Source organism: Dipteris shenzhenensis, chromosome 6 (assembly GCF_047967505.1).
Source record: "Dipteris shenzhenensis isolate YYH24624 ecotype China chromosome 6, Dip_SZ_1.0, whole genome shotgun sequence".
In the NCBI taxonomy this organism is placed as follows: domain Eukaryota; kingdom Viridiplantae; phylum Streptophyta; class Polypodiopsida; order Gleicheniales; family Dipteridaceae; genus Dipteris; species Dipteris shenzhenensis.
Genome location: NC_141601.1, coordinates 42,868,259 through 42,940,347, shown reverse-complemented (window position 1 = coordinate 42,940,347; position 72,089 = coordinate 42,868,259). Strand labels below are relative to the sequence as shown.

The window sequence follows — 72,089 nt, the reverse complement described above, 5'->3', positions numbered from 1 at the left end:
CAATAAATGCATCCTCCCACATGCAAGGAGCATGCAAGGTGTGTGTAGAAGAGTCTCCCATGTGGGCTAGGTGGGTATGCACTCTCAATTGTGTGTGACAACCCTTTGCCTCATTTTTCCACATAAATCAAACCCCATATCCCAAGTCTAAGATACTCCCTTGGTCTCCTCCCAATTTTATAATTCGTTCAAACATCTAGGAGGACAAGTGGAGGGTTGGCACAAGAAGTCTTGCCACCTCATCCTACTTTCCCCATTATTTAACTTGCATACTTTGACTATCTACACCCTCCCCCACATGGGCCTATCCTACATGGAGGGAATAATCCAAAATAATATCCATCTCCACCTATTTTATATTACTTCTCCCATGGTCCTTGGTCCATATCTCACTAAATGCAGGCATGGGACCACCTAGGCGAAGGGGTGGCACATAGAGGAACCATGCCACCTTAACATTACTACCATGGATTATGTACAACACACCTTATGGGTCCTCTTACGTGGAAGGGTGGCACATGGTCATACCTTGCCACCTCAATTTTAGGCCTTATGCACACCATATTTTATTATACTATTGCCACACATACAAAATTTATGCCTTTTACCTTGGTCAAATTTATCCATAACAGTGGTCACAAGAGAATGAAAAGTTCTCCATATGGTCCTAGCTTTGATCAGCATCTTTGAAGTGGAGGTGATCTTTCGTAGTGCATGAATGTCATGATTAAGGCTTTCCAACTCAATAAAATATTTTTTCTCGTTCTTGAAGATACAAATGCTTACAGAATAGTAGTGGAATTGAGGCACACTCGTGAAGGTTTGATAAGTAATTTCTCCTTTGTTGTATGCCTCTCTAGAATGCTCATTACAAGCATAGGCATAGTGCTAACCATCTATTACCTCAAATGTGCAATGAGCTAAGAAATTTCTCTTGGCATCCTTTATATGTCGTTCTGGATGATTCACTGAACTCTGTCTTTCTTGAAGTGAGGGAACTTGTTTTTCGAGGAACTTAGTGAATTGCATCTCAAAATCTATAGGTTGAAAGAAATTGATGGATTGACTAGAATATCCTTTGACTGGCCAAAATGCCTTTGGACGGAGTACCAAATTAGAAACAACTAGTTTTTTTCCATCAATCAAAGCCTGAAAAATCTTTTTAGCATAGACAATATCTAAGGTCCTATTGTTGGTGAAGACGCTTGCTTTAACCAATGTTGAATTATGCATAACCTGAGTCTTCTAGCCCCATATATATCCTGGATCCTCATCTGTCACTGCCTCATTCAAGCAAAGATTTAGGTTCTTCATTAATAACATTTCTGCTTCTGAATCTGACTCCATTTCAAGACCCTCCGCATCCTCTTCATGTTCTTTCTCTTCTCTTCTTTGCCCTTTCTTTGTAGATGAACGACCTCTTTATCGAGTTATAGGACTTGGAACTGTAGCTCGTGAAGTACTCGCCTTTTGCATTTGACGTCAGGGTTTATATTTTAGGGGCTCTATGTGAATCACTTTAGATTGCCCTAGTTCTTCTTCTATTGCCTCCACTTCAAGTATACTCAAGGGCTGTACTTGTTCTATTATTCCATCAACTTCATGAGTTACACCATCTAAGTGAGTAATATCATGAACGAGAGATGCATGTGCATGTCCTATCTCATTTGATGCATGTTGTGTCTCAGCCAATTCAATTCTTGTCCCAGATGCATGCGCATGTCTTATATCATCAGATGCATGTCGTGTCTTAGCCAATTCAATTCCTATCTAAGATGTAGATCCCTTTCAAGCATACACATGTACAAGACCCTCATCCAATGCTACAATGTGTTCTGTCTCATCCACTCCAGTTCCTTTCTCATTTGTATTATCACAAACTAGGTCTACATGGTGTGTCTCATCACTTCCTTTCTCATGTGTGGATTCTGCTAGATATTAATGCTCCACTCTTGTGTAAATGCGTGGGAACCAGCTAACTCTACTTGTAAGCTCCCCATATGAGGAGAAGGCATTTGAGTAGCTCGGTTATCTGGTAGGTCCTGGTTTGGAAACCAGATGGGGGCCATATGTGGCCTGATGGTTGGAAGGCTTTAGATAGAGTTGGCACACCGCCAACTAGGCTACATGCAAGTGCGGGAAGGCATCCCTTGACTGACCACACTGAGGGTAGATGGAGCATTTCTCAGGGTAGCCCACTCTCGGGTTGCGAGGCCCGTGTGGAGCCTCAGATGATCCCGGATGGCTGTGGGCCGAATGGAGAGTGTAGGTTAGTTGCTTTGTTTTGTGCACCGGTTCTATCGTATGGTCGGTGGCCTATTTTGGGACCGACCCCCAGTTGACCATTTTGGGTGGACTGGGTCGGCCACCCAATTGAGCCTAACTGACTACAACTGGTGGCTATGTAAGAGCAAGCCCGTGAAGCCCATTTCATCATTGGCTACAGCAACCTTGATTCCTTAGCATTCAGCCTCCGTCTTCTACTGTTTCCAGCATGCCATCGAAGCTTCTTTCACAGGAGCACACGGTTGGAAGGCAGCGCCATCTATTGTATCAATTCTATAGTAATCAAATTTTTTATTCTCCATACTATCTTGTTTTCTCTCTTGTGTACGAGATCCTGTTATCTGTTGAGCACAGACGTTGTATTATTTTCTTACATGGTATCAAAGCCTGGACTCTAGCAAGAAGATTTGGTAGTGTGTTTCTATTTTTGAGCAGATTGTGAGAGATGGCCCAGCCTGCAAGACTATAAATCCCACCGTTTGGCAAAAGTGGAAAGTTGGATGGCTCTAACTATCCTCTCTGGAAGTTCAAGATGAAGACCATCCTGAGCGCATATGAGCTTTGGGACACTACTACTGGGGTGGACGTGAGGCCGGCCGAATCCAGCCAATGTAGGACAACAGATAGTACCAACTGCGGATGAGATTCTTGCATGGACAAGAAGAAATGCAGATGCACTGTGTTCTATTGTCTGCAGTCTTAGTGATTCCATCATGGCGTTAATTCAACATGTCACCACAGCGGAGGAGGCATGGACGGTCTTGAAAAATGAGTACGAGACCATGAATCAGATGCGGATTCAGAATCTGGAGACTCAACTCGCGAATGAAAGGTTGTCTGAGTCTAAAGCGGCAGAGAAGTTCATCACTAGGGTGAAGAATCTACGCGATCAGATGACTGCGATTGGCATCACCAGCGAGAATCTAGCATGAAGGTGCATACGAATTCTCCCATCAAAGTACGATGGTCTTGTTACGGCACTAAATATGCAGAATAGAAATCCACCCCTCAACTTTGAGGATTTCAGCGCGATGCTTCTAGAGGAGGAGATGTGTCAAAAGACGAGGACTGGAGAAGATTCGGCTCTCTGGACCGGATCAAAGAAAGGTAAGTGTAAGGACTCTGGTAACCCATCTTCTTCTGATGATAAAAAGAGAAAGAAGAAGATCCAGTGCTTCTATTGCAACAAGGCAGGGCACAAGCAGAATGAGTGTCGCAAGAAGATGAGAAGAACGGAGTGAAGAAAGATTCCAGCAATAGCGCGCAGACACAGTACCCATAGAACTGTTCATCGCAATTGAGGAGATTTGCAAGGAAGCAATTCATGTACCTATAGATGAACCTTGGATTATTGACAGTGGTGCATCACGCCACATGACCAGTCGGAAGGATTGGTATACCTCTCTACAGCCGGTAGGGAATGACATCATGGTAGTAGTCGGCAATGATGCAAAATGTCCAGCAAAAGGAAAAGGTACGATTGCTCTCAAGTCAAATGGAGTTGTAAAACAGTTGTCCGATGTTCTTTATGTGCCAGATATTAAGAGGAACTTGTCCGTTTCTGTGATCACGGATCGAGACCTCAAAGTTCAATTCGATAAGAATGGTGCACAGATCCTGGATCTTTAAGAAAGGTCATTGGTAAAGATACACAGTGCAACAACATTTACAAACTCTCAGCTTTCAGTGCTTGAGCGGATGTGAAGAACACTAAGCTGTGGCATGAGAGGTTTGGTCATCTAAACCTTAGTTCTTTGAAGGAGATGCATAAAAGTGGAATGATTGCAGACCTACCAGAAATTTCAAATCTGCCCGATGTATGTGAAGCTTGCATGATGGGCAAGCAGCATCGGTAGCCCTTTCCTAAAGAGGCGAGCAGAGCAAAGGCTCATCTAGAGCTCATTCACATGGACTCTGTGAAAAGATGGAGATGGAAGCTTTGGGTGGTTCCTTCTACTTCATGATGCTGATCGACGACTACAGTAGAAGGATATGGATATACTTCCTGAAGACGAAAGACGAGGCTTTCAGTAGGTTCAAGGAATGGCATGTAATGGTCGAGAAAGAATCGGGGAGGAAGGTGAAGAAGCTGAGATCAGACAGAGGTGGAGAGTTCACATCGACTGAATTCGAAAGTTACTGCAAAAGTCATGGAATCAAGAGGCAGAAACCCCCACCACATACATCATAGCAAAATGGAGTAGCATAACGCAAGATGCACGTCATCTGCAAAATGGGCCAGAGTATGATGAAAGGGAAAGATTTGCCAAAGACTTTCTAGGTTGAAGCATGTAACACTGCAGTTTACATCCTCAATCATAGCTACACGAAGGCTGTGAATGGGATGACTCCACTGCAAGCCTTTTCTGGTAAGAAACCTTCAGCTGCACATTTCAGAGTTTTTGGATGTGATTGTTTTGTGCATGTCCTTGATGCTACTAGGACCAAATGGGAACCGAAGAGCCGGAAGTGTATTTTCTTGGGCTACAGTGAAGAGGTGAAGGGTTACCATCTCTATAACCCTATTACCAAGAAGGTAATTGTAAGTCGTGATGTGGTCTTCTCAGAACAACCGCATCAATTGGAGGAGGATGCTTCCTTCCCAGACAACCACGACCAAGATATCCATCCAGTACCACCACCAACAGTAGACCGAACTCCCCCAACGGTGCTTGGGAGGATTCAAGACAAAGAAGATGAAGAAGTGCCTACAAAACCACAATGGTAACGGCCATTCCTGAAGTGGGTAAAGCAGCTCTTGGATGGCAGAGAACCTCCAACAATTGAGGAGGAACCATCCGAACACCGCCGGTCCAAGAGATTAGAGGAGCAAAGAAGGGCGCAGGAACACTCGGTCAACTATGCTTTGATGACAGAAGTGATCCATGCTGATGAACCCAAGTGTCTTGAAGATGCACAAGGCGATGATAGGTGGATGGAGGCTATGTAGTCACAGTATGGCTCCATAATGAAGAACAACACTTGGGACCTTGTGAATCAACCACCAAAGCGCAAGCTAATCGAAACCAAGTTGGTGTACAAGATCAAGTACAAGTTCGACGGCACATTGGATAAGTACAAGGCTCGGCTCGTGGCAAAAGGATTTGCACAGGTACATGGTTTTGATGATCAAGATACTTTTGCTCCCATAGCTCGTCTAACCACAATTCGTAGTGTTCTGGCTTTAGCTCCCCAGGGAAGTTGGCTCGTGTTTCAGATGGATGTGAAATCCACCTTTCTGAATGGAGATCTAAAGGAGGAGGTATACGTGGAACAACCACCAGGTTTTGAGATCCCGAGTTCAGAAGGTAAAGTCTATAAACTAAAGAAGGCACTTTATGGGTTGAAACAGGCCCCACGAGTGTGGTACTAGCGAATTGATGCCTACTTTCTACAAAACGGATTCAGGAGGAGCCCATCTGATGCAAATTTGTATATCTTCAGAGAAGGAGGCAGGTGTATGATCGTGGTCCTTTATGTGGACGACCTTATCACAACAGGGAACCATGAAGAGAAGATCTCGCAGACGAAGCATTTGATAAGAAGAGAGTTTGAAATGACAGACCTCAGACTGATGCATTTCTGTTTGGGGATTGAAGTTTGGCACGAGCCAAAATAGATCTTTATTTCACAACTGAAATATGATGGAGAGATACTGAAAGAATTTGGCATGGTTGAGTGCAAAATAGTTGGTACCCCTATGGAGGTTGACGTGAAGCTCTCAAATGAGGATTCATCACCACTGGTGGACGAAGTGAAGTATAGAAGGCTTGTGGGCAGCTTGATCTACCTGTGCAACACATGGCCAGACATCAGCTTTACAACTGGTGTACTAAGCAGGTTTTCCAATAAGCCCCGGGAGAACCATTGGAGGGCAGGGATGCGGGTGCTGCAATACATCAAAGGCACACTTGATTATGGCATCACCTATACCAAGGGCAACATCTTGACCAGATTCTGTGACTCGGATTGGGCAGGAGACGTGGACAGCAGGAGATCAGTGACAGGGTACTGTTTCTCACTTGGATCGGGAGTTGTGTCATGGGTCAGCAAGAAGCAACCCACAGTTGCTCTTTCTTGTACCGAGGCCGAGTACAAATCTGCAGACAGAGAATGGAACTAGATCCATTCTCCATATGAGGCCATGTTGAATGCCAATAGTACCTCTTATCTAAAACCCCACATTGGGAGAATGACACTAGCGCCATTCCCCATGTCATTATATCACAAGTTCATCATATCACATGTTCAATCTCTTTAATATAATGAGAGTATGTGAAATCAAGAAAATCCATAAAATTGATATTATTATATTGCTAAAATTCTTTTGAAATTGTATATACAAGGTATAAATGAGTAACTAAAGACCTTCTTGATCCAAATCTTCCAATGTAATCGTTGGATTAGTTCCAAGGTCTTCTTCAGTTAAAGGTTGCAAGGGTTCAGTGTAGTGCTCACCCACTCCAATTCCTTCATCTATAGGTGAATCAGCACTACGTGTCTCGAGAGGCTCTTAATGCTAGAACAAATTCTAATGTGGGGATTATTTGATGCATGTCTCACACACATAACCTCGATCTCTGTCACCTGTTGGGATGTCATCACAATTGCTATCACTTTTCTTTTGCTTGGCAATGCCTGTAATGCAGCATCTCCATTAGTAAAAAGGTCAACAACAACTTCATCTTCCCTACTACAATAGCACCTGATGCACTCTGCCATGCTTCACAACTGTATCTTTTTCATACTCATTGTCCTCATCAGAATAAAGAATATTGTCCTCAATTATTGTGTATGGCCTTGTGTTTTCTAATAGGTGCTCAAATCCATCAAACCTGTCATGTGAGCTTACAAATGACAAAAAGACGAAGGTCTCAGAGAAACCCATTCATGTGCTCTTTGATCCATGGATAACACCCACAAACCTTCTATGCCGAAACCAAGCATCTACCATTACTTCCTTGAGATTTACCATCTCTGTCATTGTAAAAAATGATAGCAATACAAATTGTGAGCGACAGAGAGGTAGCAGTCTCCATCAAACCACAAAGCAACTTCTTGAAGGCAACCTTATCCCAACACATGCCTTTGGCAGATCCTTCTGAAGTGTCAAGCACACACAAGCTGATGTCAACCAAAATCATCTTAGACATTATTTAATCCAAACCATGTAATAGAGAGAAGAATGGCACTAGTGCCATTCTCACATTGCCATGTCAAAAATATGACTTGGTAAGGAGGAGAATGGCACTAGTGCCATTCTCACATGAGGGAATTGACACTACTATCGCTTCTTTTACTCACATCCCAACTTTGTTAATCTTTATGCCCTTTAGCAAGGCCTTGGGTTGGTTTTTTTGGTCATCTGAATGCAACCCATTGTGCCCTTAAGGTTGCAAGATGTTGATGTATGGCTGATTTTTCAAAATAGTATGTTGATGGAGCTCCTAACTCTCGTGCTACTCCTTGTGGGAGCCTTGCATGGTGAATCCTTCACTCGTGTCACTTAACTGCCTACCGGTGGATCGTTGCATGGGATTTCCACCGAGAAGATGGAGGTGAGAAAGAGAGAGGGGAGGGGGAGGGAAGAAGGGAAGGGGATGGAGAAGGAGATGAAGGTGAAGGGGAATTGTGGCAAACACCAAAGGCAAATAAGGAGAGTAAGCAAACGTGAATCTCAACACATGAGCAAGAAGAGAGCTTGTATTTCTTAAAGTTTGCATACAACAATGAAGACCAAAGTCAACCACTTAGTCTTTTATACATGTCACCTTTTGAAGAGGGGGCCAACCCTATTCCTTATACCACATAGTCTCTCTCTCTTTTGTGACAACTACTTGGGCAGAGCACAATCAACAAATGCTTGTTTTTGGAAAGCATAGGCATTTTGCATACTATGATATATCTTATTTTGGTGGATATTATGGTATTTTGCTTATGTGTAAACATCATCTCAATCCTTATGTTGCTTTCAAATATCCTAGCAGATGGCTGGTCATACCATGCATGGTGCATGGAGAATATATGAATTTATAGAGCAGATTGTGGTCGAAGAATGGCTCAATGATGCTTTCATTTGTAGAGACTTCAATAATGCTTCAATTTTTTATGACAACACAACTCATTGAGGCATGGTAACTATGGAACACACCTCATGGGTTGCTATGCTTTCTAGCATCCATGCTTCTAACCTTTAGGTTATACATTTCATCACAATGCACTTTCTTAGTACTAGGGCCAACTCATAGGTGGTACTTGATCCATTTGACTTGCATGAATCAAGTTTCTGCTCCATTAGCCAGCAAGGACATAAATGTGGCTTGGTATCATTTTGCCATCAAGATAGTCGTGCCTATAGACGCACTGTTAGATGTGTCTAAAGACGCACTACGACAATCTTTCTTATGTGAGTCCTTGAATTTATTGTAGACCAAATTTGCAAATGATGAAATGACTAGTGAAAGCTTCAAAAATGGCAAGTTTGTGTAGGACAAAAATTTTGAGGATAAAGGTTGCTCATCAAAATCTCTTTTCAAAAGTTTATATGCCTATAAACAGGAATAACCTAATGCTCGATTTAACAGGTTAGATGGTACTTGGACTCTGGATAAACCTAAACTCAAAGGTGAGGGTCTAGTTCATATTTGCCATTTTTTTGCAGTGCCATTGCCATCTATTTTCCAAAAGATTACATCTAAGAATGTTTTTTAGATGGATTCATGCCTATAGCATTGCTTAAGAATGATTTTAGTATGGATATGCCTTCTCTCCAAGGTGAACTTGATGATGCTTTCAATTCTTTGGATGCATGGAAATCCCTAGTATGTGAAAAATATAATGTGTGAAACACTTGCTAATTGGTGCCCCATAACTTTAATTCCTATTGTCTAGAAGCTTACCACTAAAATGTTGATCAATTGATTGAAAGTGTTCTCCATGCAAGGTTTGTACCACAAAGGTAGATGCATGACAATATTGTCATTGTGCAGATAGGCATTCAATATGCCAAGTATATAAAAAAAGATGTGCTCATCATGTAGGTAGATATTGCTAAAGCTTTTGATATAGTGCTTCGAGATTACATTGCTCATGTAATGCGGAAAATGGGGTTTGATCCAAAGATGTGTAATGCTATCTTTTAGCTATATCAAAATAGTACTACTTGATGCATTATTGGAGATGACCTCTACCAGCCATGGACACTTGGTAGATCAGTATGGCAAGAATAACCCCTCATTGCTTACTTTATGCCAACCATCCATTGTTATTGTATATGGACAAACTTTCAAATGATGGCAATTTGCATGGACTGCAACCAGGGATGTTTTTATTGAAGCTATGCTTATATATTAGTATAAAATCTTGGCGAAAATTTTCAAGATTGTTTTTTTAGTTTCACAATATTAGTAAAATGCAGTACTTCTTTATATATGTTCTTTTGAATTTTGAAGGAAAAAATGTAAATCCTAGCGAAACTTTGAATTTTTTTGCATAAAAGTGTCAAATCCCAGCAAATGTTTCAAACATTTATTTTTATTAGGGCATACAAACTTTCAATGCCAATATAAAAGTTTAGCTTCTTAACGAAACTAACTTGAAAAAATCATCCATGACTGCAACTACCAGACAATAAGCATTTTGTGGCTCAAGCACACATAGATCACTCCTTTATTCCCACAAGATGCTCAATATCACATGTGTTCGATCATGGATGCTTTGGAGTTATATGGCTTAGCTCCTACGCTACATTTAAATTTTCACCAGTCTAAGCTTTTGCCTCTAACTACCAAAGACTAGCAGGAACTTTTTCATTCGGGTCATATTTTGCAACCAAGACAAATAATATATCACGCAGGATATCCTATTGGCTGGTCTATATCCTTAAACGGAGGAAACCTGTCGGGTAATGCTACGTATACAACAAAAGTTGGATTACTAGAAGCTACCCTTTGCATATAAGTCTATGAATCGAACTATTTATTCCTTTGCCGTGGATACACTCTCATGCCAATCGACTTTGGAGGTTGGATAAACCTCTTTGATGGTGCACTCGATGCCTACATCACATATCGAAGAATGGTCTTCCTCTAAAGCAAGAGGCCTTCTTGTGGCGATGTTTGTTGGGTGTCCTACTGGTGGGGACCTAGATTGACCAAACTACAGATTGCACCTGTGCATTGCTTTTGTTGTTTATAGTGTGACTATCAGCCATCTCTTGTGGCACTTCTTGGCTACTCGGCATCTCCTTGTGACATCATTTGATGAAGGATTACCAAAAAGCAAGCGACAAAGAACGAGTGAGCCACAAAATTTGAGCGACACAAAATAATAAAATATGTAAAGATCCCCTATTTGAGTAGCAAAAAAATATAATTTTCAAAAGTACAGTGATTGAAGAAGGCTGACCAATAGTAGAAGAACCAGTCCCACCCACAGCCAATTGGTGAAAGACTCCTTGAATGGATTAGTCTACATTCCATGCATATGTAAATGCTTAGCTTTTTTAACTCTATTCACTCTTGGAACAAAAGCCATGTTTCTTTGTTACTGCAAAACAACCATCCCCAATGATTCAGTCTTACATCCCACTAATCCAACTAGTGCAACTTATTGACCACCACAAATTCATATTTTGGTGCATGAAATTTTACTAGATGGTGCAAAGAGACATGATAATCATCTAAATCATGCCTTGCCATTTGACTTGATATTTAACATGACCCCATTTGGACTTGTAAATGAAAAGTTATAAAGATGTGAAAACGGCCAAAACAGAAACAGGGAACACGGTCCTTGTTTTGGCCCAGAAGATGACATTTTCACATCCCTATGTCTTTGCAAGTTGTCAAAATTTCTTGTTTGGCTCAAAAAATGAGTTTTTGACAATCTTGCATCTTTTGATTGTCAAATCCAAATGGCATAATGTTAGATATCAAATCAAATTGACAAGGCATGATTTAGATAAAGTGCTATGTTATATGTTTATGCGTGACCCCTCCTGATTAATTTCCAAACCCAAATGGGTCACGTTAAAATAGTCCTTAGCTTTGGACTACTCAATTTCAAGAAATGTGACACATATAACCCCCCTTTTGAATATGTTCTACTTCAAGCAATTATTTAATGGGACACTTAGATTCTTTCTTTGCTTGCTTGATTTTCCTAGTGCTTCAACAAATTCTCGCTCGCTTTTTCCCGCTTGCTCTATCGACTGCCTCCATTGGATGGCCTCCAGAGTCATTTCCATTCACATGATTTCTCCATGCAATTTTGGATACTTGGGAGAATTGACTCCTCTCATTGTTGACTATGCCCCTTTGTTTTCATGGATTAGATTTACTGCAATCTGGACCATATGGCATGATAGAAATCATTGCACATCCTCCCTTGCCCTTTAGATACATATGCATTCTCAAGCACTTCTTGCATACATCCTTATATGATGCATATCATATAGGCAACATTTCTTTGCATCTCTTAAAGGTTTTTTCCCACTGCCCCCACTATGGGTGGCAGGGTTTGTACATTCAATTAATTAAGTCAGTGATTTCACCCCAAACATCGTGTGTGTGTGTGTGTGCGTGAGAGAGAGAGAGAGAGAGAGAGAGAGAGAGAGAGACGGCATTGATTCCTTTTGTGCAAAGCAACGAGCTCGGGCGGTTTGGGCACTTAGCTGGCTACGCTGTTTGATCCCCTTGAGCCTATCAGCGTAAGCCACGGGCAGTGAGCCCCTCATAGATGGCCAAGGGGTGTGTTTTGTGGAGGGGGGGGGGGGGGGGGAAGGCAGGGAGGAAGGTTGACACCATGCTGTGCATTCTTCCGAGGCTTGTGACGCTTGAAGTGCGTGGGGGTGGTGGCAACCAATGTGGTGTCTCGAGTAGAATTCCTTATATGAAAAGGTAAAGGTGAATACACAAAATCATCCGGAAAGGTGAGGTCCGAGGATACTATTCCTAAGGAAGACAAGATCTCTTCTCTTCGTTATCATCATCATGATCCTCATCCTCATCATCATCATCATCATCATCATGATTAATATGATGATGATCTTCTTCTTCTTCTCCTATCAAAGGCTATGGCTATGGCGTCTTCCTCATTCTGTGTTGCAGCTCAACCTCTCCCTTTGCTTCCCCTTCCCCCTTCCCTCTCCCTTCCCTCCAGCTTCGCCTTCCCTTCAGGTATTTCTCTCCTTTCCTCTTCCTCTTCCTTTGTGTTTTTTGTTTTTCCGTCCTCGTCCTTTACCTTCATCGCATGTCCACCGGTGCTTGTTTTCGTTTCATCATGCAAAGCTTTATCTTCGATTTTGATCATGCCAGTCTTATCTTAGATTTCTATCATGCTTTAGATCTTCAGCTTGCTCTGTTCGTTGCCGGCACAAAATCATTGCCAGAATCTCGTTTATCTTTTCATTTCTGGTTTTTCAGGTCGACGCACACTTTGCGGAAGACAATGTATCTCCATCGTTGTTCCGTCGAAAGGCCTTCCTGTCAGAGCGCAGCAAGTCCAAAGCGCAGAGCTTTTGATAAACTCGACCCAGCAAGCCCAGGTGATTGGGGATTGCTTTACAATGCCATTGAACCAATGTGCGGATCAGGCATTGCTTTCCTTGGTTACATGAGGCGCTGAGGAATTTGATCTGGCAGCTCGTGCAGGAGGTAAAAATCTTGCTGGAAAAGATGCACCCGGAACTTCCAGTGGGCAAGAATGGGAGGGACGACGATGACCTTCTTTTGTGGTTTTTGAAAGATCGAAAGTATAATGTGGATGCGTCAGTCGGCAAGCTTGTCAAGGCGATTGTATCCTTCTGACCAAGGAATGCAGCTACTTTCTTTCCTTTACCATCTGAGCAAACTATATGCAGAGCCTTCCATAATCCTTAACAAAGAAGTATGCAAGACGTGGCGTCGGGACTTTGGTGTCGATTTGCTTACGGAGGATTCTGTCAGGAACATTGCGGCAACTGGGAAAGCTTACCTCCATACGCAACCTGATGTGGAGGGAAGGCCTGTTGTAGTTGTTGTGGCTGCCAATCATGTTCCAGCCGTGAGTATTCCATCTCCCATGAATGCCAGATTCGAACTGCTAGGGATTTCTATGGGAAATCATTTAGGAAGGCCCTGAGCTTACTTACTCGATCTTTGTTTCAGAGAGACGATCTCATCGAAAGTGAAAAGCTTTGCATTTATCTGATCGAGAAAGCGTTAAGCCTACTCCCTGCAGGCGAAGAGAAAATTCTTGGTATTTTCGATTTGAGAGGGTTCACTCACAAGAATGGGGACCTGAAATTCGTGAAGTTCCTGGTGAGTTTTAATTCAATCTGCACTAATTTGCGTGCTGTAAATATGTTCAACATCTTAATCGCAGTGGTTCTTATTCTTATAACAGGTAGATGTATTTTTCAACTACTATCCGAAGAGGCTAGCTCAAGTGCTGTTTGTGGAAGCTCCATTCATTTTCCAACCTGGTTGGAACATGGTCAAGCCATGGTTGAAGTCCTATGCTAGCCTGGTGGGTGATCCATTCCTCAGATTCTCGCTTTGCTCGGATTTGAAACTAGTATTTTCCACGTCTTTTAACTTTTAGAACAGCATTTGAATCCCCACCTCAATGTTGCTGATGAAATATGTTGAGCCTACAGGTTAGATTTTGCTCGGCAGATGTGGTCCGACAAGAGTATTTTACACTGGACACAGTTCCTCCGGACTTCAGAATTTCCAAGGCTGCAAATTCCTCATGAATTTTGATCTTTTGTTGATGTGACGAGTTTCCATGAGTCAGTGCTTCAGGTCCTGTAGGCCATCTTTTACATTGGTACATTGTTTGCATTCTTATCAACAAGGTTGGTGGACAGCAACGATATCAATATGAAGCTTTTGAGTGGAGATTGCCGCCATTGTCTTACAAATCGGGGAGCTGTGTACATAAGGAAGCTAGCTGAGCAAATGCGGCTAAGTGATCTCCAGGGCTAATCTGCGTGTAACCTTTGGACTTGAAATTTGGGCTTTGCCTCTTGATGCTTCAGCATCTTCATGCTTTTGTTGTCCTGCAACCATTTTCTTTTCTTGTGAAATTTTCACAGGAGTTGACAATACCTTGGGAAAGTAAGCTCGCTCATTTCAAGGCTATAAAGTTTCACATCAGAATTTAAGTTCAAAGCTTTAAAAACACTTTGTGGTATCTCTTTGCCTCACTACTTCATCCTTAGCTAGTCCACAACAGGCTACAGCATGGCTCACACCCTTTATTTCCATGACTTTGTTCCACAAGTCCAAAGGAAACCTGGCATCCCTGAGGGCATCTGCCTCTCTGTTTTGGACTCTCATCAGGTCGTACGAAGCAAGACAGATCCTTTTTTGGACGCATCCCATTTAGTGTCCCACAATGTTTTGAGAGGTAGCTGGAGGTTAATTGATTCGTTGCCTTTTGATATTTTGTATTATCTTGAGTATCTGGTGAGAGAAAGGCTCAAGTAGGATTGCTATCTTCAACTCTATATAGTCCATTTATCTGAAAGGTGACTGAATTTGTTGTGGTTCGTTCATTGATGGTTTTGTATAGAAGGATAAAAAATCATTACAGATTTGGTGTCTTGTGGAGTCTTGGGAGCTGTCAAGCTCAATTTAGCTGGACAATGATGTCTATATGATCATGGATGAAGAGTAGTCCACAACATAGCAAGCTCTAGCTACTATACTCGAGAGAGAATGGATGGGTAATTTTTCTGTTTTTACATACTCCTGCTTGATCAAGTCCCTTCCCCTTCATGGAGCACCCTTTGGTGCGTTTTTCAAGGGTGGGTGGTACATGTTGAAGCTCAAGGGTGGCTATTACAGTAGGTGTTGTCGCTAGAGTTTGAATAATAGAGTTGGGGGTCAGGTTGAAAGGACGGGTGTAGGTGAATGGTTCCAATAAGTTGTTGGAACAACCTAATGTAGTGGCCCCTCAATGAGGGAAAATGATGTGCTGTTGTATCTTGAGCATGCAAAGAAGATTATTGTGGAGGCGTTGCTCCTCTCTCCAAAACCTCTCATTCCAATCGAGAGTACATCAACTTTTGCATTGGATATATCAAGACTTTTGCCCTAGTCTATTGCTCACTGTCGAGAAATCATGTCCTCTTTCTCAACCATGCCATCTCCCTTTCTTCATCTTCATAATTGAGAGTTTGTGCTTTTTACTTTTAAGCTTCAGCTCGGATTTCTTTCATAATTCTTATTTCTTCAAGCTAGTCACCAGGTTGATAGACATTGCCTTAGTGATAGAAACTTGGGAATGAGGTGCATGTGAGATTCGCCCATATTATAATCACAATTAGATTGGATGCCATGGAAGAGCACAAGAGGAGGGAGAGGGTTGAGAGAGTAGAAGGGAGTGGAGAGAAGGGGCATGAGGGAGTGGAGAAAGAGAGAGAAGGGAGTGGAGAAGCAATGGGGGTAGCTTGCAATTTGTGCAAGAATGTTTGCGATAATGTAAGTGCTCAATGGAGGGTGCCATGCTCTATTTCTAATAGGGTGTTATATTGCCAATTGTGATGCACCATACTACACAAAGCAAGACTTTGCCAGCCAAAATAATGTTCTCTTCTCACTTAGGAGCAAGAAATCGGGCAAACACAACAATATCTCAGAGAAATAGGTAGAGGTATTAAGGGGGTGTGCTAGAAAATGCTCCATCTTGAAATATCACAAGAAGCCTCAAGAAGATGTTACTCAAACATTAAATGATTTATGAAGAGTGTAGCAATGAGAACCTTGATAACCGTTCTTGAATTTGCTATAGGTAACACCCCCAATAGTGACTAGCAACCTTTGAGCAACCTTTGCCTTGTGAATGTCATTGTTTTCAACAAAATATTTATCCTTGAATGATGCACTAGATTTTGATCCCATTGTCACCATATCAAATGATTGAGTTGACTATAATACCTTTCATTCACGTTTAGCTTGTCTTCATCCTTTGACAATTTGTTACTCTATTCCATGTGTATAGATGCAATCTTGCAAACAAACGGTCTTCAATAAATTGTTGACATATTTATGGTGAGTCATAAAGGTTGATATCAATCTCTCCATAATTCAACACCAAGACAACAACTCACGATTCATATATCTTTCATAACAAGATTGTTTCTTGACATACAAGATGACTTCTCCTTGAACTTTATAGTATAATTTACATTTGACTGTTTCTTGGATAAGCGAAGTACTTACTAGTCTTATTATACTAGCATTTGGGTGCTTATTTCAATATATATAAGCTTCTCTTTTGCCTTTTCAACATATGCTTGTCGTCAATGTGTATAAACTTCATCATTGGGAAAGTAAGTTTAACATCCACACAATGCATATATCATTTATTCGTATAGCCATTCTAAATCGAAAATCTAATTGAATTCGTGTAGGCAATTGGGACATAAGTTTCTTCAAATTGATGAGAAAGCCATTTGCTATGAATTTGACGCTCAATGGAAAGATTGTAGTTTACCTTGTAAAGCCAATTGTTTGCAAATGCTTTCTTCTTTGAAGGCAAATAACTAGATTATCATATGTTATTTTTGCATATAAAGCATTCATTGTTTTTGCCATTGTGGCCTTTGAGTTACATACTCAAAGTAAACTCCCAGTAAATTGGTTATTCTCTTTGCATACTAGTTGTCATCAAAGCTTGCTTGCAATCGACGTTTTTTACCTTTTACAAACATAAGTCAATCTTTGAGGCTATTTTCTTTCTTGTGAGGTCTTATTTAGCTTTTGATCTAAGTTGTTTCATGTTCTAGTGCTTATCCTTCTTATTGTTGTACATTCTTCTTGCTTGATTGGTAGAAACAATAATCTCATGTGGTTGAAGGTGTTTTCAATACTGCATCTTTAATAAATATCAAATGCCTTTAAATTTAAGAAATCCTATTACCTAGATCAACCAATCTGAATGCTTTGCTTTGCTATTTATGAAGAACCATTATATAGTTTCTTGCTTCCATGTCAAGTTTTCTTCAATGATCATCATGAATGTGTGCATACTCAAATTGTCCTGAGATGCCCAATCTTTGGCTTTAAAAATGCAAAATTTTCATATGGTGCCATACCTTTCACTATCTCTATCAATACTTTGTTCAATACAAGTCGATACATTAATGGCAAGTTCTTATCTTTCAACATAGCTTTGGCACCTTTTTCCAATGTTCGTTCTTTCTTTTGCTAAGAAATTTTGTTGAGGTGTATTAGTGCATGTTAGCAATCTTTGGCACCTTTTGCTAAAGTTCTCTTCTTTCTTTTTGCTATTACATTTCGTTGAGGTGTGTTAGCACATGCCGGCAATCTTTTGATTTCATAAAAAATAAAAAATGGAGGTGACATTATATTCATTACCTTTATTAGACTTTTTGCTTTGTTGTTGTTGATACTAATGTTCGTGACGTCCACCACCTCCTTTTAATGATCTCCCGCTACCTCTACCTCTATTTGAAACTTAAAAACTTTGCTCACTTGAAACTTCTATTGGCTAGAATAGCTTGCTTTTCACTTATTGCGATTCTTCCAATATTGGTTTTTTCTTTTTAATAGCAATATTTATATCAAATTCTCATAGTCATTTCCTAAACCATTAAGGATATCTTGAACTTCTTTCATTGTTTTTCTAATTGATGAAATCTATTTATTACAACTGTCGACTTTGAGAACATATGCATGATACCATGACCAATTTCATTGCTTTGCCAAAATCTTTGATTAATATGATTTGAAAGTGTCAAAATACTTGAATTTCTTTGACTCTTACAAATTGCAAACATATACTATTAACTTAAAATTTTCCTCTACCATTTCAGGATGAGATATTAGATCAAGTTGCAGGCCATGAAATATATTCAATATGTGATGGGTACTCCGGATACTTCCAAATTTGGATTTGTGAGAAAGATCAAAGGAAGACTTCATTTGTTTCACCATGGGGGGTGTATGCATATAGGGTGATGCCATTTGATTTAACTAATGCACCAGCAACTTTCCAACGTTTCATGAGCCAAGTATTGGCACTCTAGTTAGGAAAGTTCATAAGAGTGTTTTTGGATGATTTTGGCATATATTCAAGCCGTGTGGATCACTTGGAAAAGTTGAGGATTGCATTAAAAAGTATTGATGATGCAAAAGGTTGCCTTAATCCTGCAAAATGCCGTTTGGCCAGGAAGAAGGTGGCTTTGTTAGGACATGTTATCTCAAAGGAAGGTATAGAAATGGATCCTGAGAAGGTACAAGCAATCATGGCCCTTCCACGACCTAGTAATGTAAGAGAGGTGAGGGGCATTTTGGGTAAAACAAAGTATTACTAGCGCTTTGTTGATATGTTTTCTAAAAAGATGTATCCTATAAATTTATTGACAAAGAAAAATGTATCTTTCCAATGGGGACTAGAGCAAGATAAGGCATTTTGTTTGCTTAAGGAATGCATGAGCCAAAGGCCAATTATGCAGCCTCCTAGGTGGGAGGATGATTTCTATGTGAATCCAAGTGTGTCAACTCATTCAATGGGAGCTATACTACTTCAGAAGGGTGAGCAAGGATGCATGCAACTAGTGTATTATGCAAGTCAGCAACTCACAAAGGTTGAGGAGAGGTACGGTGAAATGGAGAAAGAAGGTTTATCTTTGGTCTTTACAGTGAAGAAGTTTAGGTCATACTTGCTGCCTCGCCCTTTTTTCTTCCTTACATCTCAACCTGCTTTACAATTTTTGGTTCGCAAACCCAATATGGAGCTCTTTCAAAAATACTAAGCATGCATTTGATAAAGACTAGCTCAAAAATCAAGAAGCAAAGAATGCATTGCCTTGAAGAACTTCAAACTAGGCCATGCATATATCTATCTTGAAAAAGTTGGGTATGTCTTTGGAAGTCTTGACATGAATGGAAAATGTGGCTTAAATTATCATGCATTTGTTTGAGTTGAAGACCACCATAATTTGTGCCTTGAATTGAACCCTTGTTGAAGATGACATCTGTTAAATTTGTTGGTATAAACTTAGAGAGGCTTGAAAAAAACTTGAAACTTGGAGAGGTTTAGATGTAACAACATTTGCTCATGAAGGTTTACCAAGGCTTTAAATTTGACTCTTGAAGAAGAGGATTTCAAGTCAAATTTTATGAAGTACAATTGGGCAATTATGAAATGTTGTCAAAGCCTTGCTATTAGACCAACTTAGGTGCAGTTGGGAGATTCTTTTTGCAAAAAGAATTTGAGAACTGTGATGGTTAGCCGAGGTGTGTTGGCCATGGAAATGATTTTAATGACATGGTGAAAGCAGCAACAACCAAGGCAAATAGATGCTTTGGAATCACAACCAGAAAGATAAGAAAAAGAAGAAATCACATGGCTCTAATGTGGAACCAAATTTAGATGAAGATAGTCATGGAGATTCAGATAGTGTATTTCAAATGCAAGTCTAGACTCATACTTTGCAAAGGGTGAAGAATGAGGATTCAAAAGAAAAAAAGATATATATTTAAAAAAATAGTTAACAGAAAAGTCAAAGAAGAAAGATAAGAAGAAGTTTGGTGAAAAGACATGGTAGGAAAATCAAAATTGGATAAAAAAGTAATGGAGTGTTGGGAGACTTTGGGTATTTCCATGAATCCATTTAAAGAACAACAATTGTATCAAATTTGTCGAAAAGGAGGGCAGACAATGGAAATTATTGATATAACCCTAACTATCGATGGAGGTTACCTCCTCGTTTAGCACATGCCAATTCACAAGGTTCACCACCAAGCATCAATCCACAAAGTTTGTGACTTGTTGTTTTCTCTCTCTAGTCTACCAAAAATAGGGGCATGCTTATCCATAACAAACTATGATCTTACTCTCTTCCATAGTTTTGAGAGTCAGTTGCAAAGTAGAAATCTTTGGTTTGCCCAAAGGTTCTCTTATCGTCTTTTAGAGGGATACATAAGTAACAAGGTCATCATGGACTATTTAATTAAGAAGGTCTTAATTTCTTTCAGTATTTTTTTAGTTTTATGTTAGTAACCTCTCGCAAGAATAGCAAGCGAGGATAGGTGTACTTGTGACCATGGATTGGAAGTTTTGCATTGCTTTACTGCCTTTTACTTGTAGTTTTTGTTTTGTTCAACCTGCCTAAGGCCTCTTATCTCTTCTTTACTAGAAATGTCCTCAAGGTATTGAAGGCATGAGAACATTGTCCAATTGTTTTCCCTTCTATTGTGTGATTGTTAAAGACGATGTCACTTCCTCTTGAAGAAAACTCAAACCATGCAAGTAAGAGCATTTGTTTGTCTAGTGGGTTAATCCATATCTCCGTTAAATCATCTAGTTGGTGTCTTTCAATATCTAAAAAGAAGGATTTTCTAGTTTTCTTCAGATGTTTTATTACTTTTGATAAAGGGTGGTTTTGTTCATTGTAGTATTTCTTGAATTCTTCAGCAATTTTTCTCAAATTTTCTTTAGGAAAATTTTCCATTATAGCCTGACATCAAACTAATCAGTAGAGGCATAGTTTACCACATGAGAGAGAAGAGAGTCAGGGAAGGAATGCATAGATGAGAAGGAAACTGGTCAATGCTGCCTTGCACCTTGGTTCGGAGCATCTATTTCAAGACTATAATCTACAATTGCCTTAAATGGCTAGTGACATGTGGACAAGAACCGTCTACTCGACCCATGGATTGCTAAAAACGTCCCTAGGTGATTGGTTGGGCAACCACATCATGAATACCCCTCCCCCCAAAGTTTACATCTTGGGACTAATAAGGTTTGATGTGGGAAACATGCGCAATAAGGACCGATCCACTAATCAAGGAATTGGGTAGCCAATCCTTTCTTGAGAAATTTACCAAGACTAAAATCACTGTTAGAAATCAATTTGAGCATGGCAGAGATCATAATACTTCTTCTGGCGATGGGCTTTCTTCAAATGGAGAGCTGCATTTTGAGGCACCTTTAAGAAATTCATCCCATTGCAATGGTTTGCGATTTTGATTTGAGTAAACATCTATCGGACTTGTCTCGGCGGTGAATCTAGGGCAACGACCCAATAGTGCTTCAAAGGGACTAATCTTCATTGATTCTTGGAGTGTTGTGTTGTATGCGGCTAGGACGTATGGAAGAGAAACATCCCAAAGTCAGTGAAGAGGATCAATATACATAGCAAGCATCAGTTTTATAGTTCTATTAAGGCGCTTTGTGAGACCGTTGTAGTCAACATGATTCGGGCCCACGTGTTATTGTCAAATGCACGACTATTTTGAGAACTTTATATTTGAAATTGGTGCCTTCGTCGAACAATAAAAATTGAGGACATCCATGAGGTAGGATGACCTCTTGGATCAATAAATCTGCAACGTCTGATGCTCAAATAGATTTTAGTGGTTTTGTTATCGCCCAGGGAGTCGCATAATCTGCAAGAACAACAATCTAAGAATTTCCAGATTCAGACGTAGGGAAGAGACCTATTCTGTCATAGGCGATACAGTTGAAAAGGCTCGTTTGTGGAGATAGATTGCATGTTACCTACAGGGTTTCTAGTGGGAGATTTATGTAGTTGGTAGGTAGGACAAGATTGAACATAAGCATGGAAAGAAAAGTGCATACAAGGCCTTAAGGGCTTGTGCGATGCCCTAAGGCCGACGTGCAGAGCCTTAAGGTCTTGTGGGGCACCCTAAGGGCTCGTGGTGCTTGAGTGGTGTGCAACGCCCGTGGACTAAGGCACGTAGCACCCAAGGCGAGGAACCCGTGTGGGCACGCGGTTGCGACACGACGCTCGAAGGGAAGGTCGCACGACACTCAAAGCGCCGGCAGCCACCGATATGGAGGTGGAGGGGGGGGAGGGGGAGGGGGAGAAGGGGGGTGGAGGGATTGGTGGAGGTGGAGGGGGGGAGGGGGGGGAGGGGGTGTGGGGTCAGTGGAGGTGGAGGAAGGGTGGGGGGGAGGTTTTGGGGGGGTTGGTGGTGGAAGAGGGGGGGGTGGAAGGTGGTGGTGGGAAAGGGGGGGGGGGGGGGGAAGGGTGGGTGGAGGTGGAGGAGGGGAAGGGGAGGTGGAGGTGGAGGTGGAGGTGGAGGTGGAGATGGAGGGGGAAAAGGGGAGATGGGGGTGTAGCGAGAGGTAGAGAGATGGTGGAGGGAGAAAGGATGGTTACCTTGAGTGGGGGGAATGGGGGATGGACGGAAAAAGTGGAGGTGATGGGGAGGAAGATGATGGGAGGTGGAGATGGAGATGGAAGGGGGGTGACGAAAAAAGTGGTGATGGTGGTGGTGGAAACGGATACTATAGAAGGTTCATTCTTAGGTATGCCATGATTGCAAGACCCCTTTATAAGCTACTAGTGACTTTCATCTGGACAGAAGAATGTGAACAAGGCATTCAAAACCCTCAAGTGGAGATTAATGATGGCTCCGAATTGGGACATTGAATTCCATGTGCATACAGAAGGTTCCAAATATGTACTAGTGCGCATGCTATGTCAACCTGGCAAGTACAACAAAGATTACCCAATATAATTTACAAGCAGGCAATTAAATGATGGAGAGGTCAATTACACTACCATTGAAAGAGAAGCCCTAGCAATGGTCTATAGTGTGAAGAAATTCCAACATTATTTATTGGCTTTTGACTTTGTATTTTACACGGACCATCAAGCGCTATCTATTGTATCTTATGAATCGACCATGTACCACTAGTTCTCGCGGATCACTAGATGGCTTCTACTCCTCCAAGAATCTAACTTCAAGATAGTGGTAAGGAAAGCAGCTCAGCACTACATTGTAGATCATATGTCATGATTGATGACGGGAGAAGAGCTAGATGGAATAAAAGATGACCTAGTAGATGCTGCTTTGTTTCAAATTGATCCTGGTACCTAAATGGTGTGCAGACATCATTGGGTATTTAATGATAGGAACACCACCCTGTGAAAAACTGAGACGCCCAAGAATACTTGGACACCCTTAGCACTTTGTAGGGGGGAAGCTTCATGATGATTTCGATTTTGTCCATGTCGGTAGCAATCCCATGTCGAGAGACTATGGGTCCCAAGACTACTCCATGTGTGACCAAGAATTGACATCCGAGAGGGTTTAAGGAGATTCCATACTCCCTACATTTCTTCAGTACATCTTCAAGGCATTTCAAGTGATCCTTTTTGCTTGAGTGTATGCACAAGTCATCGAGGAAGACTTGTATGAACTTGTTGAGAAATCCTTTGAAGGCGGTGTACATGACCCTTTGAAAAGTGAATGGGGCATTGCATAAGCCAAATGGCATAACTATGTATGCAAAAATGCCCCATTTTGTGGCAAAGGATGTATTTGCATGATCTTGAGGTGCAATTTGTACTTGGTTGTACCTGCTGAACCCATCCAAGAAGTTGTATACTTTTGATGCTGCTACTCGTTCCAAAACTACCTCTGTCAATGGTAGGGGGTAGTGATCTCTAATTGTGGTTGCATTAATGTTTTTGAGATTCACATATATTCTCAGTTTCTTATTTTTCATTGGGACAATCACAATTGGTGACACCCAGTCGGTGTGCTCAATCTCATAAATGAAATCGACATCCAATAATTTTTCTAGTTCTTCATAGACCTGGGTGCCATACTTTGGGTTTGTCCTATAGCATCCACATACCTTAGTCTTGGATCCTTCCCTAATTGGTATGGTGTATACTGCAACTTTAGGGGAGATCCCTTTCATATCCTTATAGGACCAAGCGATGCAATCCATGTATTCTATCAGCAATGCTTTTAGTTCTTTTTCTTCTTGGCCACATGGACGGTGTGGAGGACGGGGTGGTCGATGGCAAGGGGCGATTGCAGCATGGTTAGAAAAGGAATCGGAATTGAAATGTAGACAAGAACAGAGAAGATGAATCAACCTCTCTGGAAGGTGCCACACAAGCTAATTAGCCCTATAGTTGTTTCTTAGACAATACGCTTGTTAGAGCATTATGCTTGGTGTATTTCAATTTTGACGCATGTACATAAGGATGGAATTTAGAGATGGACCAAACTAAAGCAAGACATTCCAAATCGGTGGCTGAATACTTAGATTGTTGTTTTGAAAGAGATTTGCTGATGCATGAAATTGGACAAAGGATCCCATCTTGGATCGTGTTGCAAAATAACACTACACCCAAACCACCTTGAGAAGCATCGGTTCTAATAACAAACGGTTTTGTAAAATTTGGATGCCTCAGCATGCATCTTCTGAAAGGACTACCCGAATAGAGTCAAATGCTGCCTTGCAATCATTGGACCAAATGAAAGGGAAATTCTTCTCAAGTAGCTTCCTTAAAGGTGTTGCCATCTAAGCCAAAGAAGGGATAAACCAAGAACTAAAGCCAGCATTCCCAAGAAATGATGAGAGGTCTTCAACGTAGGATAGTTCATCAATGCTTGAACTTTTTCATGGTAGGGACCTTGGGCCTTAGTTCTCTGCTGTGAAATGTCCAATCTCAAACGTGGCCATAAGAAAAAGAGTTTCAAATCTTCCAACATGTTTGGATTGACCTTGGGAAGCATGTGGGTAATCTTGACCCCAAACTAGGACATCGTCTCTGTAGTCTGCTTGATCTCCTACAATTTTGTGAGGACGTCCTTCACCTTGTATGCGTTTCCAAACACAATTGAATGCATGTCTCAAGTGTGGCCATGACGATTTGATACTTGTGTCCAATTGGTGGTACCAAGCTACTGTCACGCCTTGCAATGACGACTTCATCTCTTCTGCTTATTGAGATTCCGTTCATCTGTGGTAGTCAGCCAAGTTTGCAAAATGGTCTAGCCAAAGGTGGATGTCCTTATCGGTCATACCATTGAAGGGTTTCGGACGTACCTTGGGGTCATGACCTCGATTTGAAGCACTCGTAAGAGATATGTGAGCAAGATTCTGATTAGATTGAACTAATTCGGAGAGAACCACTACCAACAATTCGGGGGTAATCTACATATGCAACTGGTTTTGTAAGTATGATGGGTGAGAGGATTCTCTTGGTCATGGTCCATCGCGAAAAATTAGATAGAATCAAGTTACCCGGCCTCTCCACCAAGTCATGTCAGAGTACTCGATAGAGGCATGATTGAAACACGAGAGAGAAGGGAGTCAGGGAAGGAATGCGTATGCAAGTAGGAAACCGGTCAATGCTACCCTGCAACTTGGTCCGGGCATCTACTTCATGACTGAGATCTACAACAGAATATAACAGCCTTACACAGCTAGTGACATGTGGACAACCTACTCAACACATGGATTGCTAGACACATCACTGTAGGTCACCAACACCCTCGAAACCTACACTTGGGAGAAACAGTGACAACATTTTGGCGTTGCTGTCGGGGAGGTTAGCGCCTAAAGCAAAAGAGGAGCACGTGTTTGCATGTGTGAAAAAGAACCCCCTTCAAAATACCATTCAAGATACATCCCTCAAGGCAAAGGAGTGAAAAAATGCTTCCAAATGGTGCAAAAGACTAATGCTGACTTACAAAATCACATTAAAACACTAAACAAAATTAACCCTTAATCCCCCCACATCCTATAAAAGCAACACCAACCCCCCTCATTTCTTTCCCCACACTTTTGCAAGCCACTTCCTTCTCCAAATTCCATTAAGCCTCCATATTTTCCGTCTATCTCTATTTTTCGTCCTCCAACTTCCGTCCATATCATGTTGTCTTCTTCTTATGTCTAAAGGTTCCATTATTTTTAGATTTTAGATTAGTTTGGCTATTTTGCAAAGTGGCATTGTCATCGTTCATTTTTTGGGAGAGTATACATCTCTAGTTTTTTTTTTCTTTTTGCGTACCTATATCAAGCTAGTTCTTAAGTAAGCTTTGCACTATTTTCTCTTTTTAGAGTTGTGGTGCTTTCCTTCATTACCTTTGTGGTTAGGTAAGATCGATTATCATGCTATTGTCTATATCAAATAATGTTTGACTTTAGATCATTGCCACTGTTTGAATGATGAGCTCAAAGTCTGTGCGCAGGATTGTCATCATACAAGATTTGTAATAGAATTGCATTGAAGTTGTCTCCGTATTTGACGTAGATTCTTTTGTTTACTCATGACCATAGATGGATTGGTCTTTATAGAAATGATGAGCTCCACCAAATCTCAAAGTGATCTCCACAAAATAGAAATGATGCATGCAAGATAATGTTGCACTCCATGCAACAAATCCAAAGACAAAAATGTTTATTAACATTTGTTGTTTATTGTGTAAGCAAGTTACAGATTATTGGATTGTTGTAGCTTGAAGTTGCTCAAATGTTTATTGTGCAAGCAAGTTACGGATTATTGGATTGTTGTAGCTTGAAGTTGCTCAAATGTGTAATCCATTTGTGTCAAGAGCTTGAGCTTTATGGTATCAAATAGGTAATCACCTAGTGTCTGGTTATAATTTCTCTCGTGACATAAGTGCAGTTGGTACGAAACATCATCCATTTGAGAGTTTGCAATATTGTTTGGCCGTTTCGAATGCTATAGTGTTTCAAGATGTCATTCAAATCATATTGACAAACTCTAAGACATAAAATTGAGTGTTTCAATGTTACATATACTAGTTTTTTCAATACATATAGAAAAAGATGAGCTTTTTCCTCTATTTGTATACGTTTGCTTGCTCTTCTTTCATTTCTTTGGTGCATACATATCCATTGATAAGGTGCAATAAATCAACTTGGAAGTCAACATCACCACTTACTAGATTGATTTTGGTGACAATTCCTTTCCCCTCTAACTCGAGTATCTATTTCAAGTAGCAAAAATATCTTCCCTTTTGCAACAATGAAGAATGGTGACCCGATCTAGACCCCCGATCGAATGAGAATAATCACCTAGAGGTTTGAAAGGGGCCTTAACAAAGGCAAGCAAGCCGGAGGAGCAAGGGGAAAGTTGGGGACGGCCACTTGGGGTGCCGTTTTTTGAGGGGGGAAATGGACCCTACCCCACGGCCACGTGTGACATTACAGATTCGGTGGCTAATTCAATGCAAATTACTAATCGGAGATCCGACGACTGAGATCTTGATTCCGCCAACCTGAGCGTTTGACGGAGGAATCATAGAAGGAATTAAAAGTGGAGTCGTCGTTGGAAGGAAAGGTCATGAGGGAGACCATTCCGAGTAGAATACAATTCCCAGAGATTAAATTCTCCATATGACAATCATCCTCAAGTCGCAAAGGGCAGTGGTCGAGAGGGAGTAAATCTCTGCCGTCCGATCAACCCTGACATTCTCAAGTGGAATATCACCTCCAATGAATTCCGAGTACACTTCTTTGCCATCTGCGCACAGTCGTGCGAGAAGATCGAAAGTTGCACAATTGTTGCCGATTTTGATCCAAGTGCTCGTGAGCGCGCCACATCAGAGCCCAGAGATCAAGCTATTGATGCCGCACGGTCGATAGTCGAAAATGCACCAAATCACCGGGCTGCGGCCACCTCATCGGCCACATCACCGGGCTGCTGCCACCTCATGCGCCAGGCGGGCGTGCCATGTCACTTTCCGGCCGACTCGCTGGCGATACTTGATCATCTCTGCTATCGGTCTTTGAAGCTCAAAGTCGATCTTTGAAGCTCCATTTTGATCCCTGTCTCGGTAACAAAACAGTGATTCTTGGCTATGGCGACTCCGAGCAATATCCTGCTCGCCGTTCACGACAAGAAGACCAATTCCGTCGACCTTTACAAGCCCCTCCGACAGTACATCGTCCAGCACTACAGTGAACGCGACGCTGTTGATCACGATGAGGATTTACGCTCCCTTCAGCAGATGCGCAGCGCCGTAGAAAAGCCTTCCGATTCCTTCGAAGCCCGCCGTGATCTCCTCCAGAGGTACTTCAGAGCGCTCTGCGTCATGGAGTCTCGCTTCCCCATCTCCAACGAGCGCCAGCACGTAAACTCGCTTTCCTTCACTTGGTTTGATGCCTTCAAGCAAGGGAAGAGAGCTTCTCAGCAAAATATCCACTTCGAGAAAGCCTCCATCGTCTTTAATTTAGGTGCCGTTCAGAGCCAAATCGCTTTGGGAGCTGATCGTTCCACCCCCAACGGTATCAAACAAGCATGCAATTGCTTCCAGGCGGCTGCAGGAGCATTTGCTTTCCTCCGAGATAACATCGCATCGAAAGCTTCCGGAAGCACCTCCACAGTAGACATTTCTGTGGAATCTGCTGGTATGCTTGAGAGGCTGATGCTTGCACAAGCCCAAGAATGCTTTTTCGTGAAGGCGATTGCAGATCAGAAACCGTCGCTCTTGTGCGGCAAAATTGCAAGGCAGGTTGGACTGTATTACGAAGAAGCACTGGCAGCCTTAATGCTTCCTCCTCTTAATCAACACTTTGATCGTTCTTGGGTAGCCCACATCCAACTGAAAGCGGCTGAGTTCCATGGGGAGGCTTGCTACCGGGTAGCTCTAGAGCTTCATGAAAAGGAGGACATTGCAGAAGAAATTGCCCGTTTGAAGGTGGCAAGCGATGCTCTAGCCACCGCAAAAAAATCAGCAAGAGGTGTTGTGAATTCTCTCCTGGACGCCGTGTCAAAACTTGAAGCCAATGTAAATCTCAACCTCGAGCGTGCCATCAAGGAGAATGACCGCGTGTATCTCATGAGAATCCCTCCTCCCAATTCATTGGGGCCATTACCTACCGCTTCACTCGTACAGTCCTTCAATTTGACAGACGTCCTGGATGCTAGCAAGGAAAAGATGTTTGCAGGGCTTGTTCCCGAAAGCAGTGCCAAAGCACTCTCCAGATACACTGAAATGCTAGATGACACAATCAGGATGCAGTTGGAGAAATTGCAGCAGGAAAGTGAGATCACTCGGGTGAAGCTTAAAGAAATGGAGCTTCCAGAGTCTCTGCATGCTCTAGAGGGCAGTGCTGTCCTTCCGGAGCAGCTTAGAAATGATGTAGAGGCAGTTCAGTTGGATGGAGGACCATCAGGTTTGGAGGCTGAAATGAGACAGTTGCAGGATCTTAGACGCGTTAATCAAGAATTGCTTGTGCAAACTGAGGAACTACTACAAAAAGAGTCTAGGGAGGATGCACAATTCAGGGCACAGTTTGGAAGTCGCTGGACAAGGCCACAGTCGAGCAGTTTGACTAAAAGTTTCCAAGATCGTCTCAACAGTTTTGCTGTGAACTTGAAGCAAGCTGGAGACATGGATGCAAGAATTGATCGTTCCATCAAGGAAAACTGGGCCTTGATGTCTATTTTGGATGTAAAGCCAGTGAGTGAAGATGTTTTTGTCATGTTTATGATACCAACATGCAATTTCTTTGTGCTTTCTTCGCCCTCTCAAGTTACTGCTTTTATTTAGATAATGGGTACGTACAATGGTTCTTTTTTCTTTGGTTTGTCTTTGTCCGTGTTCACATCAACTTATTCAATCTGTGGTGCTTATTTTTGGAAAGCATCGCCATGGAATGCTTCTTTGCACTTGATGGAGCGAACATCATGTTCTTAGCATCCTGTTGCTACCCTTCCAACTATTTTTCCAGGATGATTAGATGGTTAGGATCATTGAGAGTGATGTGTTTTGTCCTGTATCTTCAAACATACTAAACGCCAATCGTTGGGTATCTGATCGACAGTGCCAGTCGTTTTCTTTCCTACAGAGATGAGCCTCTGTCAAGCTCTTTTTGAAGAGGCGTGACAACATCATTCTGTATGATGACCTTATTTGATTGAAAAACAATGGAGAGGTTAGTTGGAAAGGATGCAAAACTGTAGAGACTACAGTTTATTTTTTTAGTGCACTTGACTTTTAGATAAAGTAGAGAATTATTGATCATAAGATAATGGAGAACGGGACTACTAGTCAATTCAGGTTTAAAATCTATGCAACTATTGTTTCAATTTTTAAGGACCTGGCTGCCACATGGGCAGAACAAGTATCTCCTTGTTAAGTTCTATTTCGGGCAGCCTCCAGGGCCACCCTGGCCTGAATTGTCTACAAAGTCTCTCTCCTTTGCATGGTGTGTTACTGTTCACTTTGATCTCAATTGAAGTGAAATCCCTAAGATTTCTTGTATTTGGAGAGGCCACACTTTAAACATCAAACATGTACAAAGTATAATTATTATCTGTTAATTGCATATCACATTTATTTGGAACATGATTGGTAGTTATTGTAACATGCGGGGACTTATTGCCTTGCCATGTGCGGAAATCCAATGTGGCATGTGAGTCTATTTTCTGCACTGTGCGGAAGCGTACTGAATGTGCGTACATAGATGCAAGTAAATAGAGAACTCAAGCACCAAGGACACGTGAGATTCTTACTGTACACGTGCTTATATTGCAAATGCTGGCAAAAATTCCTCAATGACTGACTTACATGACTGCAAAATGGATACGAATATGTATCATGCAGGCTACTGCTGATGCTGGATGACTACTGAGTAGACGCCCTGATCTCCATGCTGATGCAGAGGCATGCTGGAGTAAACGCCAGGAATGGATGCTGGAAATAGAGGCCAAGGCTGCCTGGAATGAATGCCCAAAAGTGGAGGGCTAGGGCCCCTTAAATAGGGCCTGAGACTGGCCAACTGGGCCAGCCAGTTGACCAACCAGGTCAATCGACCTGTGTCACCTGACCAGCTGACCTGGCAGGTTGGCTGACCAGCTGACCTGGTCAGCCCAACTGGGCTGATATGGTCCGGCTTGGTAACGTTCACCTGCTGCCTGGTTATGCCCTTGCTGGTCCAGACCATGGTGCACACTTTTGCACCTCGGTCGGCCTGAATTCTCGCCCAAAAGGCCCCAAAATATTCTGCTAATTGATGACTGTGCAGCCAGGTTTCACTGCCAAGTGTGCCTTGCACTAGTGCACATGACATTTTCTTCTACTAAACTTGTTGCTAAGTGGGTACCTTGCAACTCTTTGCCCTGGCAACCCGAACTGCTCCGCTGTGGCCTGTGACCTTGGGGGCTGGGGATGGACCCACGTAGCTCGTGCCTGACTCGTCCCTGAACTAGGGTTCACAATGGGTCAATGGCATAGGGCAAAATATTTTGGGACTGAACGTGTGTCACGATGCATCCTAGTGCAGGGGTGCATGTGACATTCCTTCTTGCTTAAATTCTGGATGGCGATAGATGCTAAATTTGCCAAGCTAAAGTGATCATGTTGACCACTAACTGCTGTGCGAACCTTGCCTGTCCTCCCAAAGAAATGGGGAATACAGTTTGGCACTGGTACTGAGCTGGCACTGCTCCAAAAGTTGAGGAACGAATGCTATCCTATTGTAACATGGTGGCTTGCTAAAAACTCCCACTGCTACGAGGACGGGAAACCGACCAATCATCTTACCACACTACCACTGCAAACTCCTGATCAATGGGTGGTATGGCACTCTGATATGCTTCTAGAAATATTAATTGCATGATGTTGTTGTGTACTGCTGAGGATTGACTGGACTACCGATGCGGAGGTAGAGAGCTCTGGAAGGCTAACAGCATGATATTGGCTACTAGCTGCTGGCATGCACCGTCCCCACTGCGGAAGAACCACCCACAGAAAACTGCTGGTGATACTCCATGAAGTGTTGGGGTGATGAAGAAGACACTGCGACTAGGCAACCAAAACTGAATGCCCGGAAACTCCATAATACTCAAATGCACTCCTGGAAACTGGGGTACAGTTGTCTGCATGATTGCTATTATAAAGCTGGAATACACCTACCTCCTCCGCTGGAGTGATAACTGCTGAGGGTAAAAGCTCTGCCCTCCTCCTTGAATTTGGAACTGTGGATGTCTCCTTGAGAAACTGAGAGAGACCTAGAACTGCGGATGCATTGCAAAGGAGCTGAGGGGTGACTGGCAAGACGGAGCATACCTCCAAGGGATAGACTGTACTGGATGCTGCCCGAAGGAATGGAGGAGCTGCTGAGCAGCCCTCTAGGACTGACCAGGAAAGGCGTGGCTTGTTTGTGCCTCGTGATCTGTCGCCGTGGGCATATGGTTTTAGTAGCCCAGTGACCTGTCGCTGTGGGCACGTGGTTTTAGTAGCCTAGTGATCCTTTGTCTATGAGTAGAAGCCCTAATAATCTTATACCTATGACAAACTGGCTTGTCTGGCTGCTGCCAATCTCTTGAAAGCATCATTGTAGATTCGTTTGGTTGGGGAGCTGGTAAAGGTTGCAGTTCTTGATCTCTTATGTTTGCTGAGTTCATAGTGTGCTTGTAGCTGAGATAGTTCATGTTAGAATAAGTATCCTTGATGCTAGACCTTGTAGTGGAATCTGGACACAGGAACCTCACTACTCTTTGCAATCTCGCACAACTTGTGCGCAAAGTTAAGAACTCGGATATGGAATGTAGGCAAAGGCACAAGTTTCTGCTACAAATCACCAGCCTCAGCAAAGGGAAGTCTTGAAAAGGTGAAGAGATGAACTCCTAAGGATTGCTCGTACTGCTCTTGCGTGCCTTCAGGGCTTTAGTGGGGATGCTTCAGGAGTGACACAATGAAACAACTCCCTTGCTGAGGGTTGTAGGATCTCCTCTATCTCCATGCTAACCTGCAAGCATAGCCCAACGTTAGTATACAAACATAGGGACACATATGTGTCGGCTAGTGCATCACCACCCAATGTTAGGTCCCTCGGGATCACCCCCAAGCTAGAGGGGCTATGCGTCCCATACCACGCAGCCCCTTGTGTGCATAGATGTCGTTAGGCATGGACACACTTTCAACCTAGCTATGTATTCTCAAGAGGCCCCAGTCCTAAGAATGCCCCAAGTAAGCAATCGCTTTCACTTATATAAATAGGGTGTCTAAGGTGTCTCAAGCTAAGATTCCCCTTAGTGTACCAAAGGTACCACGTGTGTCCTAACTGTGCCATGCTTAGGACACATGACCATAGGCTAACCTGACCTTCATAACCATAACTCTAGCCACATTATGCCCTGCGTCGATATAACATTCTACCCCCTTATTCAGAGAAGGTCTGAGACATAAATTCTAGGATGTGTCCTAGTGCTATCCTCATTCGAACGATCTTTCCACCTAACTTTCAGCTCTGGAACAGACCTGTTCCTAAGTGGCTGTTCCCTATAATCCAAAAGCCATTTTGGTTCACGGGGTACATAAGTGGACAGATCTTTCAATCTTACGAGTTCATCCTCAGAGACCAAGTTATCTCCAGCACCCAGAGCCTCTTTCAGTCTACTGACATGAAAGACTGGATGTACCTGAACTCCTTCAGGTAATTGCAGCTTGTAAGGTGTGTCCTAGATCTTTTTAAGGATTCATAATAGCGATGAGATACCTTTTACACATGGCTAGTGCGCATTTCTCGAGAATCTTTTGGGATTTCAAGTAAACCCATTGACCTTCTGAGGGAGGTGTCCGCTTTTGGTCAACATAAAAACTGCGCTCTAGCTTTGCCTAGCCAACTACAACATATCCTGTAACGATTGTAGCCTATCAGCAGCAGAGCTCATCTTAACATTTTGTCGGCCAACTACCCAAGGGCTCTAGGCTGGTATCCATCCATCCATAGATAAATGGACTATTTTTGGTTGCTGAACTCTTAGGATTATTGTAAGCAAATTCAAACAGAAGAAGGTGTCTTCCCAATTAAATTTAGATGCTCGTCTGGGAGAGACTAAAATGAAATTGTTGAGTCTTCGCAAGCAGTTGTAGCTTGAATGAAGAGATTTTGGACTACTTTTTGATTAGCCTTCTCCTTTAGTGCTAGCCTTTGTCGTGGCTGAGTGTGCCCTTCACCTCCGGAAACTCAGTACGAATACTTTGTATAAATGGATGCTCAAGTATGCATGGGTGTGTGGATTTGTATGTGTGAGAGCATATGTTTATACTATGGTCTACACCCACTATTGGGATGTAGGGTGTCTTAGGTGTTCTCAAGCCTAAGACTCCCCCTAGCGTACCAGAGGTACCAATTGTCCTAACTGTCCTGTATTTAGGACACATGACCATAGGCTAAAGTGACCTCAATAACGCTAGCCACGTTATGTCCATGCGTGGGAGGCATAACACACAAGGTGCCATGTGTATAGGTAAAGTGGAGGGGGAGGGGGGAGGTGCCTTTTTCGCTTCTAGACAGCCCACTGGAGCAGGGCTTTAGATTTGTATAGTAGAGCTTCTAATTCGTAACTCACAAATCTATTGATTTCTAATATTTAACGTTAGAGGTTTAAATCACGAACATTGTTGCAATTTCAATTTAAATGATGGGTTTTGAATATTTATTGTTTTGTCAGTTTACTCACAAATGTGTGCGCACTGCATGTGCTATGCTGCAACTTGAGACTTATGACTCTCAGTCCCTCTCTCATGTTTTAAGTTCAATTGTCAACTAGCAAGACAAATCTGCATTTTCCGACATCTGGCTATATTGGACTTACTACGGCACCTGGTTCCAGCACCTAATACTCAAGATAGGAAACTTTGGCCCAATTTTTGAACTTTGTCAATGTGGAACTTTGGAATGCTTCACATTAAAAAGTTTGTTAGGTGACTCTCTCTCTCTCTCTCTCTCTCTCTCTCTCTCTCTCTCCTTTGCTGATTGTACTTTTTAATTAAATTTTCTTGAAAATATGTTGCTTGAAATTCTGTTATATTCTCATCTGTAGTAACACATGCACTTCCCTTTCTCCCCCTTACTGCAAACCTTAACTTGCAAATCCAGGAATGCATGTCCAGGCTTGTTTCAATTTTATGCCAGTAGTAACTAGATGCTGATTTTTTCAAGAAACAGTACGAAACCCAGATCTTATTCTGTAAAGAATATTTTGTAAACATAAAATGTATTTTATTGCTAAATGCCCTTCAATCATAGTAACCTTGAGCTACTTATTTAAAAAGCAAGGGATTTCGATGTGAAAGTTTGATTTCTTTTTGTATTGATCGTACAGATAGAAGTGGCGCTGCCATCTCTTGGGAGGCCTATGATGTCATTGAATGGGAATGAAGATGCGATTGTGGGTGCTTTGAAACAGAGTTTGGTATGTTTTTGTTTTTGGTTGGGATGTGAATATATGCTTAAAATCTCCAAACCTTGTGGATCCCAGGCGTAAATGTAATTATGATTTGTTGCTGAGTCATTTTTATATATTTGTTGAATCTAGGCCCATGACCACGTGCAATAAAATTTCTATATCTGTTGACGATCCACAGTCCTGATGGTCTGAAGAATAATAAGGACACCACTTGATTATGCTATACCTGTTGTGACATGCCTTATTGGTGTGACCTACACGTTTTCAATCCAAGATTAGATGATGAAGGCATGGATCCTTGCCACCGACATCTCCTTATGCTTCCTCATCCTCTTCATCTTCTCTTTCTTCATCTCATTGTAGGAGATATCAAAGAGTAGGAAAGAAAATTGGATACAAAGTGTTGAAGTCTAAAAAAGACAAGGGTTCTAGAAGAGAAACCATAGATTTTGGTAGTGTGGATAAGAGATCTCGATCGTTTCTTTGAAGATGTATACTGTGAGAAGTGGAGATGGAGGGGAGAGCAAAAAACTTGAATTGCAGTGCAAGAAAGAAGTACAAGGAGTTGTCAACATGACAAAACCCTAAAACCCTAGTGTGAGTCAACCACTAACTGTGGTTAGGTAGGGGGAAAACCTTAGAAGGAAAAAGTACCCCTAACCCACCTAACCACTCAATACGTTGGCCACTGCCTTAAATTTTACAATATTTCCAATAGCCCCTACAGTGGCAATGTCCTGGTGTAAAGGAGTGATCTCAATCACGGAATGAGCTTTGCGGAAAGCTTCAAACTTTTTTCTAGATGGAGCCTTGGTGAAAAGATCTGCAATGTTGTGATGTGTAGGACATTAGGTCCAACTGCTCTCTCTTGCATGTAACGCCTCTCTGACATATGTCAATGGATCTCAATGTGTTTCATGCATGCATGAAGCACAAGATTCCGTGCCATTGTAGTAACACTCTGATTGTCAGGGAGTATGGCAGTAGATGGCTGCAAACCACAATGGTCTACCATCAATCTCTTGAGCCATACACATTCAATTATAGTCGTGAAGGTTGCCTATACTCAGCTTCGCAAGATGATGCTACCAAAGTGGATGGTTTCTTGCTCAAGTAAGAAATGCATGAACTCCAATAAAGAAATAATTTCCACTTGTGGAAGGTTTGGTGTCATAATCCCCAGCCCAATCGGAATCACTGAAAGCATGCAAGTCAGAGTTACCGCCTCTGACATAGAATAGACCAAGAGATTGAGTATCTTGCAAGTATCTGAAAACCTTCTTTACAACACACCAATGTTGTGTCATTGGGCTGTGCATATACTTGCTCAATTGGGATACACTGAAATGAATAGTAGATGGGGATTGCACATATAAATAAGGCATCCAACATCATGACTATGTACAAAAGGTTCACTTGCATCATGCATCGACAGCCTCTCCGTGGCTCCATGGGAGTTGAAATAGGCTTGCAGTCCTGAAATTGAACCTTTTTAACAGTCCCTGCATGTATGTTGACTGTTTGAGTACAGTGCCTTCATCTGTTTGCATAAACTGAATGCCTGAATGCCCAAATAATAGTGTAGAAGCCCCAAATCAGACATCTCAAATGAAGCTTCAAGATAATTCTTGAATTCTGCAGTTTTCTGCTCATTTGTGCTTGTGGGCAGCACATCATCCACTTACAGGATGACAATCAACAAATGGTTCTTGTCCTTCTTGACATAAAGGATATTCTCAGTGGGACTCTTCTGTAGACCCTGACTGGTAATGCTCACTTTCTTGAGCGTCCTCAAAATTACTTGGTTCATCTAAATCAAAAAAGTTTGGTCCGTTTGTCCCTCTTGAACTAGCCCTTGTAGAGAGTGGCTGAAGTCTGCTGTCCTGTAGAGTTTGTAACAGCTATTTAGGGATTGTTCTAGCTCCCTGTGAAGCAGCCCTCTGCTCTACAACCTCCTCGTGTGTAATATGTGCTGATCTTGAACCTGATCTAGAGCATCCAGAGGCTGCTGTGCACCAGCATGTGGATGATGAATATTCTGACCTTGTAGTGGCTGCTCTGAGGTGCCTTAAACTGCCAACTGGAAGTAACCTTTCAAACACGTCTTGAGTACTTGTATGCAGCTGTCTGTCAAACTCAATCACGGACTGATTTGAGTTTTCTGCAAAAATCACATCCCTATTGACAAAAATTATTCTTCTCTGAGGATTGGAGAGACAATAAGCCTTGCTCTCACTGCTGTAGCCATTAATTGCCTTATCATCCATCTTGCTTCACAACTGACTAGGCATATGCGCAGAGGCTATGTAGCCAAACATCTTGAGGTACTTCGGTTTTCAAGGCCTTGGTGGGAGCATCTGTTCAAAATGTGTGCTGCACATATTATTGCCTCCATCCAAAAGCTGTGTGGCAATCTCTTTCCTTTGATCATGCATCTGGCCATCTCCATCAGAGACCTTTTCTTCCTCTCAGCACCACCATTGTGCTGAGGTGTATATGGGGCTGTACATTGATGCATAAGCCCTCAGAATTCTTTGAAAGCATCTGACATATATCCCCCCCCTCCCTCTGTCTGTTCTCAAAGTCTGCACTTCGCACCCAGACTCATTCTCAGCCATAGCAGCATTGAAAGACAAATGATTTTTCTTTTTGGGAATATATCCATGAAAATGTGGAAAAACCATCTGTGAAGGTATGAAAATGCAAATCGTAAGATGGTGTCCTCATAGGACCACATACATCACTATGTGACGTACAAGACCTCTGGAAGGCATAAATCAGTTCCATCAACTGATAAAATCCCCCCAACTCCTTTCACAGACACACTTTGCAAACAAAAGTAGGCTGCAAATATGCAAAATAAATTCTTCTTGGAAGTATTGTGTCCCTAGAAGCACCACTGTCAAAGTACCAAACTACATCTTAGACAGTGAGGCGACATCATGGTCGGCATCACACTTGGCATCATAACTTTAAACCAAAAAAGATACCCTTGCTTGCATCTGATGCATCAGAATTTGAAACTATCATTCCAACTTCCTATTTTCCTTTCTTTCTCCAATCTTTTCCTGCATTCACTGCTGTGATGTCTAGGCTTTTTGCAATAACGGCATTTACCATCTTTTTTGGCTGGCCCGCATTTTTTGAAATTTTCTCCGATGCGTCCCTCCCACCAAAATGAATAAATAAGAAGAAACCATAGTGACCTGAAGCGCTTCTTGCATTGCAGATACTGTAGCTATCAGTGTATTCAAGGCATTAAAGGCAGCTGTCTTGAATGCCACATTGAGGTAATCATTGTGAGATATCTCCAGAAAATAAATAGATTCTGAAAATTGTTGCTTCAGCTGTGCTCTCTGTACAGACCCTTTGATCAACAAAGGAAGTATTTTAGGCTAGGGGCAAGTATTAAATGTCAGTGTGACATACAAGTAGAGCATTAGATAGCATTATTGTTGAGCCTAGGTCCTACTTTGGTGTGTTGAAGAATACATAATCAAATTCACATGCATGGGTCCGTTCAGAACAGAGGTAGATATGCTTATACTACCCTCAATGTACCCACCTATTTTCCGTCCCGTTAACACATCCATCAAGGTTGTCTTCCCAGAGCCACTTACACCAAACAAAGCTATCAGAATTCCTAGTTTGAAGGACCCACTCGCACCCTGTAACAGCTGCAATCTTTGTCCAAAGACTCCCTGCCGCCTCATTGCCTGTGAATAGCACTGGGTCACCCACATGCCAATTTTCAGACTCGATGAAGAAAGATTTCACGCAACAATATAAAGGTAAAGGCATAAATGAAAACTCATAATACTTGGCTACGAGAATGCAGCCTGAATACAGTTTTGAACTGGAATGCAGATTTTAGGGGGCAGATTTGAACTGAAAAAGCAATACCAATGCAGAATCAAATCTTCCCCAAAAATCCAGTATTTGTAGAATGTTCCTTAAACAAAAGCACCTCCAAAGGCATAGTAGATAGGAGCAGATATTCCACATCTTACAGGGCGTCAACAAGAGTGCAATTTCCTAAAAAAAGAGCTTGCAACAGGTTGTGATTGACCACATAGCTCCAATATGCAAAATTTTCTGAAAATGCTTTCACACATGCTATGCCTGACCAGGCACTGTATGGATTACGTCATATACTTGCATAAACCCTGAAATCTGCAGAAAAGTTGCTACAGCAGGCCTGAAACCCTTAAAAATGGGTCTAAAAACAGCATGCAAACTGTTAAAACACCTCAAAAAACAGTTTGAAATTGTAGCAGAGGTTGGAGAGCAGCTGTTGTGCAGTTTTCAATGCGAGAACTTCTGCAAATGGCCTCAAAATCTGTAGAAAATCCCCTGGAACACATTTAAAAAGCTCGAACTTTGCAAAAAGTATGCAGAAAACGCTCTGAAACCCTCATAATTAGAGGCAACCTACTCAGAAAAGGTTGCAGTGGGTTGAAAATAGAAAACATGTCAAAAAGCCAGTAGACCAGCTTCAAAAACACCTAGAGAGGCGGCCACGGGGACGTGTGGGGGAGCAAACCTGCTTTGATACCAAATGTTAGAAGTGGAGATGGGATGGGAGAGCAAAAAACTGGAGCAATCCGGAATTGAGGTTGCAGTAATGGAGTACAAAGGGGTGTCAACATGAAAAATCCCTAATATCCAACGTAAAGCGTATTCAACCACTAATTGTGGTTAGGGGAAAAAACCTTAGAAGGAAAATGCCCCTAGCCCTCCTACCTACTTAATATATTGGCCACTGCCTTAAATATTACAATATTTCCAACATAGCTTACTCCCACAAGCCCTTTATCTGGAAGATCAGACATTGTATGAGGCAACATGTGTGACTTTTGGCACCGATTCATAAGATAGATCCATGAATTCTTTCTTCCCAAACACTTTGAGAGAGACATCATGGTGTATTAGGATGTGCTTGACCAACATGTTGATGAAAAAGTGAATGTATATGTATCTTAATTTTATAAGCTCTATTGAAGATTCAAGATTTTAGTAAGAAAAGCAGATGGGAGCTCTATGCAAAGGCAGCTCCAAGCAAAAATCAGCCACTAAGCCAGTTATCGGATGATGGAGGAACTAGGTAAGAAGCCAACTCCAAAGCAGAGGCTGTAGTATTTGAAAGAAGTGTGTGTTTCAAGTACGGACAGCGCGGACGTTCCTTCTTTGAAGCAACAAGACATCAAACTCCGGAGCTGCAGAAGAAAAGAAGAATCATAAAGGACACATGATAACTAGGTACTGGTAACCGTCAACTGAAATGAAAGTCTCGACTCTCAAGTGTCTCAAGGTCCATCCTAATCTGAATCTGCAACGTCGGTTTCACTTTTGGATCCAAAGTCACTATCAGGGATAGTGTTATGCTCACTATATATTGTGGCTCCTCAAGCTCCACTGCAAGCACCTCCTCCTCCTCCTTGTCTAAGTTTGACGGTAGAGGTATATCTTACGAGGTAACGGCCACAACCTCTGCCTCACACACACACACACACATAAGACACACAAATTTTTTGTGTGGTGAAATCCAGTTGTATTTATATTACAATTTGCAGCCCCCTAAAAGAAGGGGGAAGCAATTACAAGATCAGAAAAGGTCATTATATAACAGATACATAGTATTGTTAATTTGATGGGTTCTCAAGCAATTAAAAAAAGATTGCCTTAATGATGCCCTGAAGAAAGAGAAACTATGAAAGAGAGTTTCCAAAAACTCTATGGTTGTGGTCCTTACATATAGTCCAGAGAGCCCAATAGCGAATACAATAGAAGAAAAGCTCATAGCCTTGCGTGATAGGGTGCTGTCTGAAAAATCCAGAAAGGCCTACTGAAAGTAGCACTAGGAAAATGAACCACTAATAGGCATTGTAAAAAGAATAAGAAATCCTGGAGTGAGGACAGCGCTAGAAGATGTGGCTCCTAGATTCCTGTGGAGCGAGACATCTATGACAGTGAGAAGGACCAACATGTCTGCAAGCCAATAGCTGTTGAGTAGGAAATACTCCTTCAATTACTCTCCAAAAGAAAACCTGTTGCCGAAGAGGGAGTTTTGAATTCCAAATGAGCTTGAATATGTTCCTCCACCACCCAAGAGTGCGATGCAAGGACTTGATGTGATTCGCACGAGCCGAAAACCCGGAAGCGGGTAAAAGAAGCCTCTATAAAGAGGCAAACAGTGATGGAAGCCATGTGAAGAACCGGATTTCTCAAGAATGCAAATGTGTGCAATGCATGCAGAATTTGAATGCCAATTGGCCCTCCAATGGGGGAAGAATGCCCTCATGAGAGTACTTGTTTTTCTTTTTGATCTACATGCAAGGTGGGAGAGAGAGGGTAGGTGAATGCAATGTGGTAGAGTGTGCTACGTGAGATTCACAATGAAGGGTGATAGCCTTTCATTAATGTCCCTTGAGATCACTCAAGTCTCATCTTCCCATTTAGATCTACCCTTAGGTCTATGACCTACCCTTAGCCTATGACCCATGGATCTACCATTCAATGCACCTGAATGCACCCTTCCCTTCTATTGCCCCTAGGACCTAGACATGTGGGTGCACATCTTTATTACTAGAATAAGTGTCACATGTCCAAATTTGATGCCGTCTTAAGGAGTGGCTCCAATTCGACTAGCCCTATCTACTCAGATCATCCACTGCCATAATAATTTGGTTGGTGTCCATCATAAATACAAACACACGTTACACCATTGGCATATAATATATATAATAATTATAATGTCTACTAATCACAGATTAGTGATTTCTCGTCATGACAAGAGCCCAATCTTGGAGATGGACATGAAGCTCCAGAGGCGGAATTGGCCGAAATCCTGAAGGAGCTGAGAGAGTAGACGCCAATAGGGATGATAATGAGATCCCAAATGAAAATGATTAGCTGCGACAAGAAAAGGCATCACACATCCTGTGTCATCCTGAACATTACCATAGAATGAAACCACATAGACTAAATGAAATAAGAGCGCCTGGGTTCTTGTAAAGCTAGTGGATTATAAAACACCTTTGACCAATGTATACTTTCAGCTCGCAAGGAGTTATTGCCAAGAGAAGGCCGTCCGACCCATTTTAGATGTGAAAGGATTTGTTTCCAATCTGCAAGCATTCGACTCACAAAAGGACATCCCTCAATTTGACCATTTATATGCCCAAATAGGAAGTCCCATTGCGTCGGTCTCCAATGGCCAAAGACATCAGACGTAAGATGGGAAAGCAAGTGCTTCATCATGGCAGCCCATGGCTGATCACTCTGTACAAACTGAAGCATCATTTTTCCCTTGTGAGCTTGAAGATGCAAGTGAATCTTCAAAATATTGAGACCGCCATGCATCTTCGGGGTACAAAGGTGATCCATAGATAAGAGCTTGAGAGACGGTGATGATGAGTTTTCCAAAAGAGTTTCATAATGGCAAACATGAAGGAGGAAATGTCACACTTTGTAAACTTCATCAAAGCTAGATAAAATTGTATATATGCAACCAAGATGGATTGGACTATGCGAAGCCCTACAAGAGGCCGAGAGGCTAGTTTCCAGTATTCCAATTTCTTCTTGAGCTTTTCAAGCACCCAATCCAGTTGTTGCCTACGAGTGATTTTCCATCCCAATGGGTAACCCAGATGACACACTAGCTGCACTGGTGCAACAATTTCCCCTGGCCATAGCAAATGATGCCAATCTTTCCTGTGAAAAGCAAGACGCTTAGATATCTGAAAATTTACATGCAGGCCAACTGCCAAGGCAAATAGAGACAGCGCATTCATAATGCATGATAAGTCCTCTTTTGTATTTTGTAGGGTGAAAATGGAGTCGCCTGCATAAGCCTGGGCAATGAAAGTCTTGCTGCCATGAATCTGTAAGCTATGTAATTCTCTAGAGGCCACAAGGGATCCATGTACATGAGCATTGGATGAGTGACAAGTGCATAAAGCAATGCATTGAGAGGGCAGCCTTGACGCACCGAACAAGACAAGACCCATTCATCCGTAATGTCACTGCCAATGATGCCTACAGCCTTACTATCACGATACAGCCAATAAATAATGTTTTGCAAATTTTAAACCAAATCCCAAAGATTGCATGGTTTGCGAGATGAAGTCCCATTGTACCATATCAAAGGCTTTAGTAATATCCACCTCTGAAAGAATCACATCCTGTCCCGTGTATTTGGTGTATTCTATGCTGACATATGCATATTGTCAGAGTCAGGCATGAGAGTAATGCGTCTCCAGTCTGCAAGAGTCTCACAATAGTTTGACTAGTCCTTCTTTCCAACAATCTGGCATCTGTTGCATTTCCCAGGCATGGTTGATCATAGATAAAAGCATTGGAGAGATCACATCCCAATTTTCCAAAAAGAATTCAACTGTGAGACCATCCCAGCCTCGGGATTTCCATTTACCGCAAGATCTAATAGCATCTTTGAGTTCTATATCCGCGAATGTCTGGCATTCCCAACATTTTGTGAGAGAGGACCCACATTTCCAAACTGGTTGGCAAAGCGGCAAACAAATTCCCTAGCTAAATGCACCCTAGAGGAGGTCCAATGGCCATCGAGGGTTTTGACTTTGGAATATTCTCACATTGTCACTTATAATGCAAGCCTTTAAAATAGTCCTTCGATGAGCATATGAGTAGGAAAAGCCAACCATGCATGATCCAAATCAATACGACTTTGTGCCCAAAGCGGAGCACTAGCAGCCTGTACCATGTTGGCAAATGTCTCATGCTGTAAATAACTGTTATTAATGATAAGCATCGGTTTGTTTGACAATCTGTTAGAAGGCAGAGCATAAAAGGACAGCTGCAGCCAAAGTGGAGCATGATTAGAGTGAGGAAAAGCATCATCTACCCATAATCTGGAGGTAAGGGAAGCATATTGAATTGGATTGAGCATATACCAGGGATCTAGCCTGGCTTGATAGGCAGAATGCGCATTATGCTGAAAAGTATAACCAGGGGCAACCTGAGTTCTTTCCAAAGATCAACCATACCATGCAGAGAAAGTAGTTGAGACCACTGCAAGCGCTCTGAGGCTAACATATGTGTGCAATTAGATGTATTGTCTCTTGGCTGCGGGACATTATTAAAATCTCCACAAAGAAAGACATTTTGTCTCCATGGATATTGTTGCAATGCCTGCCAGAGGGAAGCCCTCCCATGTGAAGACTGTGGAGCATATACTGAAGCCAACTCATAAATTTCTCCTTGTAAGAGGCATTGTAATACTATCCAGCGACCAAAACAGGCTGAAGGGTACGTTTTACCAGCATCACCACTCCAGAGAAATTGGTGGCTCCGGCATAAACAATATCATAGCCTGCAAAATGCTCAATCTGGCCCACATAACCATGCTGGTTATGCTCTTGTAAAGCAACCATATCATGCTGAAAGGTGTTGATGTAATTCCATACAATCTTCCATTTGTGCAAATCACATAACCCATGTACATTGTAAGTCAAGCACTTTATTTGTGACTGCATATGTATAAATGTACAAGTATATACAATGTGAGAAACCAGTGAGAAAGATCAAGTTTGCATATCCATCTTAGGATCCCGAGCATGATCTTGAGACTCCGGCAAAGAAATGATGGCATCCTCTTCAGCACTCGTAGTCACTGCAGCCCAAGTGATACCCATGCCAGAGTTTTCGGCTGGAGTATGTCTACAGGAAGATGCACCATTCCATGTACGAGAGGGAGGGGGCCTTCTGACAGAGACCATTTTCTTGTGTGTTTGCCTTCTGACAGAGACCATTTTCTTGTGTGTTTGCCAACTATCATTTGTACAATTTTCCTTAGCTTTTGGCTGAGCAAAAGAAGAATTTGGGCCAGCTCCAATATTGGTTGAGGCGACTTTGGCTTTTCCTTTTTCTTGCACTGTAGTTATTGCTCTTATTTTTGGACCCAGAAGTAGAGGCAACATCCTTGGTTTGAAGAGGAGGCGGCATCATGTCAAGAGGCTTCTTGTGAAGAACCAACGGACATTGAGAAGCACTCAAAGCAAGCTCCTGTGAAAAGACCCCATTTCATTTTATAAAAACCACTGCCCATGTCTACATTATTTATAGTGTAAGTTTTTCATCTTTCATATAAGCCTTAAGTTTGCATGGCAACATACTAAGCGCTCAAACTGCCTTGTGCTTACTTGTTCCTTATCTTCATATGGATCAATGAGTAGGAACTTGAAAACCTCCATTCTGCAAACCTTTATTTCCTGCTTCTGAAAGCTTTCACCACATGGGCCACATGACAACTTAGGTTAGAAAGAAAGAAAGAAAGAAAGAAAGTCTATTAACGTCCACGGGAGACCAAGAGGTCTATGGGAAAACATGAAAACCAACTAGTACATCAGCTTAGGGAGGATAGCTCCCAGGGAAAGATTAGGGTTGGGACATAGGGTCAACACATTGCCACGGCAGTATAACCACATGGCAGATAGCCTTATCTGGATTGCCTTGTGGCAGCTAGTGCCATATTCTTAGGTGAGTCGACATGCCAGGTCATTAGGTCACGTTAGCATGCATAATCATTAGTGCCACATGATCATGCCACGTCATCAATGTCGCATCAACATGCCACCTAAGCATATATGACCACACATGCACACTTTTTTAAGTAGCATGTGAACACACATTGCCACATCATCATTTTTTATGACTCCTTGAACAAAGTTAGGCATAATTTTCAAATGGCCATAGCTTTTCATCCATAAGGAATTTCGTAGTGGTGTAAAAAGCAAAAATAATCAGCAGATCATGCTCTATGCCTTGTGCATATGAGATCTACATTTTGACTTAAATATTTTACCTGAGGTTGGAATACTTTAATTTTCATTTCATTCACTAGCTTCGGTAGTACTTTGTCTCCGTACATGTCTTCTAAAGTTATGGTTCACCCAATCCATACTCCTAAAATTTTGATTCTTTGGTCCCATCTTGGAGTTGTGGAGTAGTATCAGCATCCCTTCGATGAACTTGCATTTTTGGATGTGTTTGTTGTACAAACCTCTCCTTTGGGTTTAATGGAAGGTTGAAACCGAGCTGGTCTTAGACAAATTTCATTGAGATTTGAAAATTCATTGAGTCTCTTTTGCTACAATCTTTTTCTTCACCTATCAACTGTATTGCTATTCGAGGCTTGGGAAGAGGAATTCCACAGGGACTATTGCTTCTTGATTGAATGCCAATTGGAACGATGAGTGTTTGGTGGTCATCTTGAATGCCGTTCGGTATGCCCACAATGTTATGTCTAGATGTAATCCAAGTCATTGTGGCTGTGATTGATTGTCATCATTAAGATTGATTCGAGAGCTTTGTTTTAATCTTTAGCTTGACCGTGGGTAGTATGCTGTTGATTTCTTATTGTGAAACTTTGTTATATGCGCTGAGTTGATAAGTTTGCGCTTGGCTGACACAATCTTAATTGGGTAGTTGAATATTACTTCCCTATGCTGCAATTTGTGTTGTCCCTTATGGCTTTCAGCCCGTTTTCTTCTTACACAGTCCTTGGGAATGACTATATATTTGTTTCATCCCGGGCGGGTTGCCACTTTGAAATGTCTCACGAATTTTATCTTTCATTTTTGTAGGGGTATGTTAGCAGGTTTAGTTGCATTTGATCCATAAATTTTGGTCTATCCATTCCAAGTGTAGAGGTGGAATTCAGTAGGATAAGATGGAATAATTCTTTGGTGTCAACAATTTTGATGATCTTGCTAGGAAACTCATCTTGGGTGCACTGATTAGCATTTGAGTTAGACCCTTGTCTTTCTTCATCTTTTCCGGGCTCTTCTCTTCATATCCGAACGCCAACCTTATGATATTGTTTCTCCTCCTTTGGTCCGCGACCGCTGTTGAAGTACATTCAGTCTTCATTTAGCTTCACCCTTTGCAACCACGCTGCTCCCATAATGAAGTCATGTCACACAAAAATGCCCCACACACATCTTCGGTTAATTTGTCCTTTAGTGCCTACAATTTCGGCTGCTCCTTTGGTTGATCTGCTCTAGTTTGGGGGTTACATGCTGGAGCTTCAGTGCTGAACCGATTGCTCTGTCACTGCAGAGATCCTTGGAACTTCACACAAACTTAAGGCCCATCCGGGCTCCTTTGAAAGGGCCGAAGGGCTTGCCATGCTAGGTGACTGACACTCACAGATATGACTGACCCCACGGACTGGCCAACTGAGTCTAAAGGCTAGTCGACAGCCCTACTGTTGGCCACCCTTTTGGAGAGGGAGGGGGGGGGGTTGAGGGTGCTAGAAAACCCCTCTCGCCCATCCTCCATTGCTGGTATGTGTCCCATTCTCGTGGCCGGATTGGCCTGCTTTATGTAGCCCTTTCAGCCTTGCCATAAAAAGATGGGTATGCTTCCCATTTATTTCTACAATCATTGCCATTCTCCCCCTCCCTCTCGTCGTCATCCTCGAGATAAAGAGTTTGTGCGGTATCCTATAGCCATGTGGTATTGTGGGCTTGCTATTGGTGTTCTTTGGTCTCATCTCCAAAATGAAAAGCATCTTTGATGTGGGTATTTGAGGAGGTGGGACGAGTTACTAAAACCTTCAGGGAAAAGGCAACCGAATTGATCTTTGGTCTGAAAGTGTTGTCCCTTGCCTTAGACTCTCAATCTTCAACCTTTATGATGGAATTTAAGCTGGCCGAAGGCAATCTTCAATGCATGTGATACGTGGATTTGAGCTAGCAATACACTTTGTAGAACGTGTAGAAGTTCCTGCGACGTTCCAAGTGGAACCTAACAATACACTTTGTAGGATGTGTAGAGGGTGATAGCAAGGAAGAGAGAGGAGCAGCTTAGACTATAGAAGTCTCGTTGCCATACTTACGGGACAGTTCAGCTCATACGCCTGCCCTTTCAAAGTCCTAGACCCTTTTCAGACTATAAAAGTACTTCCTACCGCAAGTCTAGAGCTAAATCACTAAAACTAGTTTTCCCCCAACTACATGCCTGAGGTATGAGGAAAAGTTTAAGGTTTTTGATAATTTGCAAGAGCTACTCTAGACTGAGAGGCAGGAGATCACAGTAATGTCCCCACTCATGTATGCCTCTAGCCCAATAAACAGACCGGGAGATGCAATTAGCATGTGAGCTGAGGGAACCTCTTGACTTAACTAGGTTCACCTGGTCTTCTTGCTGGTCCTCTTTGGCCAACTGATGAGTCAATAGATTAACTGGATCTAGCTAGCTAAGGCCTCTTTGTATCCTGAATCCCTGGGCTTGTATCACACATTATAATTTCTAGAGTAGTCTCTACTATATGAGAATAGCTAGCATGCAGTCATGGACATAACAAGTTATGTGTCTTTTTTACATAAGTATTGAAGTTTAAAGGATACATGATTTTTAAATCATAGGTAGACAGAAAAGTGACATGTTCAGAAACGTTCTTAATTTATTTGATGGTGCCTTCAAGTTTCAGCTTGTGCACTTCATCTATGCTCCATAGATGAGATCGTGAGGTTATTTAGGGTTTTTTCTGTATAAGTATCTCTAGATACATTTGTTTGGCTAAGGTAGGGGTTTGCAATGAAAAGATGATTGTTGTAATTTCGGTTTGGATTTGTGGGTTTGGTACTATTCTAAATATGCAGGGACAACTAGAGATGCTGGGGTCACAGCGTGCTGGGCTGGAAGATATGCTGAAGGAAATGAAGCAAAAGGTTTGCTCTTAAATTCGTTATTGTAGTTTGTGTTGGTTTCTTGGACCCTTTTGCAAGTAGACTGTTCAGAAAATGCAAAGACTGCATTATCTGGGAGATTTTGTGGCTGATTCCTTTGTGTAGTCTCTATACTTTGTTTATTTCCCTAAAAAAAAGTGAACTGATGCATTGGTCAGGTAAGCTATTTGGTGAGGTCCTTGCCTTCAGATGTTCTTTCCTAACTACTTTGTTTGGTGTGCATTTTCATTCCAGGACAATATTTTGCCAAAGTTGATGGCCACATCTGGATCATATGAAGATCTTTTCAAGAAAGAACTAGCAAAGTATGAACCAATTTGTCAGGAAGTTAACAAGAATGTTGAGGCACAACAGAAATTACTTCAGCAGATTAAGGTTACCTTTTCAACCTGTCTATTGTTGTTTTTATCTCTACCTGATATTTCAGACCATGTGGGCATGCACAGAAATTTAGTATTTGTAGTGGTTATGTGGGCCTCTAAATGCATTTGCAAGTGAGAGCATATGTTTATACAATGTTCTGCATTCACCATTGGGTGTGGTTGTGGGGGTCAATGCCATGCATGATGACGTTATGGTTTCTAAATTTGTGGTTGACAATGGCTTCTAAATTTGTGTTTGACAATTATAAAGTTAAAACAATGACAATTATATATGCAGCGATTTTTTTTTGAGAGAATAGAAAACAGTTTTTGCAACCTGGTAGTATCACACCCTCAGGGTAGATATCTTCCACGAGGGAAAGAAAGACAACTCTTGAGATACATAGATGTTGCTGACCATCAAAGTAAACGACAACACTGCTGATTGACAGCTACAACAATGTCAGACAGCATTTTCAAAAGACACTTTAATGGTTCCAGATGTTCTGTTGCCAGCTGTATATCCTTCTTAAGACCTGCATGGTGCAGTTCTTGGAGTAGACCATCACACTGCTGTATTGTTTCACTTCTAACCTGTATTCATCCACCACGTTAGCTTAAGTTGCCAAGCATCAATATACTCAGCAGTAAACATCATAGCATGTCTTTGCAGCCATATATTGCAGATGACAGCACCTTTGAGCACTACCCACTTTTCCTGTAGCCTGCGAGACACATTCCCTGGGAGAAGATAAGAATAATTACATTGAACAGGCCCTATATTTACTTCCCAAGCTTTCTGATAATGAAAGCATTTCATGGACAAATGAGAGAGATCCTCCTGAGTTCTATGGCATCTGCAGCACATCCCTCACGCTACCACCCTGTGCATAATCAAAAGAACTTGTATTAATGCTTGAAAAAAACAAATACAAATCAGCAATCTGATAGGCACTGATCATGGGGAAAGAGAACCTAGCTCACTACCTAGGGAATCTCTGGATTAAGGGCTAACAACAGGCTGGAGTCCTATACGTCCAGTGAATACCTCTTGCGGTAATGTTATAAAGATACCTGCAGTCCAAGCATTGCAGGAGCTCTGCCCTCTCGGCAGTCGTTCTAGAACCTAAAGCCCTGCGTTCCCATATTGCGTGCAGGATGTATATAATATCCTACCAAATGATGACGAGGGGCTGCCAAGGGAACTTGCTGGCCGACAAGTTACGACGGGCAATCCAGATATTCTAGTCAGTGATGCTGGATGTAGTCTCCCAAACACTATCCTCCAGCGAAGGCAAAGGGCGCATGCAAGATCTATCCTGAGAACTCGCGGGCCCTGGACCTTGTAGGCTAGAGAGGCGGGGTCAATAGAGAAGGCATATCAGCCACGTCGCCATCCCCCACGTGAAGTCTCGCTGCATCCTCCATGTGTTGGCCACAATTGGGAGGGTTCCCATATAGATCCTTTGCACTGCTGGGCAGCCCCAGAGAAAATGTGGGATTTTCTCCAAATCTCTGTCTGTGCAACAGTGGCATCTCCCATCTACCCACATCTGCTTGAGCTAAGGGCCAATGGGCAAGACTCTATGCACCACAATCCGGGGATTGCGGCGGCCACCTCGAAGAGGAAGAGGGAGGGAACAAGGGAGTAACCCTATTGAACTGAGCAAAAAGAGCAAAGGACTCCCCCTTGTGGCCACCTATGAACATTTGGTTGGCACTCCTTGCATACATAGCCGACACCCCTGTAATCCATCTATCTAAAAAGTCCACCATCCTTTGCATGGTGCCCTCACTCCACCCTATCATAAGCCTTCTTGAAATCTAGAAGAACGGTCGCAAGAGGCTGAGACTTCTCTCGAGCTCAATCAACTCGTCCCAAAAGGTGAAGATATTGTCCAAACTACTACGTTCCTAAATAAAGCATGTTTGTGTGTCGTGGATGATGTTGGCAACCACAAACTCAAGACCTTGGCTAGGATCTTGTAAGCGGCGTCCAACAAAGTGGCAGTTGCCACTGGTGGATGTTACACATGTCGCCCTACTTCGGGATCAAACAAATGCAGCCTGACTCAAAGACAGAGGGAGGGAGCTGGAGTCGAATATCTCCTAAAAAGCCAATCGATGGGGAGTGTGGATGTACTCCCAAAAGAACCTAAAGAAGGAAGGTGTCAAACCATCCTCTGCAAGACACTTCTGAGGCAAGAGACCCTTGAGGGCCTCCGAGAGCTCCTCATCGGGCGCCTCCAGCTGCCTGCTCATACTTTGAGCTACCACTAACAAGAATTGAGCCCAAACTCCCTCTTGGGTTGCAAGGACCTAGGGGACTCCTCCTCGGACTGGAACAACGTTTGATAGAAGTTTGTGGTCATCTATCGCATCTCTTGGGGGTTTGACTACATCTGCCCACTCCCATCCCTCAATCATTGAAGCCGTTCCCTGTTGAATGTGGGCCAATGGTCTGGAAAAACTGCCTAGCCATCTTGTCTCCTTGCTATACCCACCGAGCGCGGGAAGAGTGATAAGAGAACTCCACTTGACAAATCTGTGTGTCCTAGAGGTTGACCCTTGCGCGCTCATAACGGTTTGCCAGTTAGTGTGAGACTGGGTCTTGAGTTGCTCTATGGAAGCCAAATCCCATCTTAGTGCTCGGGAGCCTAAATCACAACTGCGGATTTCTATGACTTTGAAGGGGGTTTGGAAGGAGAATATTTGTTTTCTTGCAAGAGCGTGTGCCAAGGGCATGGCGGGTTTGATGCCGACCTTCTAAGACCACGACTTTACAAAGGAAACCTCTCCTCCAAGCTTGACTGCGTCTGTATAATGGCGAGAAACCTAATTGGTAAATAGGCGTGTTTCCATTAGTAATCCACAACTCCCTACGCTAGGGTCCCAGCCACTCCATCATATTGAACATATGATCCCTCATCATAAGATCAAAGAGTATTGGAGTCCACTTCTTCTCTCCTGTAGAAGTGAACATGAACCCTCAAAAAGGAGAAGAGGGGGAGCCAATTAGTCCAATAGAGACGCCCTTTTGGGGCTGCACTATCAAAACCGTCACCTCCAAGGCAGGGGGGGGTTAATCCTCTAGAACATCAAGGTAATTCCAAGGTCCAAGCGTCCATAACTCGTGCGGGAGGGGCTATCCTAGACGAGGCCTCGGACCTAGAAGCGGAGAAAAAGGGCCATTTCCTCTGATTGCCCCCTAGGAGTTGCGTCCTATGTCGGGAGAGGGCGGGTTGGGACTGGAAGGAAGAAGCTTGGGGCTGAGAGGGAGAAGTCTCAGCCCTTGCCCAAGGTCTCCAAAGAAGATTGGGACTTTGGGAGGGCAGGGTGAGAGGAGGAAGCAGGAGGGACTACTCCTGCAAGAGGGGAAGGATGGGGGGCGGAGAAGAGGACGATGAGGGCAGTTTGTGAGAATGACCACAGTGGTAGGGGCAGGGGGAGGCAGAGGAATGTAGGGGGGGGGGGGGGGGGGGGGGGGGGCCCTCCTATGGCCTGCCTTTGAGCAAGAGGTTGAGAGCTCCGAACCACTGCCTTTGGTGGATCTCCTGGGAGGTCAAAGAAGATCTCACTCTTAGGAGTCTGCGGACGTGCCATTAGTCTACTCCCTCTATGGCAACAAACTGCTGTCCAATCTGCCATCGCATGCTGTCTTAGTCTCACTCATTTACACGTATACAGTTCTTTGTGGCCCTCTTACCAAGATTCTCTCTCTCCACCCTCGTTGAAGCCGCATTGGAGGGATTCACCTAGGGGATTTGGGAGTCGGGACTTATGCTACTGTCTAGACGGACGTTACATTGTGTCTGTACAAGATTCCACCCCCTCTGCTGCCCCTAACGAGCCTGAGAAACAGGGGGAGCCCTACCCTTACCCCTGGGACGCCAGATGGCCCAATCTGCCTGAAACAAAGGCATTCACCTGAAATCCTAGAAACGTTGACCCTCTGTCGGAGTTCCCATCCGTCTAGAGTCTCGAGGAGGATCTCCTCAAAAAGAGTCTCAGGGTCCTCCATAATCACCCTGAGATGAGTTACGTACACCTTCGGGAGTCTCGGTAAAGTAGAGCGTGACTGGGAAACATGGCACATGATGAGTTGAGTCCATGTCGTCAATTGTGAGCCCATGGTACCAAGGAAGTAAGTAGACAAGGTGCGGGTTGAGGAAAATGGGGCTTTGCTCCACTAGGGCTAGGGTGGTCTGAGAGGAGCTCAACTGACGGATGAAAGACATCTCTCTCATAGATAACGACCTCCTGGATGTGGGCTGGTACCATCTAACGCTAAGCTCGCCTGGACCTGACTCCTCGTGGGTGTGAGTCCACCTATCCTCCCCACCAGAGCACTGTCTTGAAGTGACTATATTGCATTCTTCATGTGTTGCTTGTCCTCTGGAGAAAGAATAATCGCAATGGATATGGGAGTCGAGGGATCTGCCATGTGCTCGAGCCCCTCTTGCCAAACCAAGGGTCACCACCAAATTTTCCCTTTAGAGGTGCAAACAAAAACGATGCGCTTGCAAAAAAGGAAAAAAGGGGGACATAAAAGGGAAAAGAGAGGGCTAAAGAGGACCAAGTTCCTCTCAAGGGGCCAACCAAAGGCTCTGGTAGATAAGGAACTGCTCAAGGCTGGCCGGTTCACTAGAATAGAGCAGTGGAGCCAAGAAAGGGCTCGCAGCAAAGCAGGGAGGGCACTGGCCTTCAAACACTGCTCAGCTGAGCCAAGAAAACCCGCAAACCAGGCCAAAAGGAGCTCGGTCAGTGGGGACTGCTCCAAAACCAAGAGAGCAGGGGTGGGGTGCATAGTCACACAAGTCCTTAGGGCTGAGGTTTCAGTGTATGTCTCTTTCTGCAGTTGCGTTCCTCATTCTAAATGATTTCTTTCTCTTGGTAGGATTCTGCTGTTGTGTTATGTCATCACTTGGATCTTTAAGGTTTGGTTCAAAAGAATACATGGAAGATCATTTGGCAAGTCCATTAGGACCGAGTTAGCCATCTGCCTCAGCGAAGCAATAAAACAAAACATGTTGGTGTTGCTGCAAATGTGCAAATACTTTTGACTTGTGCCTGCTCTTGGCTGCTGGAGTCAGAATAAAATTGAGTATAGTTCAGACTCCGGAGCCTATGCAATGGATGGGGAAGTTTACTGCTCGTTTTTGCGATTCGGTTGTGAAGTCAAAACCGGTGATTGTGAGTGGATGTTGTGACGTCAAATACATCCATATGATTAGAAGTCTGCATGTAATTAAATTCAGGTGGAGGTTTGCAATAATGCTTGCCTATCTTATAGTTCTTCTCCTGGAAGATGTTGAGGGTGAGCGTGATCCCAATTTTTATACGTTATGTGATGTCCCTTCCAAGTTTGTCAGAAGTTCCAGCTAAGAGTGAGCTCTGCTACCTTCTGGTGTCTTGTGCAGAAGGAGAGGGGAGGGAAGTGGTTAGATAGAAATGCAGGAGAAAGGGGAAAGAGAGTGTTGTTTTCCTCCTTTGGAGGACGTGTATGTATGTGTGTGGACATGGATTGGGTCTTCCACTTCTTTTTTGGTATTTTGGTTTCAACCATCCAGTCACGGAGAATAAACCAACTCATAAGTCTTTTGAGGTGCCATAGCTTGTAAACAAAGTGGGTGGGTAAAAGAATGAGAACAGTCTGTTTCAATGTGTAGCTGCTACCTGTCTTTGTTGTTCTCATTTGAATAGTGAAGACTTGGGCTATAGTAGTGATGACACGTCCAATTTCAGTTAGTTGAGGGACTCTTTTCCAGATTCACATTCCAATCAGTTTGTAACTTTAGCTCGTGATTTTGATTCAGATGCAAAATGATACCTTTGCAGCAGTTTTCAATTTGGAGGATTTCAAAGGTAAGCTATACCATGTGGGATTTGAGGTGCATCTTCTTGTCTTTTATGTTTGGGGGTGCCTGAACGATGAGTTTTGCTGCTCGGTTTCACTTTCTTATATGGAAAGTACTAATCAAAACGCTGAGTCGTATTTTCCATGTTTTTGTGTTTAGATTGAAGACAAGCATTGAGGAATTGGGATTATGAGACGTTTGAAACAGTTGCTTCTTTTTTAATTTCATCATGATGCCGAAGTTTGATTAATGAAGAAATTGGTTTATGTTGGATTTAAGGCTCTAGGGATCGAGTTTTCAAGCAAATCAATGCTGCTGTGTCAAAATATCGTGAAATACGGGATAATATCAATGAAGCAGGCATCAAATTTTATGTGGCTCTTCAGGTTGCAATCTATCCAATTTCCCTGTATTCCTGTATCTTCCTGGAATTGTGCAGGCTTATATGGTTGCATTTAAAGTTACTACTGATGCTGAGTATGTGACATTCAGTTGTTTACTTTAAGCACCTGGATTGAGATAAGATGGTTCATTTCTTTTGCTTGCTAATATATGCTTGTGAGAGTGTTTTATGTCTCTGCACAGGCATAGCTGAAGCATTGTTTGAATTACGTTGCTTTCTTATTTACTTACTCCTGCTTCTTCGCCCAAATAATTTTGAAATTTGTGATAGTGATTTTAGGTCATTCCATTTTGTTCAAGGTAGCTTTTTCTGCTTCTATGCACACAGCATTTGTTGTTAGTTTCATGGTATTCGCGTTAGGTAACACATTATGTAGGTTTTTATATATGACCTATTGTGACTGCTGGTTGCTGACATCAGTCTGTTTTCGATGATATGTTGGCTTAAAAATTTTCAGGATGCAATCAATGATCTGAAGCAGCAATGCAGTGACTATGCAATGACACGTAGTAGGCAGACCCGTGACCTGATAGAGGAACTACAAAGGCATTTAGCAGGTTTTTCTTTCAGGGATTTTCTTTCTTCAATGAAGTATCCTTCTGTGAGTCAGAATAAAAGAGAAGCTCCTCGTGGTCCACCACCACAAAAGGCTCATCCTACGTACTATCCTGGCACACACCATCCTGGAGCTCCTCAATCCTACATGGCACCTGATCCTCCTCAAAGCTCCAATTCAGGTGGGCAGCAAATATCGTTACCTCCTTATTATGCTACCCCTATGCAGAACCAGGGCACAGCTCCTTCACATCCCCAAATTCCATCCCAGTCCATGCCAAATTATAATTTTAGCCAACCCCCATACCCTGGTTGGCACGGTCCATATTATAATGCTGCTTCTATGAATGCACAGTCTGGGTCTCCTCAACCTCCCCCATCACATCAGCCATCCTCGACAGGAACTTACTACCCTTCATCACAAGGAGATCATTAGAAATGAGACTCTTCATTTATGCTGTAGAGAATTGAATACACTTATGACCCTTTGGGCAGATATATGTCATACTATATTCCAGCCAGATATCAGGTATCTTTGTAAATGCCACAAATGATCTGAGTTTGAAACCCTCTATTTTGTATTCTATTTCTCTTAAAATGTTCAAAGAATTGATAGTCGTTTGAAAGAAGCAGGCTCATATTATAGTTGAAGTATTCTACTTGAGATTTGCAGACATCGAGGCTGTACGTGTTTTGCAAAATAGGGCAGGAAAGATTGGACACTCTGCAGATAGCAGACTTGCAGGAGGTTGAATCTTGCAGATTACTGAATCTTAAATAGCCTGTCAGGCAACCACTACATGAAATTCGAGTTTCAAATTGCCAAATCTTCCACTCTAAGTAGTATTTTTGACTCGAGAATTTCGTATGAGAAGTCGTATCCAATCATTGTCTGATTTCATAAGACACGTCTGAGCTGCATGCTTGCTATGAAGAAGGATTTAGGTAATCTGCACAGGGTTATCTGGCCTGTGAAATCATTAGAAGAAAAAATGGATACAAAATTCAAAGTTGACATGATAGTTGCAAGAGCAAGTAATTTTATATGATGGAAATGATCTGATTTGTTGAGCCATATTACATATGAAATGATGAAAGAATGCAAATATTGAAAATATTATATATGTGTGCTGGTGTTTTGTAAATAAAGTTTTAATATGGCTGAATGAACCATAAAATCTTTTCTATGCAAACTGTGCTCCCCATGTCTAGTTGAAACAAAAAGCACACATTTCAAGATCGAACAGTTACAGAAATTTGGTCACTTGCTGTTAAATTTGATCTCTTATCAATTCCAAAATTTGCTAAAAGATGACCATAAACTGACACTGGTGTCACTTCCACCTGGCTGCAGCTAGAAGTATACTAACTGACAGTGTAGACTTGGGGTAGGACGAGTTTAATTTACATCTTATAGGTAGGGCTTGGGCTATAATGGTTCAACCTACATCCTATGAGGCTGAGCATAGTTTTTGGAATAACAACCAGAAGTAGGAATGATATTCAACCTAGTAAATTTAATGTGTGATAGACAGGTGAGATTGTGCTTTCTGGTTTTTTCTTAGTGTATGAAAGCTATGAAGTCTCATTACTGGCTGGAAAATCAAATAAAACAGAGTAAACAAAGAGAAAAAACTATTGCACTAGGTTTTGGATGTGTAAAATGTTTGATTCGTCACAAGGTTGGTCCTTTTTTAGTGGTGGTTCTAAAAACCTTATGTGAGAACTTTCACGACCGTTTGAAACCCTAAGTGGATGTGTAAAATGTTTGATTCGTCACAAGGTTGGTCCTTTTTTAGTGGTGGTTCTAAAAACCTTATGTGTGAACTTTCACGACCATTTGAAACCCTAAGTGGTAACTTATGTGTGGATATTGACGAGAACACAAGTCTAATTAAAATATAATTTCTTCTTAGCGTCGGTTGTTTCGTTAATCTCCCCCTCTGCTCTTGCATTCATTAGCCCATTAGCCCCTTGCAGTTCACCAGTTCGTTAGCTCGGTAGCCCATCACAACCCAAAGCCCACCAGCCCGTTAACACCCCGTCAATGTAAGACCCATCAGCAGTAGCAATGCAAGTCTCGTCAACAAATCGTCACCAGCCCGTTAGCTCGTTAGCCTGTCATCCCGACAGCAACAGCCTATCCTTCGTCACCTAACCCCAAGCTGGACTGAAACCCCTAGCCCAGTTGGGGGTTAGCTGTTGCAGGAGGCATGGCTAGTCAAGAATGGACCAACCTCTCTTACCCCTCCTCATCCTTAAAAAACCCATCAAGTCCAACAGCTCCTTCCAGCAGGGCGAAATATGCCACAGTTGCAGCTCGAACACCCTCTCTTTATGCACATATATATGAGAGAGGAGGTCTTTTTGATCGCTCCTTTATTGGATATTATGAACATATTTTGTTCTTACAAGATCAGGTGAGAGTTGAGGACACAGTTGGCAGATGCTGTAGCTAGAATCCAGGTTCTTGAAGGACCTGTTGAGTAGGAGACAATTAATGAGGCTATAAAGTCTTGCAAGGATTTTCACCTACCCCTGGCTAGTCTCCACAATCAAGGATCTTGTTCAAACTGATGCAGACAGCGAAGCAAGAGGTAATTGTGGAGTTTGGAGCAAAGGTGAATAAAGCTGATATCCAAGAAGAGATTACGGAACATGAAATCAGACGGGATAATGTGTTAAAAATCAGAATTGGGGGACTCCTTGATGGATGGTACAATGAGGCGGATTCATTCAATGATACTTTAGCACATGTTAAAGCAGGCAATGCCTAACATTGACTGGACAGTAGACGAGGATGACAAGCCTGATAACTCTGAGGATGATGGTGAAGCTTTAGCAGTCCGTATTAGTTATCATAGAAGACCATGATGTTATTACATTTAACTCGTGAGATTTAAGACTCAAGATCCTACGACAATCCTACAAGTTGAAAGGAACTAAGCCATGGATAGCTAAGGAACTTACAAAAGCTCAATTGAAGGATAAAGCAATGGAGTTAGCCAAAGTTAAGGCTGCCAAGAAGGATGGAAAGTGGGCTGTTTACCGCGGAGGAATAGCTCTCATTAAGGAATTCAAATCAAAACCAAAAGACTCTCAGGCAATTATATATACGTTAGGATAGAAATTAGTTACTCTAAATTATTGGAGTTGCTTTATGCATTCCTTGGAGCTGCCATGTGCCCTCCCTAAGTTGTTGTATTGGATTGTTTTTTATCGTCCCATAGACCTTTGGTCTCCCATGGTCGCTAATAGACTTTCTTTCTTTCTTTTGGGTTAGTGGTAGGGGTGTTATTTTTGCTCTCTCTCTCTCTCTCTCTCTCTCTCTCTCAAGTTCGACACACCTATGCCCGCACAGATACTCAAGTTTGGCACACCGAAAGGGGTTATTGTGGCTTGTCAAGCTTAGAGTAGTTGCCAGGAGGGCACCACGGACGACTCCTCTAGATCTATCACGGGCTTCTTGCTTACACTGCCTAGTCCGTCACCCAACATACCTTGATGTTTCATGCCATGTCTGTGCTGCATTGTATTGTATGATATCGGATCAGATTGCATCTATTATGATGATGATGATGATGATGTCAGGAAGAACTATGACTATGGTGACATGTATGATGATGGCGTCGACTATGTCTACATAATTTTCTAGATGCTCGCTTAGTAGCTCCATCCTTTTGCTCATTGTATCAGGTTTTATATAGGTCTCATAGACCTGTCAGCAGTCTTTGGCAGACTTTAATAAGCTTTCTTTCTTTCTTTCTCTCTCTCTCTCTTTCTAATGTCTTCGAAAGACAGAAGGGTCTATGAGACTAAAAACCACTATATGAAATGAAAGATAAGGGGTGGGGCTACTAAAAGAAGGCTAATATAGCAATGCCTGGTGGTTTGGTAAAATCCTCCTTGAAATCTACATGTAGTGATTTCTCTCTCTCTCTCTCTCTCTCTCTCTCTCTCTCTCTCTCTCTCTCTCTCTCTCTCTCTCTCTCTCTCTCTCTCTCTCTCTCTCACGTGCACGCACTCACCTTCATATTTAGAACAATGGGCCTTCATGTGTTGACGGCAATTAATTGTCATGCAAGTTCTCTTCTCATATCTTAGAAGTAGTAAACAAGAAGTTGTATACCTTGCCTTAAACACCAATCACTTTGCTTATATAACAGTTGCAAAGATTAGGAAACACGCTTATTAATATGAGATCCAGATTGTTATGCACTAGCATCTTGCAACTTGCATCATAAGTTGGTTGATCATTTTCATGGAGTTGAGTTTACACAAGGAATGACAATGGCAGCTTGGTTTTAAAGAGTAGGTGAATCTTCATATTATTTGAGAGGAATTTATCACGGTATGACATGAAAATTTGTTACGATAGGTGCCATATGTGATCCTACATAATGATACTTGAAGAAGTCATGCCTTCCATGCATAATATTAGGAAATATGGCATTATAAGAGCCATCGGTTAGTGTGAATTGTATAAATTTTTCTCAAGCGAGGTGTTGGAGATCCATGCACATGGATCTCCAATATGTCGCTTGCCTGTGGATAACTTGAATAAGGTTGCCATAAGTGGGCTTGCATGGACATGGAAAGGGATGCTTAAAGTGGTCCCTTGAGTTAGCCAATAGATCAATGTTGAAGTTGGTCATCTCAATTGTATGAGAAATTGTAAGGTTTGTTCCTAGATCTATCTTTACCTACGAAACGTCCCACCTTATGCTAGTGAAACAATGTTTGTTCCTAGAACTATCTTTTACCAGCTAGAACTATCTTTTACCAACTAGTGAAAGTCTTCTTCTAATTGAAACAATGTTATGAGGGCATTTGCTAGATATGATAGTTGCAAAACTAATGCATGTTAAAAATTTGTACCAAATGGTCATAACATTTGTCTTCCTAGATGAAGGACTTGAAGAAGGGCAAACATTAAGCATGTGCCTATAGAAAGAGGGCCTAACTCCACTCAACTCCATAGTAACCTTTGAAGTCTTAAGGGAGCACGTAGTCATTGGAATACCTTCCTATGTACTCTTGAGGGAGCATGTAGTAATTGGAATACTGTTGTATCTTAATAATTCTAATGCGACTATCCACTTCGATTGTGTAGCTTACATGAATATGATTTCAGCATCTCACGAGTCTCTTATACACATGAATCGTCTTCTATCTTGATCTTTTGGTGGCCTCTCATGTATGCTTCCACAATGGTTAAGCGCACCAGTTGGGTTGCTAAGCAAAGCTTATAAAATTGGAAACACTAGACTCTAATAATGCTAGATAGTTGCTCTAGATATCTTGGTAGCATTTCTAATTAGCTAAGTAGTAGTGAAAAAATAGGAAAAGCTATTAGAAATTAGAAACACACTACTCATAGTAATGCTAGATAGTTGTTCTAGATAGCTAGTTGGCAATTCTAAATAGCTAAGTAGTATTGAAAAAATAGTAATAATTATTAGAAAGCTTGTAAGTAGTTGAAAAGTAATTCTAGCAATGCTAGATAGCTCACTACAGTTGCTTTATATGATAGTTGCAAAACTAATGCATGTTAAAATATTGTACCAAATGGTCATAAAGTTTGCCTTCCTAGATAAAGGCCTTGCAAAAGAGGAAAACATCAAGCCTGTGCCTATAGAAAGAGTGCCTAACTCCACTCAACTCCATAGTAACCCTTGAAGTCTTAAGGGAGCATGTAGTAGTTGGAATTCCTTTGTGTCTTTACAATTCTAATGCGACTATCCACTTCGGTTGTCTCAGCTTACATGAATATGATTTGAGCATCTCATGAGTCTCTTATACACATAAATCATCTTCTATATTGATCTTTCGTGGCCTCTCATATATGCTTCCACAATGGTCGAATGCACTTAACTTTAACACTAGACTCTAGTAATGCTAGATAGTTGTTCTAGATAGCTAGTTAGGATTTCTAAACAGCTAAGTAGTAGTGAAAAAGTAGCAAGTAATAATTATTGTAAGAAATTTTAGATAGTTGAAAAGTAATTCTAGCAATGCTAGATAGCTCACTATAGTGCTACATAGCTTAGCTAAATAGTTTCAATAGCTGACTAGTAGCACTAAGTAACTAACTAGCATTGCTAGACAACTAACCAATAGCATTGATAATTAGCTAGCATTGCTACTAGTAGCAATTCTATATAGCCAGGTAATAATCTTCCTAAGGTCGATAGTCATACCTAGCTTTCTAATAGTTCAAACTAGTAGTGCTATGTAAAAAACTAGATGGCAAGCTAGCTTTATGATAGTTAGGAAACTCACGGTTTTCACTATGTAGCTAAATTTCTAGATGCATTAGGAAAGAGGGAGCTCATTTTGGGGCCCTGTAAAAAATTCGTTATTTTCTATTTTATCTCTCCTCTACAATGTGGAGAAAGCAATAAAATAGGGATATATGTCAGTTCAGGACTACAAGTGTGTTAGTCCAAGGAGGAATAAAGAAGTCCTTTTAAATAACTGAGAAGACACTGCATTAAACTCTCCATATAGATTCCGCATATCTTTTGACAGCATTCCGGCGGCTTCTCATAAAGAACCCATCACTAATTTATTTTTTCAAATATTTGAATGATTACTGCGAAAGATTAACGATGAGATTTATAAAAAGCAGACGGGATGAAGAACCAAACCTCACGAAATGGCTGCGTGCAACCATAGTGCTGAAGAAGAATCTCAAAAGAAGCGACTACACCATTTTGGAAGAACAATATGCACCACTACAGAAAACAGGAAAGGTTCTGCTTCTAAATGCTGAGTGAAAGGAAAACATGAGAAGAGCTGGCTCCCAACATATCGTCTTATGGTGCGAGACGAACATATTTATTTACAGAAAATGCCCATTGAGAAATTCAAGCCCTCCATTTTCTAATTCGACAACGCTATTGAGGTTTGTCGGTGACAGGAACAATGGATTGTATGGATATATTTTGACTCAACATTCAAATGTACAAGACATTGAATGTCCGAGAAAGAATGGAGAAGACGCAAGAAATATCGATAAATTCAGACTTAAAAGAGCAGCTGCTGCTGTAGAGGGAAATCAAAGAGCATTCAAAGACAAAGAATGAGCTACGAAGAGCAAGAATGAAAAAAACAGTTCTTGGAGGCATACAACGAAGCAAGAGAATTCAAAACATTGCAGAGTTGAAAGCTGGCACTGGAGGATGTAAGCACAGAGTACAAAAAGCAAGGTAAGAGCACATCTTGTTTGGCCATTATATTTGTATATATGTGTCTTTCTTGCAAGCAAATCTGTGATATTGCAAAGTGTACTTGTTGTAGGGAAATTTTGAGACCTCAGAAAGAAAACATTGATCCTAATTTAATTCCCGTCAAACAAATGAAGGGTTTAGTCTCCATTATTTTTGCAAAGAACATGATCAAGGAAAAAAAGTTTAAGAAGGTAAAAAGTGAAGTTCTTGAAGACTTTGTATCAGAAAGTAGAGTTGATGTCACTAAAATTCAAGAGGCTCTTGATGTGAGCAGAGTGAAAAAAAAAGGATATGCTTCAATTTTTAAAGTTGTGTCATCAACATTAAAAGATCAATGGATAAAATGTGTGTTGTTACCAACACCAGCACAAGTGTGGAAGGAACGAGGTCTTCTCAACCAAGAAATTGATAAGTTCATTGGATAGTACTTTCATATTGAAAGTGTATATGAAAGTGAAAAGGGAAGCACTACATATAATGCTTAGAATAATATTTTTGTAGATCTTGAGCAACTACAAGTATCACATTTGAAGAATGTAAAGGAGTTTTGAAGTTTGTTGTGAAGCTAGATGAGTGTGAAATTGTCAAGGAAAAAAAGATAGAGAGAGTTTCTATCACTTTGATGAATCAATCAATCAATCACAAAGTCTAGCTCAAAGTACTTCAGTGTCCAATCGAAATAGTACATATGGTGGTTGGGCTCATTTGAGGTATGTAAACTATCACCTTCCAAATTAGTCTTTGCTCAAAATGTTATAAATTTTATATAACATATCTTGCAAACCTATGGTTTTAAATGACAGGTGAAGACTGAGGACCATGCAATACTTTACTTGGTACTTTATCAAACAGATATACCATAAATTATAAAAAGTCAAGTTTAAGGATGTCATCTTCATGTTCTAGGGAAGGGCGATTTTCAAATTGAATGGCATATGACTGGTGACCTAAAGACACTGAAGTGTATGTTCAATATAAGCAAAGGGGGTAACTCAAAGTCTCCTTGCTTGTACTTCAACAAACTAGCACATGTCTTAGATTCTAAATGGTGGAAAAGAGCACCCAAAAGAGATAAAGTAGATAAAAATTTCAAAGCAGTTCTTGAGATCCCATCACACAATGTTCACATTTGTACATTGCATGCATCATGTAGGATCATTGAGAAACTAGTTTTTCTACATATTGGATTTGCATTGAAACTTCACCCGCAAGTAGAAGAAAAGAGGCACTACAATCATTAGAATCAGTGCTATCAAAAATTGGTCTCCATGGAGGAGATGTACATATTACAAAGGATCGTAAAAAAACTACAAATGGAAAAGATGTCCTTATCAAGTCATCTATTGGTGGAGTAAAGGCTAGAAGATTTTTGTCTCATCCAGAGAAAAGAAAAATAAATGGCAATAAAACAACATACGTATCAAAGGATAAAGTATAACTTGTGGAGAAAAGTACACAATGCTGTCAAAGATCATTAGGCAGACGGATTGGCAAGAGATGTCAAGGAAAAAGTGTGAAAATCCTTAGATAAGCTTTTTGTTTTTTGTGACCAAGCTACCTAGAGCAAGAATGATCAACAAGCATTTGAAGAAGCGATAAAGAGTTTTGGAAAGGCAATGAATGAGGCTTGGACAACATGTAACATCACTCACTACACGGTAAGAGCAATATCTTGTTTTTGTGCATGTATTTTTTTAAAGCAAACAATATTATTTTTATGTATTTCTAATGCCCACTTGCCTATGTATCAAAACAACATATAATCTACAATCACCTTCCTTTCTTTGCAAAAAAATGCAGATGCCTTGCAATTTGGTCCATACAAGGAATGGAGAAATCACACTAAACATTTTGGAGGAAAACAGAAAGCCAATAGTTTAAAAGAAGTCTTTTAGTGGTTCTATCGAGGAATACTACAAAGGATTCAAGCCAAGAAGAAAGTGAATACATCACAGGTTAAGTTAGCTTTCAGATTGACTCAAAAGGAAAGAAGGAGGCAGATTTTGGAGAACTCAAATGTAGCATAGAGACATGCTCAGTGGAGGCACTCAAAGATATTTGTAAACCACAAATGGGTAGATAGAAGGAGGATAGAAGCTAAGTGCTAAATATTTTTCCTCAATAGGTGTCATTTAATGTAACAATTTTTTTTTTGCAATGAATAATGACTTGGATCTTTCATTCATAAGAAGATAGGACTTATTGTGTCATTGCTTGCAGAGGTGCAAAAAGGCAGGGATGATGGCAGTGATGATGATGTTGTCCAGATTTAGATAAGGATGTGGTGTTGGAGAAAAGGAAAGAAGATCAAAACTGTTGGAGGGATGGAGAAAAGTGAAGATGGCATAGTTATCTATGCAAGTCACATCAGTCATGTCAGCCACACGTGCAAAAAACAGTCTTGTAGGTATGTGCGCATTTAATTACCAATCATTGCTTGCACATATTTCGAGACCAAGCCGCCACTAAGTAGAGTTAACCTTCTCTTTTCTTCTCTATCTCGAGTTTCAGTTGCCTCTTACTATCTTGTGCTATCCAACCTCACCAGCTTCATCACACAGACCCAGTGCAGCTCCAACTCCATCCTGAACTATCACCTGGACCTATCTGTAAAATCAGGAGACACAAGCCAAGGTAAGCAATCTGTCACCCATCAAGCTCATATTACCTTCATTAACTATAAGGGAGTCATTGTATTCTGCCTATTGTTAAGGTGAAATGGCCTTTCTCTAGCTTTTTCTCAAAGATGCTATATGACTTGGTTCTATTAAGCACATCTCATCTACATTCAAGAGTATGCTACATCAAATTTAGGAGGATGCTACATCAAACTTATTTGTTAGAGCATGATGTAGAGAAATTTGCACTAAAACGCGATTTCATCAATTTCTTCATATCTTTACTCTAAATTGCATTTTCCAGCAAATGTTTGCCTGGATTATTTCTTTGTTATGTTTGGATTTATCTTAGCAGAAGAAAACATCTGCATTCTAGAGTATGTTACATCAAAATTAGGAGTATGTTGCTAGAGTATGTTGTAGATAGATTTGCTCTAAAACGTGATTTCGTCAATTTCCTTAAATCTTTGCTCCAAATCGCGTTTTTAAGAAAATGTTTGGGTGTCTTATTTCTTTGTTATGTTTGGATTTATGTTTAAGAGAAGACAACAATAGAGTATGGCAAGAACAAAAGAAACAACCAGGAAGGAAGGTAAGGGACCTGACATTGTAGAGGTTGCCACAGCTCCATCAAGATCAAAATCCTCAAAGAAGGGAAAGCCTATGCATATGCTAGCAAGGAACATGAAGAAAAGAGTGAGCCAAGGTAGATCTATCTTGAAGGAGATTAAGAAGGCCTAGAAAGCCATAATATGCATCACTTGGAACATTGACTTCAGATGGCAAAGGACTACACTTCTTGCTCTCCAAGAAGCTGCTGAAGAGTGGCTTATAGAGTTTTTCCAAGACACAATGCTGGTAGCACCACATGCACATAGGGTGACTATAATGAAAAAATATATCCAAATATTTCCAAGACACAATGCTGGTAGCACCACATGCACACAGGGTGACTATAATGAAAAAATATATCCAAACACTTATAAGGGTCAGGTATAGATATGACAAGATCCTTAATGTAGAGGATTGGGTTGATCTTAAAATGAGAGGTATCCTATTGATACCTCCAGCCAAGAAACGTAAAGCAGATGTAGTAAATATAATAGAGGTCACCCACCAACATGAGACTAGAGGCAAAGTTGCATATGAAGAGGAGCGAGTTAAAGAAACATTGTCTGTCTTGGAATCCCAGACATTACTAAGCTACTACAACTTGGACCAAGGATCAGAATATCTATAAAGACTGTGAATGATGATATGAGCTGGGATTTGACACAGGATTGCATAAGTGCTTTAGCACATAAAGAAAACCACGTCACTTGCACAATCATGCTTGCACCTCTATATTAAGTATATCTTTCAAGGCCAATTGTTTTTATGTCTTTGTAGCAGTCACTTTTTCATAGGCTAAGTGAAGTGATTTTTTGTAGTTTTTTGAAAAGTGAGAACCACCAAAGCCTTCAGCACATTGTATATATAGTTGATCCAGCTATTTCATTCAAGTTGAAGGATAAAAAGACATCAACAAAAAGCATTTCCAAGTGGTTTCTTTTTTGCAATCTCGATGTGGTTGATATGCTTCTCCTCCCATATTGTTCAGAGTCTCTATTCCCTGACCTTTTCGACTAATACCCTCTATTGACAAAATCTTGATATGTTCAAATTGTATTGGCACCCTCTTGGGCAAATCCACTCATGTTTATTGTTTTTCTTGCAGCAATCACTAGAGTTTGGTGCATATAGACATACAACAAAAGTTATGCTATACCTTCAACTTCTTAAAAGGCACCCACCAGGATTTAGAATTGTAAGTCAGTCTTCCACATACTTTTTTTGCAAAACGCATTTTCAATGTTTTCTCTTGAAAAGACAACCACATCGCTTTCACATGCAGAAGCATGAATTTTATATTTTATTGCCCAATTTAATTTAACAGTATACATTCCCTCAACCTTCATTCCCATTGCAGCTGCCTCAAAAGACTACTGGATGCACTAGACCTCCGTAATTCGAATTTAAAGATGTTAGATTTAGTTCAACCAATGTCATTTTGCAAGTATAGTAATCATAGTTACTTATCTGTATCTCTCTCTTATTTTGGCACTCTTTGTAGTCCAATATACATCTTAGCATTCTATTTTGATAAAACAGACACCACAACAAGAGGATCCTTTCTCTTATGGATGGAGGACTCTAATAAGTGTAAAATATATGATGGACACATACTTTTCAGAGATACAACCTAAATTTGTAAGCACCTTTTTTGCATACTATTTAAGAAGTTCCAAATTCAATGCATTGGTACAAAAACATTTAAAAATACTTTGTTTCTATTTGCACATGAAAGATGATAGTTTTGGCTTTGAATATGTAAATAGCTTCAGAGCAAAGACAATTTTGAAGCTGTTAGAGGTCTCTTCCCCTTCTCCAGCACCGAACCAAACATTCCATATAGGAGAGGGATCAAAAGGCCTTGAAGATCTTGGGGTTGGCCAACAAAAATGTCCCTGCTACTAGCAATCTAGAAGAAATCCTAGAAGGTGTTGATGTTGATGACCTGCTGGAACAATTCTCAAAGGATGTCGAAGGAGAAGCCGCAGTTGATTCTTTCTATGCAGACCTTCCATGGTCACAAAATTGGACACATGAGATCAGTGAGGCAGGTCTTTGTGGCAAAGAGATACTTTGTACTTCCACATCTTTGCCAAGTAGAGCAACATATTGTTTCCTAGTGGCACGGCCATAGTTTTTGGTTGCCATTTGAAATCCTCACTCTAATACCTGCAAAGTCAAAGAAACACATAGCAAAATAGTTAGACATTATACTTTATCAATCTGAAGTATTTTTCCCAAAGTAATCAACGTTTTAAAAAAAACTAAACGAAACTGAGAACAAGCGAATGAAAGGTGAACGGAGCTTATTGTCTTGAAAGTTTAAGAGCATCACAACAACAATAATGCAGAAAGGGATGCTTGTCTTGAAAGTTGTGTTGGTCTTCTCCTCATTGGTTGAGAGACATTTTTCCCAAACCCTAAAAGGCCCCAAAATGAGCTCTTTTTCCTAATGACATGTTAGATATGGCTGATGTGGGTTGCTAGTGCTAGGGAGATCATTGATGTTTTGTTTTCAAAATGGTGGGATATGTACATTGGACCGCCTTAGATGAAGGTATTCTTGGGTATCCATCATGGCTTATCCCATGTACTTTGTCTCATAAGAATTAGCGTAACATCTTACATACAGTGGTGCATGGTCCCGATTCATTTTTGTACTTAAATTTCTATTGAAAAGATCTACTTTATGAAAATATCCTTCCAAAACCAAAAGATGATACTACCCTTTTGAAATAAAGAGTTTATTTACTTACACTATCATTTTGTACTAATAATGCAAAAACTAAGAAAGATAATTCTTACATTACTCTATATTGCAAAAATCCTACTATAAATTTTTATTTTTAAGAATCCTCATTTCAAAGTTTAACTTTTCCTTAACTTATAAATAACTTAAATAAACAAAAATCATTTAAATCCATGGATAAACTATATATATATATATATATATATATACATAGTTAATGTCCATCCATGAGATTAATTTACCATAAGAGTCCTCTAAAATCTCCAAGACCTGATAACGGTGTTAATAAACACCTTTCAGAGTTTCGAAACTCTAAATCTCCAAGAGCTAATAATGGTGCCAATAAACACCTTTCATAGTTTCAAAAAGCAAAAATGGTATAATCTCAAAAAACTTTATAATGGTGCCAATAAACACCTTGCATTAGTTACAATGGTTTTTTAAGCACACACCTTTAAATGACGCATCTTGATGGAGGGGGAAAGAGAGGGAAAGAAGTAAAAGAGAGAGGAAGGGGGAGAGAGATGGAATGGAGGGGGAAAGGAGAGAGAGAGAGAGAGAGAGAGAGAGAGAGAGAGAGAGAGAGAACGGGGGGGAGGGGAAGACAGAGGAGAGAGGAGAGGAAGGGAAAGGGGGAGAGGAAAGGGAAAGAGAGAATGGAGGAGATGTCTCTTGCATTGCCGCCATGGCAGCAAGAATTTTAACAAAAAAAAGAAGGAAGGGGAATGGGAGAGGGAAAGGGAGAGGGAAAGGGAGGGGAGAAATAAAATTTTTAAAACAAATTTAATTAGATAAGAGGAGAAAGCTGGGTGACGGGGATGGGGGGTAGAGATCGCCCTCAAGGTCGGTGAGAGTCAATGATTAGATAAGAGGAGAGAGGTGGGTGAGAGTCAATATATAGCCCTCAAGGAATTCAAACTTCCCGCTCTAGAATTGAAACTTCCCGCTCCTTCTCTCCCCCCCCCCACCTCTCTCTCTCTCTCTCTCCTCCCCCCCCCCTTCCCCTTCCCCTCCCCCATTCTCCCTCCCCCCCCTCCCCCCTTTCCCCTTTCCGCTCCCCTTTTCCCCCCCCTTTCCCCTTTCCCTCTCCCCCCTTCCCCCATTTCCCCCATCCCCCCTTCCCCTCCCCCCTCCCCCCTTTCCCCCTTCCCCTCCCCCCATTCCCCCCTTTCCTCCATTCCCCCTTCCCTCTCCCCCCATTCCCCCATCCCCCCCCCCCCACTTTCCCCTCCCACCTTTCTCCTTTTGCCCCCTCCCCCCTTTTATACCTCCCACCTCCCCTCCCCCCTCCCCCCCTCTCCCCTTCCCCCACCTCCCCTTTCCCCCCCTTCCCCCTCCCCCCCCCCCCACTTTTCATCCCCCTTTTCCCTTCCCTCCCTCCACTCTCCTTACTTTCCTTGCCAATGCGACAGTACTTCCTTCTGTTCCCCTCTACCATTCCATAATTCCCTTTTTTCCTAACTTTCCAAGGTAAATTTTTAAGAGCGAATATTTGCCCAAAGGCGAATCTAGGAGCTCCTCCAAACTACTTTAGCTAATATTTCAATCATGAAATTTGATGAAATTGCCCAAAAATTAACATAACTTCCTCATATGAGACCCAAATTTAGCCCTCCAAGTACTCAAATCGATTGGCATAAGCCATCTAGAGTCATGTATATGGTTAGAATTTTCAAATTCTAGCTTATAGAAAGCATGTGCAAAGTATTGTGCCCATCAAGTATGAGCGTATTTGAACAACAAACCTCAGATACTCATAACACTTGGTGAAAAATGGTGTTTGTGGGTGAGTTTGACCATCCAAAGCATATCCGATGGGCATGATAATTTGCATGCACATCAACATAGGTTGGATTCACATGTGTAAAGTATCATGCCCATCAAGTATGAGCACATTCTTATGACACAACTCAGATAGTTTCTTTTGGCGGTTGTGCATATTACTTGGTGAAAAACGGGGTTTGTGGCAACATTGGCCATCCAAAGCAGCGATGGGCATGATAATTTTTACATGCATCCAAATATGAAAGATTTATTCCTACACACAATATCATGTCCATCGGGTATGTGCGCACTCAAATAACACACCTCAGAGCATGTTTTTTGGCGATTGTGCATGACACTTAGTGAAAAATAGGGTTTGTGGCAAGTTTGACCATACAAAGCATATCTGATGGGCACGATACTTTGCACAGGACTCAAAAAAGGTGAAATAGACATGAGTACAAGGTATCATTCCCATCCGGTATGTGCGCACTTGAATAACACACCTCAAATACTATTTTTTGGCGGTTGTGCATAATACTTGATGAAAAATTGGGTTTGTGCTGCTTTGACCATCCAAAGCATATACGATGGGCATGATACTTTGCGCGCACCTCAACATAGTTTGGATTGACATGTGTGCAAAGTATCGTGCCCATCGGGTATGAGTGCATTTGAGTACACACCTCAGATATTATTCTTTGGCAAAAAATGGGGTTTGTGGCATGTTTGACCATCCAAAGCATATCCAATGGACACGATATTTTTCATTCACCTCTAATTAGATTATATTAACATGTGTGCAAAGCATTTTTCCCATCGGCTATGAGAGCATTTGAATAATACACCTCAGATATTATTTTTTGGCAGTTGTGCATAACACTTGGTGAAAAACGGAGTTTGTGGCACGTTTGACCATCCAAAGCAAGTCTGATGGGCATGATATTTTGCACGTGAC

The 72,089-nt window shown here is 41.6% G+C and overlaps 2 protein-coding genes across 3 annotated transcripts; both read left to right on the top strand.

Moving 5' to 3' along the window:
- Window positions 1-12,266: 12,266 nt before the first annotated feature.
- On the top strand, window positions 12,267-14,453 carry LOC147901204 (Sec14p-like phosphatidylinositol transfer family protein). Of its 2 annotated transcripts, none has more exons than XM_087375708.1 (7): window positions 12,267-12,464; window positions 12,711-12,832; window positions 12,930-13,082; window positions 13,183-13,329; window positions 13,434-13,586; window positions 13,672-13,794; window positions 13,925-14,453. In XM_087375708.1, the coding sequence occupies exons 1-7, from the start codon at window positions 12,362-12,364 to the stop codon at window positions 14,021-14,023; spliced, it is 900 nt and encodes a 299-aa protein (XP_087231834.1). In that variant the 5' UTR covers window positions 12,267-12,361; the 3' UTR covers window positions 14,024-14,453. The 2 variants fall into 2 exon arrangements, with proteins under 2 accessions (XP_087231834.1, XP_087231836.1); XM_087375710.1 differs by having other exon boundaries at window positions 13,434-13,590; window positions 13,676-13,794.
- A 13,445-nt stretch (window positions 14,454-27,898) lies between these two features.
- Window positions 27,899-57,149, top strand: LOC147901203 (vacuolar-sorting protein BRO1-like). The gene is made up of 7 exons (XM_087375590.1): window positions 27,899-29,510; window positions 35,165-35,254; window positions 48,892-48,960; window positions 49,213-49,353; window positions 55,157-55,205; window positions 55,478-55,584; window positions 56,059-57,149. Exons 1-7 carry the CDS (start codon window positions 27,906-27,908, stop codon window positions 56,590-56,592), a joined length of 2,595 nt encoding a protein of 864 aa, XP_087231716.1. The 5' UTR covers window positions 27,899-27,905; the 3' UTR covers window positions 56,593-57,149.
- The last annotated feature ends 14,940 nt before the right edge of the window (window positions 57,150-72,089 follow it).

Bases quoted from the DNA above. Each gene is read 5' to 3' on its own strand.
- LOC147901204 (XM_087375708.1), top strand. From the start codon at position 12,362: ATGGCTATGGCGTCTTCCTCATTCTGTGTTGCAGCTCAACCTCTCCCT. The intron at 12,833-12,929 runs GTGATTGGGGAT...TTGATCTGGCAG, and splicing joins ACTCGACCCAGCAAGCCCAG to CTCGTGCAGGAGGTAAAAAT. The intron at 13,795-13,924 runs GTGGGTGATCCA...TTGAGCCTACAG, and splicing joins TGAAGTCCTATGCTAGCCTG to GTTAGATTTTGCTCGGCAGA.
- LOC147901203 (XM_087375590.1), top strand. From the start codon at position 27,906: ATGGCGACTCCGAGCAATATCCTGCTCGCCGTTCACGACAAGAAGACC. The intron at 35,255-48,891 runs GTATGTTTTTGT...CTAAATATGCAG, and splicing joins GTGCTTTGAAACAGAGTTTG to GGACAACTAGAGATGCTGGG. The intron at 48,961-49,212 runs GTTTGCTCTTAA...TTTTCATTCCAG, and splicing joins TGAAGGAAATGAAGCAAAAG to GACAATATTTTGCCAAAGTT.